The sequence below is a fragment of the Tachypleus tridentatus genome, chromosome 3 (genome assembly GCF_004210375.1).
Source record: "Tachypleus tridentatus isolate NWPU-2018 chromosome 3, ASM421037v1, whole genome shotgun sequence".
In the NCBI taxonomy this organism is placed as follows: domain Eukaryota; kingdom Metazoa; phylum Arthropoda; class Merostomata; order Xiphosura; family Limulidae; genus Tachypleus; species Tachypleus tridentatus.
Window position 1 is genome coordinate 6,723,471 of NC_134827.1, and position 72,089 is coordinate 6,795,559.

At 34.1% G+C, this 72,089-nt stretch overlaps 1 protein-coding gene across 1 annotated transcript; it reads right to left on the reverse strand.

Moving 5' to 3' along the window:
• Positions 1-11,200: 11,200 nt before the first annotated feature.
• On the reverse strand, positions 11,201-47,496 carry LOC143246007 (tachykinin-like peptides receptor 86C). Its single transcript, XM_076492254.1, has 4 exons — positions 46,973-47,496; positions 17,488-17,697; positions 12,667-12,817; positions 11,201-11,401 (listed from the first exon to the last, which is right to left on the reverse strand). The coding sequence occupies exons 1-4, from the start codon at positions 47,236-47,238 to the stop codon at positions 11,201-11,203; spliced, it is 828 nt and encodes a 275-aa protein (XP_076348369.1). The 5' UTR covers positions 47,239-47,496.
• Positions 47,497-72,089: the final 24,593 nt, after the last annotated feature.

Sequence of the window (72,089 nt, forward strand, 5' to 3'; positions counted from 1 at the left end):
AAAACCAAAAATGAATAAATCGAAGTTTGCAGTTTTTTAAGTGTGCAAATACGATAGTTATGACGTCTCATTACAAGCTTTTTATCTTTGTGAAAAAGGATTATCTTCAAAGATATTCTGTTTCCATTGTTTTATGCAAAATAACACCATTTGTTTTAACTTAAAATATATTCAATAAACTATAAATGCTTAATTAAAAGATTTTCAAACGGAAACAATAGTGAGACAGAAATATGAATTTGTTATGTAATAACCTGCACAGTTTTAATCTTGATCAAACCCAGAATTCATCGTGAATGTAAGATCACGTGGCAAATACTAAGCAAGTATTTAAAACGATCTGTGAAAAAGGTATATTTGGATGAATCCAAATTAACCTGATATGACTGTTGACCAATCACACACCATTTTTATTACAGTTGACCAATCACACATCGTCTATCGGACAGTTAGTTTTCATATTTCTTAACGGAATAGGCTGGGAAAAGGTAGATTTTCTCAAGAACGTTTTCCTTGTGAAAGATCTCAGCTTCGATGCTGTACCCTCCACAGAACTTTTACCAGGACATTTCAGATCTGTAGTCTTCCGGCAGCAACACAAGACCTTACGAAAATACCGTTTAAACCTGTAAAAAATAAAGACGGATTTTGTTACTAATGTGCCTCCAAAAGTTTAATCCGTTCTAATTCATAAACTAGTTTTTAAAGGAATTAATATTTTAGAGCATGTAAGTAATATCCACACAAATAGATTCAGCTTTGATGTTTCGACAAATAGAAATGAGTGTGTAGATATGTTATTATTTGCATCAACTTAAGGTGGGAAGTTGGTTAAAAGGAATGAACATTATTGTAACAAAGAAAACTAATATTTTAACACTAGTTAAACTTTTAGAAAAGGTCTTATTTTCTTAGGTTAGATCCAATAGTTCAAGGATCAGAAAAGACCTTTGGAAATATAATATCACAGGTTACTGCAAGTAAAAATGTTGGAAACACGTTAAATAGTGATATACTTGTTGTTACATTTAACAGTTTCTTATACGTAATCTGAGCTAAAAATGTAAAACTTTTGATTATTTGAAAACCGCTAGATAGAGAGGTTTAAGCTCTATGTATTTAATTCTGTCTAAGGCTCACACAAAGTGACTTTGTATTTCTGAATAATATTTGCTTATGAAGAATATAATTCGATATGTAATACAGTACATGAGTAGAGCAAAAGAGACCATAATTACTTTTCTATAACAGTGGTTCAATATTCACATTCCTTATAAACATTTAAGCCATATCTGTGGTGAGCAGAACACAGATAGCCCACTGTATAGTTTTATACATAATCATGAACAAGCAAACATTTTTATGCATGGAACCAAATATATTTCTTCTTTAACCGGATGAGGAAAACAGTATTTAAGTTTCTTTATAATTAATTTCTTGATAATCTAGACTAGAAATTCCTATTTCGACATATTTAGTTTACAGATTACTTCTAAGGACTTTTATTTTTATTCTCCCAGTAATATTTTAACATTTTAAGATACTGAAACATAACATCACATGTTAACAACTTAATGATGTAAAAGAAAAGATCAAAATCAAATAAAATATTCAAAATGTCTTGGAGGCTTACAGAAATATTTTTCCTCTTCAGGATTCCTTTGTTATTCCCCCCATTTGCTCAGAGACACATTTGCGGGCTTACAAGGAAAAAAAAATAAGATTTCGATATTCTCGGTTGGCAGGGCACAGATAGCCCGTTGTTTAGTGTTGTGCTTACTAGCAAAGAATCTCCCCATCCCAGTGGCACAGCGGTATGTCTGAAAACTTACAAACTAAAAGCCGGGTTTTGATACTCATGGTGAGCAGAACACAGATAGCCTTTATGTAGTTTTGTGCCTGGCAAAATAAACCTTACAAACAAGCCCTTAGTCACTAAGTTGAAAAAGACAACTAGCTCAAGTTTCAGTAGTAGAATATTGCTGGATATTTTTGATTTTTTACGACTCTATTTTATACCTTCTCAAATCAGTAATGTTTAGTAAATTGCAGACTAGGACGACCATATAGCCCACCCACTCACCACCAAGTTGTGGATATTCTTTACCCACGAAAAGTGGGATTGAACGTCACATTTTATTGCCATCACAACTGAAAGAATGAAACTGTTCAGTGACAGGATTCCAATCTAAGACCCGCAAATTGCGAGTCGAGTGCTCTGACTACAGGCCTGCGTCACTAATTTCTGCACAAAACTTGACAAATAAATTTGTTATAAATGATGTAGGTTGTTCTTTAAACATGTTATATTGACTCATTTAATATATGGTCTTAATAGTATTAAAATTTGTAATAATTCTTTCATTTACCGAGCATGGGCATTACTACTGCAGTTACTGATGGATGTAACTCATTCATTTTATCATTGTTTACAAAAATTACAATGTAAGCATTATAAAAATAGTTAAACTAAGATTTTTTTATAATCATATTATTCTTGTTTTATTCTCGTACAGAACTTCACTATGGGTTACCTGCACTCTGTTCATAGTGGGGGAATCAAATTCGCAATATTAGCTCTGTAAGTTCACAATCTTACAAATGATCCACTTGAAGACATGGTAACAATGTATATTGTAACACTCAGGGTTGCTATTTCAAAATATTTATTCTACAAGTTCATCACTCAAAATTTGAAATAACAAAAAATAATTATTAAATTTGGAAATAAAACAAAAATTAAACTACATAAAATAATTAAATGATATTTATAAGAAAAGATTTAATTGTTTGAAAGGGAAACCAGTAAATTAGACTATTCTCGTTTACTTTATTTGACTGAATAAACACAAAACACAAAACAATATATATAGAAGTAGTTATTTAGAAAAAATAACAAAGAGTTGTTTATAGATCAAATAGCTTTCGATATGTTATTTATGTAAGGAGCTCCTAAGGTTTATAAAGACAGTTGTCTAGTTATTCCGGTCATGTCTAGTATTAGTGCATATAATAACGAACTTGCTGGATTTTTAATTAATTTTTTGGGGTTATTACCTCCTAATTGCTATATTTTAAAAGAATATTTTGAGTATTCTATAGAAATAAAAAATATAATTTTGAAAATGGAGTTTGTCGTGTGAATTATGATATATAGTTTCTCCGTATTAATTGTTTGTTTTGAATTTCGCGCAAAGCTACACGAGGGCTATCTGCGCCAGTCGTCCCTAATTTACCAGTGTAAGACTAGAGGGAAGGCAACTAGTCATCACCACCCATCGCCAACTCTTGCACTGCTCTTTTACCTAAGAATAATGGAGTTAACCGTCACATTATAACTCCCCCACCGCTGAAAGGACTAGCATATTTGGTACAATTGGGTTTTGAACCCGCGATCTTGGATTACGAATCGCGTGCCTTAACCACCTGGCCATGTCGGGCCGCGCAGTAAATGTCAGGCATTTCATAAGAATACCTTACATCAGTTTCTTTTCTTTTAAGAAAAAATCTGTTGAAAATGACGGTTCATCCAGCATATTAGTTAACCAACATGTATGAATTTTTTTTACATGAAATTCTCGAAAATATCAAAAAGTTATGAATAAAAATGTCTTTACGGTATACATTATAAATTATATTTATGACTTTACAAAGTACATCAAAGATTTTACGCACCAAAATTTGAATGTTGCTAAACACAGGGCATATTTTGTTTGTTTGTTTTGAATTGCCATCAGAGCTACACGAGGGCTATCTGCGTTAGCTGTCCCTAATTTAGCAGTGTAAGGCTGGAGGGGAGGCAGCTAGTCATCACCACCAACCGCCACCTACCACCAATAATATTTATTATTAGTCACAGTCGACTAATTTCGTTGGCATAGTTTCCGATATCGGGACTAGAGTCTACAGAAGAAACTGTGTTACTGAATACTAGTCGACTGTTATTAATAATAAAGGTTTTTTTTTACCTTTCCTTGTGTCGAAAACAAAAAGTCTGGTTCAGGTTTTTTACTCTTAATGTAGTGACACAGTGTACCTGAAAGAAGTGATGTATAGGAAGCCCTAAAACATTACTTGGCAGCACATATTCACCTGAAAGTAGTGTTAGTGAAATGGAAACAGTTTGGATGGAGTACTGGGTAATATTATCAATGAAGCTCATTAATTCGTGTGGTTACGCAAGGGCTGGTAGTAATGTCTCAACCCTCTGGTCACTGGTTCGAATATCCTTCACCAAACATGCTCGTATTTTCAACTGTGAGGGTGTTATAACATAGCGATTAATCCCACTATTCGTTAGTAAAAGAGTAACCCAAGAGTTGGCGGTGGATGATGTTCATTACCTATCTTTCAGCTGAATTAGGGGCGACTAGCGCATGAAATTTTAAACATGTCACATTAATATCGAAGATGAACATACGTATTATTAAGAAACATCACTAGTTTTAATTTTATGTACAAAATTTTTAGTGCCAAAAGATCGTCTGAGTGAATGAAATCAAACAGTAGATGTTTGCAACTCATTTAACTTATTTAACTCTTATTTTAGAATAAAACGACTTATTTAAAAAGACAAGAAGTGATCTGTAATTACTAATGTAGGAAATTCCGATTATTCTAAATTAGTTGGATTATTGTAGTCATTGTTGTTGTTTTTTATTAAGCACAAAGCTGCGCAAAGGGTATCGAAACCCGGTTTCTAGTAGTATAAGTTCACAGACATACTAGAGGGCAGGAGGGTAGTTAGAAAATATTTAGTGAAATATTTTTTTTCAAGTAATTTGGTTCTTTTTTTCCTAGTTTGTAGATGACATTAATGCTTCGGGATTTTATAATTGTGCATTGCTGTCTGGAATATGTTGAACATTTCATTCCTGACTGGAGTATATTGCACATCAATTTTTCTCTGTACAAACAAAACGACATTTTGACCTTCATTGTTATCGTGTTATACAAGTAAGCTGGCTTTATTTCGGAATGAATTACATAAGTTATTTTCTCATGAGACGTGACTTTAAGATCGGATGTAAATTTTAACAATGCTTCAGGTTTAATTAACTCTCGAATGCTTATATCCAAATCTTCATGTGGCTAAGTAACAAATAGTCAGACTGTCGTAAGTGTTCCTTTATGTTATATCGAATTCACTTGGAGGTTACAAGAATGGCATTTTCTATTATTAAACAATTAACCATGAATGAATGTAATGAACTTGTAACTAATGGACAATTTGAAAAACTCTCAAGGTGGATAATGAGCAGGAACTGCGTCTACAGAAAAGCTTATGGATGATTAGACTACAAAAGAACTTAATGAACGCAATAGTGCAGTCCTCTTATTTTTTTTACCAGATCGTTTAGCCTATGTGCCGAACAAGGTTTTTGGTTAAAAATATCCAATATTATTTATGGCGCATTCGATGTTTTAACTATGAATATCGTTATGAAGTTATGAGATATTTTAAAATAAATCTCCAAAGTATTCTATGAGTACTCAAGTAAATGTTAATCTACCTTGTTGAGGAACACGAGAGACAATTTGTCTATTAGCTATTAGCACGTAAAATTTGAAATAATTTGTCTTAATAGCTTAGGTGAAATATGGTGTTAAAATGAGTTCTTTAGCAAGAAAACAACAAAATATTGGAATTAGCAGAACATTTATTTATATGATATTTTAAGCAGATTAAAATCTAGCGATGCTTGTGTTTTTCTTATAGCGAAGTCACGACGATCTATCTGCTGTGTCCACCGAGGAGAATCGAACCCTTGATTTTAGCGTTGTAAATCCGAATACGTACCACTTTCCAAGGGGGGCACTACCAATCTTCCAACTTTTTTATATGAACAAATTCTGCTTGGAATGAATACAAAAGAGCTCCGCTAAACGTATTACCTTATACAATATATTTGTATGTTTATTTGAAGTAAAGTACAAAGCTACACAACGGGATATCTGTGCTCTGTCCACCTCGGGTATCGAAACCCAGTTTCTAGCGTTGTGAGTCCGTAGAAATACTGCTATGGTACTGAGGAGCTATACAATGTATCCATGAAAGTACTGAAACTTCATCAGATATTATGTTGTGAGTAATAAAGAATAGTAATACTAAAACAATGCCTTAATTAAATTATATTTGGAAACATAAATATTTAAATGCAGCAAACATTACAGTTATTAGTTATATACTTCCCTCTCCTGTGGCTTAGTGGTATGTCTGAGAGGTTAAAACGCAGTGGACAGACACAGATAACTAACTCATTGTGTAGTTTTGTTCTAAGCTGCAAACATATCTTGGTTTTTGAGCTAAACAAAGTTTAATAGAAGTGACACACGTGAATGAGCTAGTCACTCTGTTTGTACTCTTGTATTTGTTTTGCTAATCAGTAAAATTGGAGTGACGTTATTAAATTAACAACAAGGGTTGAGTTTTCTGTAAATGCTCCTTACACGAAAACTAAGCGAAAACCCAAATTTGTAATGAAGTTTATTGTTGCACTACGTGTATTTAATGTGTTGCTATAATCACGATCCTGGTAATTGGTTCTTAACCCTGGTTGATATGTTTCGATAAATCAACTATGGAAAGAGAATATCAGCATTTCTTTTCTTCAGTTAACATAGCTGAATGAAGTGGGAAAAGTACCTTACCAGTAGCACTGATAAATACGAATAGCTCGGAGAACAGTTATACATAAAAGACACGAGAACTTAATCTTATCGGTTCTTAAGCAGAACACGAACTCTGAAGCCGTTTCATAGTTATATTCTTAAGCTAGACATAACACAAATAATTCGATATTGTTCACATATAGTAACGAATATTTCGTATAGCATACACAAATCCTTAAGGGGTAAATGTGCAAAATTCTTGGAACTCTGTAGAAACAACAGGAAGAAATTGGCTATGTTCGATACAGTATACATAGAAATAGATTGAGATCGATATCAGATTTCAGTGTGTAATAAAACTAGTAGAAAAAACATTCTGTTAAGTTTGGAAGCATCCGCAAATAAGAATGCCAGTCGAAAAGGAGAAAGTCTTTTTAAATAATGCACGAAGAAACCATCTGAAAGCGACTGTGGCCAGGTTTAAAAAATGTCATGATTTTATCTATTATATGACAAACGATGAACTTTTATTGGGTTTTGCTCGCTTTTAGCCAATTCACTTTACAACTCCGATAGAAAAAAAAAACCGTTTTTGAAAACGACGTTTTGATATTTTATTAAAGCTATTAGTAATTTAAGATATGGATACATACAAATATATCAACATCCTTCAACAAATAAATATTAGAAACTTTCTTTTTATTTGTTTCCGCTACTGTGGTTATTCTGTTCAAATTGATTAATATATTTCATACTTGTAATATGGTAGCTTTTGACAAAAAACAAACAGACAAGAACGTTTTGAACTCGCTTGTGTCTTCAGATCTAAATCAGCATAATTAATGAAACAATTTTAATGAACAAAGTTTTGTTTTGTGAATCAACTTTAAAACAACAACAACTGATATTTACTGATATTTACAGTAAAGAGCAGTTCATTAGATTATTTTTCCTTTCTGTATAACAGAAACATAATTACTTCGTTATACAAATTGCAGTTCGTTAGCCAAAGCAGAAAGAACTCCTGTCTTATTGTTTTGCCTTCAAAGGTTTGTACCATCGGAACTAACCGTAATACGTGTGTACGGTAATTCTGAATTTCATTATCTAGTAAAGCAAAAACGTTTTTTTTGTCAAGTTAATACAAAAAAGTTTACAACACGCTTTCAGTTTTTTTGGGGATTATTTTGGAAAAAAAAGTTGTGTTAGATGTTAATTCAGCTTTATGTGTAATTATTGTGACATCACATTAGTTTCTTATTGTTTTATTCATACGTACATTGCATTTGTTTTCATTCATATGCTTTAAAAATATAACTATTCACAAACGTATATATTAACTGTGAAGTTGAGCTCATTAAATAACCAACACAAGCTTGGAATTTATCATGAGACATTAAGCGTGGTGAAACTTAGCTGCACATTAATGCTATTATAACAACAAATAAATCTAAAGGGTGATTAAATGTCATAAACTACTTTTACTCACTATTAACAATCATATTGTAAAACTTTATATCTAATTACAACGTTATATATTGTTGTTCTAATGACTTCCTTATGATATTGTTAAAAAGTATTTCTTTTCTTACTTTCATACGTGAATTGTTGTTTTTATTGAACGGGTTTTCTCAGCGATCTCTAAGTGATGTTACGTTCAGAAATAAACTGCATTTTGTGTGTGTGTGTGTTTGTATTTTTCCTATTGCAAAGCCACATCGGGCTATCTGCTGAGCCCACCGAAGGGAATCGAACTCCTGATTTTAGCGTTGTAAATCCCGAGACTTACCGCTGTACTAGCGTGGTGCAGACAACATTTTGTTTTCGTAACTTTCTTCTGCATCTGTGATAAATAATGTTCTAAGATACTCCATGTGGCTTTTTCCGGGGAAACTAAAACAAAAAAAGCTTTCAATAATAAATTACTTTAGACTTTGCTTCTATATCCGATCCAAGTCAATTATCACTATGTCACTACGTTTTCCAAGTGCACCGCTAACGAGTTTATATCTATTTTATCAGAAATTGATATTTTTAATGGTTATTAAAACAGCCTGATTGTTTATTACTAAAAGCAAAACTACACAAGTTGTGTTGTATTCACCACGGGTATCGAAATCCCAATGTTAGCGTTTTGTTTGTTACCAAGCGCAAAAACCACACAATGGTACTATCTGCTGTATTCGCTACGAGTATCGAAATACGAATGTTAGCGTTCATCAGCATTTAGATTTACCTCTGACTTACAAGTTGGTATTGCTGTAGTCTCAATAATCTAATATTTTACAATTTATTACATCTTTCAACTCTCTAACAGCCAATTTTTGGCTATTACCAGTAAAAGAAACAAATACTTCTGGCTAGAAATATTAAAATGTACAAGGAGTAGGTAAATAACACGTCTGCGTGTTGTTACTTAAGCTATATGAACGAAGTAAGATTTTCTTTCTTTTTTGTATCTCTTTGTATAATGAAACAAAAAACGAAAGATTACTTGTCACAAAGAGAAATGGTGGAATATTTACGTACCAGTGAATCCTTTTACGATTATTCATATCAGCCTGTTATTTTGAAAAGTTTAAATGTTTACGAAATATTAATTTCTTTGTAACGATCGTTAACAAATTACCTTTTATATACACAAATCAAACTTCTATCTAAATGCTTTAGAATTAGGCCTGTCAGTTCAAGTCACTGTATCAAGTGCGGGTATTAAACCTCGAGTTTTATCGTTACAAACATTCAAGATTATCTCTGAGCCATCTAGGGACAAACCCGCCAAAACAATTCAAAACTTTCCCTGTTGCATAACGGTAAGTCTACGCATTTACAACTTTAAAATCAGAGGTTCAATTCCCCTCCGTAGACACAGCAGATAACCCAGTGTGGCTTTGCTATAAATACCCACATACACGTAATTTAAAACTCTTTAGATTTATTTGTCTATCGTTTACCTCTCGTTTTCGAGAAAACCCAAAAAGCACTCCTCACGTTGGTGCTATGGAGTCACAGTGAAATCTTATTATTCTGTCAGACACGAATAACCAGAAATTGGCAGTGGGTGACATTGACTAACCAGCTGTCTTCTCTCAAGTATATCACGTCAAAATTAGAGTTAACCATTTTTGTAGCTTTATCAATAAATCCTGAAACAAATAAATAACTATTTCCTTTTTGACTGTGATAATGTGTGTGTTTCTTTTAGCAAAGTTACATCACGTTACCTGTTGTAGACATCGTAGGAATCGAACCCTTGATTTTAGTGTTGTAAATCCATAGACTTACCGGGAAACGACGGTGATAGTATATGAACAAAAGGTTTTTTACAACGAAATTTAATTAAATTTTTTCTTTTAAACTAAGTTTATCTGGTAATTATTATTTAGTCATAAAACCAGTGTCTTGTATAATTAAAGCACAGGGATAAATAGCAACATAACAAAGGAAAATTTAACTTTACAAGTTGTTTATCTGCAGTTGAATGTTAACATTTTTGATCGTTTAATGATATTTATATGTATTAGCTATTTATACCTCGAGTGTGATATACAGTGTAACTACGATTTGTAAGCAGATCGCTGTATTTCAGCTATGTAAGTTACGACATAAAGTTTATAGTTCATGCATACAAAATATAAAAAAATAAATAAATTATAGTTTAACGATTATGAACACTATTTAGTTTAATGCAACAATTCTTTTTAGTGTTTGACAATGTAAATTTTGCTGAGGAAATTTTTTAGTATACAAAATTTAAACATATGTTGAAAATTCAAGCACTGCATTTTTCTCTGGAGAATCATGTTTTATAAAACGTGCACTACATATTGCTGAAATGTATCGTAAATCCGCTTTTACTTCATTCAACCTTAGTCGTGTAGAGAGGTGAATATATTTAAAAGAATAAACAGTTGCAGGTATGAAAAAGCTGTGAATTTTGATTAGAAACTTATACGCTTGTTTGTGACTAGAACACCTCGAGCTCCAGAAGGTAATTTCAAATGTGAAATATTGCGCCTGAAAAATTTGAGGATAGGCTGGTAGAGATTCTAACGAGTAATAAAATCGAATTGGATAAACGTGCGCCTCACGCTTGGTCTATTGTTGGAGCACACAAAAAAATAGCCAATAGAAAGGTGTGAAAAATCTCTCATAGATTAATTTACTCTAATCCTGTTTAAAAGCATTTCAAGTGCCCTCTTATTTATCTCTCTTTCTCTCGTTGCATAGGAACAAACGATGAACTGTTACTTGCCACAAAGGAATGGTAGAGTATTGAGTATTCTGTGGTTCTTCATAGCTGCTTGCTCTTCTTAAAGGCTTAAATTTGTATGAAATATTAATTTATAATCTTAAGTGATGTTTAGGAGGAAAAGTATTTAACAGACAGAGTTATTTGTGTTAGTGAAAATTAAAATAACATACGGAGATCATGCATACATTTGTAGATTGTGAAACATACTGATTTTACTGTGTGTATTTTCTGACAATTTTTACTAATACGAACGAACATTACTAATGCACCATTTGTTGAAACCTCCAAATTACGTATTCTTTGAAAAAATTCTTCTTGCGCTGGTACTTTTACTTACCTTGTATTCATGCAGTAATAAACAACAGGGTTGTAAGTTGAGTTAGACATGGCCAGCCAGTAGAAAACCAGATAAACGTGCTGAATGTAATCAGTTTGAAGAATTTCTGGTTGATGATAGGTGTAGATAAAGTAAACATGATAAGGTAGCCAACAAATGGTGAACGCTAAAGCTACAGCAATCAACATTCGAACTACCTAAAATAAAAAGTGAAGTTAATTAATTTTATTTTCAAAGCTTAAAATACAATCTGGCATCTAATAAATTGTTTGAACAGATGTATTTTTAATTACTTAAGTAAAGTTAGTTGTGCGAGATGTTATCTCTTAATGAGCTATCGACAGATGTTGTTTTCATTCTTGCGTATGTGTTTAGGTATTTCCCAGCAAGATTTTCCGAAAATGGTTGAATGGATTTGGACAAAAGTTGTTATATATTTGGATTAACCCAACATAGAAGTGATTAGGTGAGGATATCTAGAATATTATTTCTCAATGTCCTGCCGAAACTGGTCTGTTTCTGTTGATAATGACGAACACATTTACGTGTTTCATGAGAGCTGGTACTCACATGGTGAGATATATAACTTAAGGACAAAGGGAACACAATTCTGGAAAAATCTATTAAAAACCTGTATTGAATAACATCATTATATTACCAGTATAATAAAAAAGGCACGTAGAAGGCGGCCTTCAATGGCAACAATGTTCAACAGCAGTATTGTACTGTTATATTCCAAACTTATCTGACATAACATGATATGTATTATAAAATATTTGGTTCTGATGAAATTAGTTTCAGACTGCTTTAACAAATTTAGAGAAAATCTTCATATAACAACATTGCCCATTACAACGTCCGTATCTATGCCATTTACTGAGTTACTACTTTATTGACTGCAAAATCAGACCTTTAATTAATGATTTTATCAAAACTTTTGTATTGATGAAAGACGTACTTGCCGCAATTATAAGTATGCTTTTGTATTAACACTTGACTACGTTGTAGCCATGCTTATTAAAAGTGTAAGCACATTGCTATTTTAAAATGTCAGTAACTGATAACCATACTTAGTTCCAGTGCAAAGTATACTGGTATCTTATATCAAACCATAGAACAGTTAAGTAGGTTAAAGTAAGTGAATTTTATTATTACGTTTTATATATTTTGTTGTACATAATTACTGATAGTCAGCATTGTAATGTTAATAAAATGAAACAAATGAGTAATTACGAAACGTAAGTAGTTGCTAATTTCTAAGGTATTTTTCATTTTCAAAACAGAACAGTTAAAGTAAGAGACATGAGTCTAAGTTATAAACTTATGTAAGAACAGTTTTAATTACAATGTTTCCTAGGAAGTCATCACACTATTAGAGTTTCATAATATGTATATTTTGAAAAGGGTAGATATAAAGCTTTAAATACTGACAAATATATAAGTTTTTGGGTTAATGACTTACTCTGCGCTTTGATAAAACGATATTTCTTTGATGATCTGTTGTCTCCCCTATCGCTCTGCTTCCCCATAATACAAGGCCCATTTTAGTGTAGGTTATCGCCATGGCAACCACTGGAATTATGTAGGTGAATATAAGGAAGAACACGTTGTATCTGTCAAAATAAAATAAGTCACAGGCCAAATGAAAGTCTTAGGACAATAACACTCTGATAGTTCTGTTGAATATTATTGTATTCGTCTCACACTTCTTGGTGAGGCTGTTACCAAGCGACAAAAGTTTCATTTTATGATCCTTATTAATTCATTATCATTTCTGATTATTTTGAATACTATTCCTTACTTAACCTAGATATGCTTTATAGCAATTATCTCTACTTGTCCTGAACTACATTATAGCATCCATCCCTATCTGGTAATCTTAAGTCCCTAAGAAAGTTTCCTTCACCACTGCTGTTAAGCCCGATATAGTTTTAAAATTATACAGTTTTTACTTCAATATCTTAGAAATAACCTCTACTTCTTAAATATCTTAATTTTAATTACTCTTGTAATATCCGTAACATTGTGTTACTTTGATTGTTTAAGGCCAATAACACTGTACAACAAAGTTTTTGCTTCTTGAACACTGTTGGGTGTTCCTTATACATTTTTGGCTGCTGATCACGAAAATCACATCCAAATTTGCCCATCACGTACCATTTCATCGAAATCTGCAGTTTCACCAGGACATTGCTACAATGGAAAAACAATATCAGGGCAACTGGAATCAGTCAATGCTTGCTGACTACTGTTGGACACTGCAACGTGATGCACTGGACATTGAATACAAACGAAAATAAGGAGCAAAACACTTTTAATTATGTTGAACTTAATAGCGTATTAGAAACATCAACACAATTAAATACGTTACTGCCGGTAAACAGTTAACTGTCTATTTCTCAGAGTTCCTACGTGATGAAGTAAAACCAAAACTATATTTGTGCATACCCACCAGCTACCTGTTACAATCAGCAAAAACTTTTCAGGAAGCAAAACTTTTCAAAAAAATTGTTGTGCAGTGTTATGAAAGATGAAATTATAGTTTTTATCAATCTTGATCCGGTGTTGTATTACACAAACTACCGGCTAATAGATCGGGAGTTACACGAAATGTTATATCACACCAACTACCGACTAATACATCAGGAGTTACAACAAGTGTTGTATCACATAAACTACAGATTAACAAATCAAATAGTTACAATTAAGATTTAATTTCGTAAACGACTGATATAAATAGCATTTCGATTAAGGTTTTGTGCAATGTAGCCAATTAGGCTTGAGGGGTGATAGGTCTCGTCGACATCGAAGTGCAGCATACAAAAGTTAACACAGTCTAAAGTTACACTAGTATTAAATATTCGCGACATTCGCAAAGAAAAAAGTATAAGGTCATTTTCATATTCGTATTTCATAATTTTTAACGACGTAATTCTTATAGAGCCATAAAGATATTTTCATTATGGATTTTTGTTATCTTCTCCAATGCAAATATCTAGCTGCACCAAGTAAGAAGTGATATTTACAAGCAAATATCCATTGGAACAATATAAGTTTACGACATTAGCTGGGGAAACGTTATAACTCTTTTCACCCATTCCTAGGGCATCATAACCAAAAGCCTCAAGCCTTTTGTGTATTGTGAATAAACTACTGAACAGAAATCGATAACATTAGCAGAAACAAGTAAACATTTCCTAAAAAATGAAACTATCGCAGGTCTATGTTATCAATGCATAATAAAGATAAACACACTGCTCTTGGATAAATAAGTTTGAATTTTCAAAATTATAGATCCTCTTTGTTATAATTTTTTAACCTTATTTTAAATTTAAGAAGAAAGTTAAGTTGACAGTAAATGTTAAAATAATTTCTTTCATGTCTATTACTTTTCATACCAAATAACAGAGATGACGGTTCAGACTGAAACACACTCTGAAGTATGTTCTTAGAAAGGAGACTCATTTTAGAACTCGAATCTCTGTAACCGAACGTACTAGACTTTCAGCTGGAGGGGCGTTATGAAGTTAAGGTAAATCACACTATTCGTTGGTGAAAGTGTAGCCAAAAATTTGGCGGTGGGTGGTGTTGACTGCCTTCCCTCTAGTCTATCGCTGCTAAGTTAGGGACGATTAGTGTAGATAACTCTCGTGTAGCTTTGCGTGAAACAGTCGTCCCGATTTTTTGATTTTCTTATACAATCTTATACAGACTTCCACAATCGAAATTCGTGAGTATCTTTTATCCCATCATTCCGGTTTAATGTTGGTTTTTCTCTGTTTTTTCTTTCTCTAAGCCCTTTTAAACATAATTCCTACTATTTGCCCAAAATATTACAGTTCTTTTCTATTGATATTTTCCAATAATATTCTCGCATTTTATTTTTCATTAATAATTTTGTCGTTCTCATTTCAGTCCAAAATATACTGATGGTACTCTTGTAGCACCGCAGTCCAAAACCTCCAGTCCTTTTTCATTACTTATCCTCAACGTCCAACTTTTTCAACTATAAATAGCTATTTGTTAAACAAGTGATCTAAGCAATCGAAAGTTTAATGATATCGTTAACTTCGATTTTCCTACTTCGACCACAATCTTTTTTTTTATCATTGTTAACAGTCATACTCTTGAACACTCAATTAAATCCCTAAAGAAAAATTTCCCTCGTTATTAATCACGGGTTTTAAACATTCGAATTACTGTACTTCGATTTCTTTCTCGTTCACATGTAACTTTCCTACAGTACCTTCATTCATTTGTTTTCTTTAAATTTAGCAATAAACTTTTCTTAACTCTTTTATAATTTATCATTTCGATTAATCGTTGATATATTGCCCAGTTGTATTTCGTATTCAAATTCATCTGACATTTATTCTCATAATACCTTTTACGTATATGTTTCAAAATATCAAGTGACATAACATATTAATAGTTCTCACCGTTGGTTCCTGCCCTTCGTATAACTTGTCAATGAAATCAGTAATACATCTTAGAAGTTTTATCCCATTCATTGTTTTGGTGTTGAATACAATCTGCACTTTTCTAAGCCTAATCTCAGGTTCACTATTTGACTCCTGTTTTCCTTTCTTTCATCGAAACTTGCTTCCTCTTCCGGTACTTCTTCCCTTGTTTTATTTGATACTCTGCACATTAATATTTATATTAAGATTTTCCTTCCACAAGAAATTTATCTCAGTGTTATGTATTAAAAGAAAACATCCACAAGTCTCTCAATTTGTATAGAGCTCAAAAAACAATTCGTTTGTAGCTTTCATTAGTTTACTACATCCTGTTTGTAACCTTCGTGCAAAGTATCAATTTTAATCTCTCCACATACATTTAAGATCTTCAATTCTTTGTTGAGATCTCTTAAACGTATGGTGTTTTCTCATTTTACAGTTATCTAATCTCCTTTTGTGCCTCTTTGTATGAGGTGTTGGCTCTCTCTCTTCAGTCACGCACTGCTGTAATTCATTTCATTTATTAACTTTCCTATTAATTTGTCAGGAAACTAATACAATCCCTCACGGTATTCGTTTCGTGCTCATTTAATTTCTTTATTCTATTACAATATTTTCTCACCTTTATTTTTTATTTCCTTCTATATTGGGTTAGATTTACCTGTTAGTGATCTTAGAAGTCATGCATCTTCTGTGTGTTATTTTCGTTTGTTGTTTTATTTTAGAACATTTCCACATTAGCCTGCCACTTGTGTTCGCCGCAGGAGCTTAGATTTTCAAATTCGTAGACTTATCGCTGTCCCACCAGAGGGCTATCTTTTCTGTGTTTTTCCATATCTTTGTACTTTCGTGTAGTAAGTTATTTATTCTATTTTCGAATGCTTCTATGAAACACTCCATTGAGCTGTCTATATAGTTATTTGTTTTTTCATTATATCTGCCTTCGGTTAGGGAGCTCGAATCCCCATCCTATCAAACATTATCACCGTAGACACGCTATAAAGTGACGGCCAATTTCACTCTTCGTTTGTAAAAGAGTACCCCGAAAGTTGGCGGTAAGTTGTAAAATATTAGCTGCCTTTTCTCTAATTTTTCATTACTAATTTCGGGACGGTTTGCGCAGATAGTCATTGTGTATTTTTGTGCTAAATTCATAAAAAATTATGTGCTTTAGATTATTTTCTTATTTTAGTAATTTTCACAGCCTCCCCTGACATTCACAGCATACAAATTTTTGTTTTTGATAAACCCTATTGGTGTAATTTTCACTACTTTCTTGGTCTATTCCCACAATTAGTTAGTTATTGATTTTACCTCAATTTACATCACTGCTACAAATCTAAACCCTGTTCAATCACTATTAGTTGCTAAAAGAGTAGTCCATGTGTTGGTGGTAGTGATGATGACTGGCTTCTTTCCTTCTTGTTTTTTCACTGCTAAATTAGGGACGGTAGAGCAGACCGCCCTCTTGTGGCCTTGAACGAAATCCAAAACTACCCAAACAAACCAATTTAATGATTTGACTGTATTGACTCGGTAGGTCCTCTGAGGGAAGAAGCAAGAGCAATATGACTGAAACTAAACTTTTGAATTATCATCATACTTTCTAGGCTCACATGTTAATAGTGTGCATACACCTATATAAGTTATCTTACAAATAAAGATGAGGCAGTTTTTTCTTTTCTTTTTTTGGTTCAGTTCTAAAACAAACAAAAGAGCAAAAAATAATAATTAATTTTCTAACAACTGAGCATGCCTTTTGAATGTCCTATCTATCGGTCGCTATGCATCCGTCATTACATATATAACATAATAATACTTACATATAGTCGTCCTCAGATAAACGTCCATTAGGCCAACGCAGATAGCACAAGGTTCTGTCTCCACCTATGGCGTAGTGATAAGTTCTTGTGGTAGAATAAAGAAGTGTTGGTAGTGCTAATAGTATACCACTTAACCAGATCAATGCAGTTACTAGCAAGGCTGTTTTCTTAGACATTCGAGGACTTAGAGGACGTACTATCGCCATGTACCTATTTTGCAAAAAAATAAATAAATATATATATATATATATATATATGTATATTATTCATTTATTTGCCCCGGTATAGCCAGGTGGTTAAGACACTCGACTTGTCATCCCAGGATCGCAGGTTCGAATCTCTGTCACACCAAACATGCTCGCCCTTTCAGCCGTCGGGGCGTTATACGTGACGGACAATCCTATTATTCGTTGTTAAAAGAGTAGCCCAAGAGTTAGCGGTTGGTAGTGATGACTAGCTGTCTTCCCTCCACCCCCTAGTCTTACACTGCTAAATTAGAGACGGCAAGCGCAGGTAGCTCTCGAGTAGCTTTGCGCGAAATTCAAAACAAATCAAATTTATTTATTTATCATTATTGTAAACAACAAAATTTAAATTTGTTTTCTATACCCAACGCACAAGAATTTTAAAACATCAATATACAGAGATGTTTGAGAAAGTTATATTAAAACAATTTTAAAACAGGAAGTCACCGAATATCCATATGCGATATAAAGTCATAGTGGAACAGAACGTATCAGACCTACATTTTCACATTGCTTGACATTTTGTAGGTAGAGTTGGCCACCTAAAATCTATTGATTTTGGTAAGGGTGCACGACATTTATTTCCAAAGCAAGACATAGAGATTATAAATATATGTTCAAAGATGGAAGTTAGAATTTCCATTACAGGGATTCTCCTTGCACCTAAGAGATTTGATAAACAAACGATTATGTATTAGCATGCGGCGTCAGGGCTATTTAGAAAGAAACAATTCGTATCTCAGTCACAGTAAGTAAAGTGGGGCATTTTGTAACAGGTGAGAATCCAGGCAAAAGACAAAATCATTTTAATATAATGTACCTTACCCCTCTGCCCACAAATTGTATATATTGAATCTGTATTGACAAATACGAATTTTATTCCGTTAAACGTGAGCGATGCTCAAGATTGATTTCCCTTTGAAATATTTGTTACGACTGTAAAAGCTACTCCTTCTTATTTATAAATAGGTCACATTTTATAATGCATGTCAAATCAGCATGAGTTTACTAACGATTATTTGTTCACCTTAATAAAACACTATGAATTAAATGGACTAGATGGCTCGGTCATCTGCAGCACCTACTGTTTGAAGCTGTCACGCTAATATAAATAGGGAGTATTAACTGTTACTTATAGCGTACTTAAAATGTGTGAAGCGTTTACTGGTAGTACCATGTAAAACTTGTATGATTTCTCATAATTATACACTTACTAATGGATATGCGCATACAGTAGGATTACAAACATGGCTACCCTACGGTAACCCATCGGAATGTTCAAGATCGTTTGAAAAGAGGAAACCTGACCAATAGTTTCACCAAGTGACGTTAAGTTTAGTTGGTTTTTATGTTTAGTTACATGTAAATCTTCTTCTTGTTTTGTGATGTATCATTGTTTTTAAATGTTTCATTCATGTTTAAAAGGCCAGTTGGTTAGGGCGCTCGACGCGTAATTTGAGGACTGTGGGATCGAATCCTCGTTACATATGAACATGCTTGCCTTTTTAGCCATGGGGACGTTACAATGTGAGAATCAATCCCACTATTCGTTGGTAAAAGAGTAACTCAAGGGGTGGCGGTGCATGATGATGACTAGCTGTCTTCTCTGTAGTCTTACACTGTTAAATTAGGGACGGCTAGCGCAGATAGCTCTCGTGTAGCTTTGCACAAAATTAAAAACAAACAAACAAGATATATCATATTTAAAAGGTGCCTGTATCTCTTACACACAGAACAGCAGTAAACGAAATTGAAAATAGGGAACTTAGAATCAATATGGTCAATGAATAACATTTTCTTTATAACTTCACGTGGGGAAATTCGACTAAATATAAAAGTATATATATTCTATCACAAGTATTTACTTTCTTGCTTATAAAACACGCACACAGGTTATTTGTACACTGCCCTCCGCGAGAAACTGAGCCGTGAATTTCAGAGTTTTAAAGGGGTGAACATTTTATGTCATAGGATTTTATACCAAGGTTTTGCTGAAGTTTTCATCAATGATACAACAACCCTGAAGGGACGAAATGTGCAATTAATCTTCATTTTAAACTTTAGAACAGATTTCATTCAGTTTTCATGATTTACGTCCGATCCCAGATGTGAAAGGTAAGAATGTATTTAGCGAAGAGGAGAATGTGGGAAAAAATATACATAGGTTATGTAAAGAGAAGATCAAATAATAGAATAGATTGAAACGTATTTTGGTTACTCATTTCTGCACACAAGGTTAATGTAAATCTAAATGTAAGGGTTTTGGAAAACCGTTTTGATAACTGTAAAAGCTAAAAAGCAAACAAAACTAACAAATTTCTGAACGTTTTTAAACAAAGTTTAATCAGTGTTCGTGTGCCCATAAAGTATTTTAGAAAACTATCTAGATGAATCTTATATTTATAACTTGTGGAATAATATGATGTAGTTAATTAGACAAATTGTAAATGAGGATAGACTAAGCCTTTCTCGCGTCTATACTTCATTAAAAATTACTAAAACAACATATTATTAACATTCACATTTTTCTTTATTAAGTTGAAATACCTGAAACTATTGTAATTTTCACTAAACGAAGATTTCTCTCCTTCCTGTCTATACAAGTTCTGTGGGTCAGCGGTAAGTCTATGGATTTACAACGTAAAAATCTTTGATTCGATTCCCCGCGGTGGAAAGAACGCATATAACTCGTTCGGTAGCTTTATGCTAAAAACATTCTAGATAGAGATTAGTTTTCTGCTAAAGATTACTGTGAGTGCAATTTATTTCATGTCAGCGACACAAAACAGATGCTATAACTTGTAGAAAATGTCTCCTACTTAATATCAATACACTAAACTGTCTGGAAAGCTCATTCTGTTTTCGAAGAAGATATAAAGATGTCGAAGAAAGAATTAAACGTTAGCTTCTGCGGATTACACGATAACTGTCTGGCCTCTGATAACCATGCACACGAGAAGGGTGGGACTGGAACCAGTCAATTCACGAACCGGAGATTCACACAAGGTGACGGGTAATGTGTGAATTGAGAACACCAATTACTGGTGTCAGATCAGTCGTTTCTCAAGACAAATTACGCTTTTCATGAAACTCGAGTCTCCAATAAAGCAATCACCTAGTGCTTCTCCAAACGTGTTGTGCCTTTAAAAACATCTCTTCTGATACCATTAATTTAGAAAACCAACTAATAATGTTTTGAAAGGTTTATTCGATATGTTAAAAATGTCGATGTTTTAAGCTTTCAATAAGTGAAAGAAAATAATAACAAAATTAGTAGTAGAACACTGACAATGATTCATTTGTATTACCAACATTGTCGGTAATTTAAAGATTAAGTTATTAGATCAATGTTAACGGAAAGTAGTTGCTTTTTGTCTGTGTTTTGCTTGTTTCACCCAGAGGAATACTATTATGGAGCGTATGATCAGCTTCTAGAACAATGATGTAGGACAGTGACGAAACTAAGTTATGGAAATACATTATAATTTTATGAAAATTTTACAATACGCTTTTAAAACATCTGAAAGTTAAAACAAAAAGAGAAACACTTCTGGCTACTGTGTGAGCACAAATAATATTGTACTTTATTGATATATCGGTAAATAAAAGTTAATATAATACTAATTAGTTTAAACTAAAGGGATGGACAAAAAGTAGTTCCCCTTGAAATTTTTGTTAATTTGTTATATCGTTTATTAGACAACAGAAAAATATGTAAAGCTATACGTTTTTAGAAAGCATTCATCGAGATATGTTCAAATATGATCTCAGGTTTTAATTTTGACATTGGCTTTTGTAAATACCTGAACTTTCCATGATTTTAATTATATTTTCTCATCAAAAATGTTGCGCCTGTTGTGATTTCTTAGATGATCCTATTCCATTTGGCATACAAAATGATCAAACAAAATTTTCTGCAATTGTGAAGTCATTAAAAAATATCTTAGGATTAAGAGAATTGATATGGAAGAATGGCCAGGTCAATCATCTGACATCAATTCGACTGAAAATTTATAGGCTGAGTTGAACCGATTAGCAAAAGATCACAAACTAAGTATGGAAGATGAACTTTCTGAAGTACTCAAAGAAGACTGGCAGTCAATCACTCAAGAATATCTGCACAACCTTATAGAAAGCAAGGGAACACCAAATAAATATTAACTTATGAAATCGGCCTATGCTATTTTCAGTTTTATGTTTACGCTCAATTATTGCAGAGAAATTTATTTGATTATTTTCTAGGCTAATTGGAATAAAAAGATCTACGAAATTACAGCAGGTACACAAAATTCTTTATGAAAAAATGTAACTAAAATCATGAAAAGTTTAGATATTTAAGAAAGCCAGCGTTAAAAGTATGATTTGAGGTCATATTTGATCAGATCTCATCGAATGAGTTCTAAATGTATATAGTTTTACATATTTTTCTGTTATCTAATAAAATATATATAAGAAATTAAGAACATTTTTTTAAGGAGTGGGTCACTATTTTGTCCACCCCATGTATATTGATGTCTTTCCCTGACTACATATTTTGTACAAAATTCATATTAGTTAATATCTGGCTATGTTTTTATATGAAACTTAAACGGGATCTTACACAAAGAACGGAGACAAATATACTTTACAAAAAAACATTAAAATACCTAGAGAAGAAAGAATAGATTTAACAGAACTCTAGAAATCTACAAATTTCATCAAATATGTAGGTAAAAAATATTTAAACTAATTGTAAATTTTATACGGTATTCAAATCACAAGCTTTTAAAAATAAATTTATCAATCGTTTGGCAAGCACTAGTAGGAAAATAATTGGGCCCGGCATGGCCAAGCGCGTAAGGCGTGCGACTCGTAATCCGAGGGTCGCGGGTTCCCGCCTGCGTTGCGCTAAACATGCTCGCCCTCCCAGCCGTGGGGGTGTATAATGTGACGGTCAATCCCACTATTCGTTGGTAAAAGAGTAGCCCAAGAGTTGGCGGTGGGTGGTGATGACTAGGCTGCCTTCCCTCTAGTCTTACACTGCTAAATTAGGGACGGCTAGCACAGATAGCCCTCGAGTAGCTTTGTGCGAAATTCCAAAACAAACAAACAAAGAAAATAATTTTATTTTAAATAAATGTTGTTAAAGCTGGTCTGAAAACGAGGCATGAATGCAAACCAAATCAAAGCAAGATTGAAGTTGTTTCACTTTTACGAATGGTAGAACTAATAGCGTTCTGAACATGTAATGTAAGCCAGTTGTTATAAAATTCTTAAGACATGCTATTATTTCTTTAACAACTATAACCTGTTAATAGGTTCACAATTCGGCACTAAAAAGACAAAAAAATTAACTATTCCTAATTGTGTTAGATAAAGGGAGGGAAACAAGATTAAATGTGGTATAACTGTTCAAAAAATTCACTCATTCGAAATCTTAAATTAAATGTATCTCAAATCATCCTTAGCTGACAAAGATAGGAACCATACAATGTTTACTGAACAAAATATAACACATCCCCTCTCAAGAATCTATTACGTAAGACGTACATATTCTAAGTAATATTTATCCTTATTAATATATATAAAAAGTAGAGACTATACTAAGTGATTTTGTAAAAAATTACTGCTCAACCTGTTAGAAAAATATCAACTTCTTTATTATATTCACAATAACTTGGTGAATAGCTTTATCATATCTGTAAGAACATGATGAAGACCTTTATTATATTCTCAAGGACTTGATGAAGAGCTTTATTATATTCACAATGACATGGTGAAGAACTTTATTATATTCATAAGGACTTGGCGAAGAGCTTTATTATATTTACAATGACTTGGTGAAGAGCTTTATTATACTTACAAGGACTTGGTGAAGAGCTTTATCATATTCACAAGGATATGGTGAAGAGCTTTATGATATTCACAAGGACTTGGTGAAGAGCTTTATTATATTCACAAGGACTTGGTGAAGAGCTTTATCACCGTTACGAGGACCTGGGGAAGAGCTTTTTCCAAATTTGGAGAATTACTGAACAGCAAGGAAGAAGCAAATTCGTGAAATAAACATAGTCGTGAATTCCTTTTTTGTTAAACCATGTACGAACAATACTTTGGAAAAAAACTCCAAAGTACATTAAAGCTTTTTTGTGTGTAAAGCTTCAATAAAACCCTTGCTCACTAGCAGCTATAATTCTGGATGAAGTTTTTTGCTGTTAGTAGCTAACATCAAATTCTACGACAAATTTAACATTCCTGATTATAAAATAACGTTTAGACCAACTGTTGTGGAACAAGTGTCCTATTCAAACCATTTTACACAGATATAAACTGCTGGCCAAAATCGTAAGGTTAATAAACATAAAGAAAAAAATATGCATTTTGCGTTGTTAGACTCAACCACTTATTTGAGTAGAGCTTCTAAAGATGAAAATAAGAAAAGGAAAATAAAAATTAAAAAAGTTTTTTAGCATTTAATAGGGAAAATGTGAACACTATGAAATTAGCCTGAATACTAGCCGGTCAAAAGTTTAAGACAATACTGAAATGAAGCGTTAATCGGTAAACACGTAACGAAATTCAGTCATTTGTGTTCAAGCATTAGCGTTGTTAACCTCTCTCACTGACATCTCGTGTGTTATATTGGGTAAAAAACATGGCAAAGGCTAAAAAGTTAACATAGTTTGAACGTGACAGAAACGTCGAGTTGCAAAGGCAAGGTCTCTCTCAACGTGCCATCGCTGGTGAGATTGGGCGTAGTAAAACTGCTGTTGCAAATTGCTTAAAAAACCCTGAGGGATACGGAACGAGAATTTCAAGTGGTCGGCCCAAGAAAATTTCGCCGGCGTTGAGCAGGAGGATTCGACAGGTTGTCCGGCAAGACACCAGCCGATCGTCGAACCAGATTAAGGCCCTTACGGACGCAAAATACAGCTCAAGAACAATAAGACGGCATCTACGAGAGAAAGGCTTTAAAAACCGTAAACGTTTTGAAAAGCCATACCTCCTTCCACATCACGAAACAGCTCGATTAAACTTTGCTGAGAAGCACCAAACATGGGACGTAGAAAAGTGGAAGAAGGTTTTGTTCTCTGATGAGACAAAATTTAACCTGGATGGTTCAGTTGGCTTCCAACGTTACTAGCACGATAAGGATATCCCACCGGAGACATTTTCTAAACGATACAGTGGAGGAAGTTCCATCATGATCTGGGTTTTTTTCTCCTTCCATGGAACATTGGAGTTTTAGGTTATACAGGGGCGTCAAATAGCAGCTGGCTACATTGGCATGTTGGAGAGAGCATCCTTATTGACTGAAGGCGCTCGCTTGTGTGGAAATGACTGGATCTTTCAGCAGGACAACGCTGCAATCCACAATGCCCGCAGTACAAAGAACTTTTTTCATGGCATATAACGTGATTCTTTTGAATTTCTACCCTGTTTAGGACTTCTTTTTGGTATGGTGTTAAACTTTTTACCAGCTAGTATTTAGGCTACTTTCATAGTGTTCATATTTTCCCTATTAAATGCTAAAAAGGTTTTTATTTTAATTTTTTCTTTTTTTATTTTCATCTTTGGAAGCTCTACTGAAATAAGTGGTTAACAACGCAAAATGCATATTTTGTTTTTGTGTTCATTGGCCTTAATATTTTGGCCAGCAGTGTATTTTGGACTGAAGACAATACTTGAAAGTGTCGAAACTTGTTTCAATGTATAGAACTCTTGTTCTGTAATAGTGGATCTGAACTTTACATGACATTGTGTATTTGCCTAATACTATTTCTGGTTAAGAAGTCAACATACAGAATCACACGTAAAAGTTGCAATGGTTTTTAAAAGAGACCTGAAACCCTGGGCCCAGCATGCCCAGGTGGTTAAAGCACTGGACTCGTAATCTGAGGGTCGGGAGTTCAAATCCCTGTCGCACCAAACATGTTCGCCCTTTCAGCCGTGGAGGTGTTATAATGTAACGATCAATCCCACTATTCTTTCATAAAATAGTAGCCCAAGAGTTGGCGGTGGGTTGTGATGTCTAGCTGCCTTTCCTCCAGTCTTACAGTGATAAATTAGGGACAGCTAGCACAGATAGCCCTCTTGTAGCTTTGCACGAAATTCAAAACCAAACCAAACCGAAAACTCTAGCGCTTTCGAAAAGTCACTATTCTTCTTCAGTAGAACAAAGGGTTATGGTTAATAAATGTAGTGGAACATAGAGGCACGGATGTCGACGTCACATAAATCGGTTGTTCAGAATGGTTGGCCGTGAGAACTAGCCGATTATAGAAATGTATCTCAGGACGGCTGATATAGGTATTAACACTTTTTGCTAATAAAGCAGACTTTATTGTTGATTAACCTGTTAATCACAGGTTAACAAAAACAAACTGAAGATGACCTAGCAAGGTCGAAACGTTGTTTCCTGCTTTATTAGTAAAAAGTATTAGTATCCATATCAGCCGTTCTGAGATACATTTTTATTTCAACTGAGTTTCACGTCATCTAGAATAGCCAATCATAACCTAGGAATGATAGTGTCAACTTTGGTTTGTACCAAAATGTATATACACTACATAAAAAGCCTGTTGAAGAATAGTGAACTATTCAAAAGTACCTAATATTAAAATATTCAAGACTATTTACGAGAAATGTCTTATGAACTTAGGTCAGTAACCGTTCGTTCATTTGATCATGACCCTTGAACAGTGGTTCAAAATGTAGATGCCATTAACAGCGCGTGTAACGAAAGGTGAAAGGTCGATGAGACACATTACTATAGTTTTTATAATATTAATATTAGGTTTCCTTTAAAGCGGGTTATCTACTTAGAGCGAACCAAAATCTACTTGGAAATGAGTAGAAGTAACTAAAAAAATGTTTCTTATAAAAAAATTAATTATTTCCTCAGTTAGGTATTTGCCGACTAAAAAGTTAACTATTCAGTGAAAGATAATTCTTAAATTCATTGTTTAAAACGGTTGAAAAGTAAGTTCCTGCGTTCAACAGATTCATTATTTTTCCCCTCCTGTTCCACATTTTAGAAAAACACTGATCTGCATTAATGCTCTTTGAAAATCCCACAAAACGTATAATAAACGTTGTGTAGGCAATCAAATAAATTATAACAGCTTTACGATTTACAGAACTGCACGTAATTAATAGCGTTTAATGAAAGTCGTAAAGTCAGTAAAAAATTATTGTAGCTTGTTTAGTACAGTATGTCATTGGTAGCATTTAATGAAAATCGTAAGATCATTAAAACAAATGATTGTAGATTTTCATGTACTGCATGTCGTAAATAGCATATAATGAAAGTCATAAGGTCAGCAAAACAAAATATTGAAGATTTTTCTGTAACGTATACCACTAATAATGAATTATGAAAGCCTTAAGGCCAGTAGATAGTAGTGATAGTAAAATTTACATTATTGCTTGTAATTACTAGCATAAAAAGAAACAGTTTATAAAGATTGCTCACCCACTTTTTCTAAAGTTAATAAACGTAAACGCTCAAGATTTCTCAATCTGAAATAACGATAGGTTAATAACGGATTTATAAAACTAATTTTTTGTTAACTAACTGTAAAATAAACCTTAAAAACTAAAATTTCTAGCAGTTTTTTACACATTTAAGGTTATAATTAGTGATAATTAAATAGGTTTCAGTAATAAGTATATAACTTAAGACATCAAGATAATGCCTGAAGTTAGCTTCCACGGATGAGAGCTCTGAATTTTGGAGCTGGCGAGTCATGTTCGAAAGCAGTTAATACTACAAAATATTTATCGCACTTTAAGCTGTGAGTGCGTTATAGGAGTGATATTTAATTTCTTTATCTGGATGCTGGGTGGTACAGTTGATAGTGTCCCTTTCCTCGGGTTAGCTGTTCAAAATTAAGAACGATTACAGGTAGCCTTACTAGCTTTACCACAGATACAAAATAGAACTACAAAATGATACCTAGAATTTATATTGCGGTTACTGGTTCAGCTCTTCTTTCTCTTATTGCATGAATGAGAATTCTTTCAAACTGTTTTATAATTTCGAAACCCTAAGAGCTCGATATTTGGATTTACATGTTTCGGAACCACTTCCACCAGTGAGTGGATCAGAGGTAAGTTTACGAAATTTCAACGCCAAAAGTTGAGTTGAAACCTCTGCGATGGGCAGAACGTAGAGAGTTTTCTGTATGGTTTTACACTACAACAAAATATTGCAGCTAAATAATTCTAAATAAAAAAGCATTAGTAAAGTTATTATTTGTTGGATTGTGGAAGGCTCTTTGTGATCATCTGCAACAAGAATTTTCCAGCTAAGAAAACAAAATCTGTTTAAACTGGTTTTAAAAATCATATGAACTCCACCCAAGCCGATATGTGATATTCATGAGTAAAATTGAAAACCTATCTTGCAGTTATGAAGTAAATTGTCTTACTTTTACAAGAAACACTAACGAATGCTAATAAACAAAACAAGAAATACTATATAATGCATTTTGTTGTTGTGCTTTACGTTTATCATCATATATATAATTTTCACCAAAATGCAATATTTTATTTTGATTATCTCGTACATAGTTTGAAGATTTGTTGCAGGGGCACAGAGGTATGTCGGCAGAATTACAAAGCTAGGAACCGGGTCTCGATACCCCTTGTGGGGACAACAAAGATTGTGCCGCATAAACAAACAAACTTAGTGCAATATATACAGTTGTACATGAGCGTAGCTCTAACATTATGGAATGTGGAGCAAACTCTAAGGACCTAAGGCACACTTAATTTATACATTCAGTGTTGCATGTGAATGTTATTTGAATCAAATGCTTGTAAAAATGATAGATTTTACTGAAGTATTTTTGCTTACAATTTCATATCTAGGCTCATCACTGTTGTACATAAAACGTTTCTATCATTAATACTTGCAGTATATTCGAGGAAATTCATCACCGGTTAAACTTATCCTTACATGTTTAATTATAAACTCTGAATAATTTATAAAGTTACGCATAATATTACTTTTATTATTTATTACCTAATCACAAGTTAGCAGGAAATTTACTCCCACCCTTCTTCAAAATTACATTTATCATGAAAATATGTAATTTTAAAACACCAGTAAATTGCTTTTTGTAAAAATTATTCATCGATTAAGTTTGATTGCAAAACAAAGTTAGACTATTTTAAAGCTCACCTAAAATGATTGCATGTCTGTGTTATTAGAAAGTGCACTAAAAATATTATTTATTCTTGTTTTGTTTAATCTCAGATACTAAAAGACAAAGATAGTTATTTAAATCCACTACATCACTGAAAGGAGACCTTTATATATTGTATCCACCCCGACTTGAAGGTTATTTTAAGTTTGAAACATATCTAGTAACCCACCTTTTTATTACCGTACACCATCAATATTAGTGGATTTTAGAGAGCTTCGAGAACATGTTCTGTATAAATGCCATAGTGTAGCGTTGATAACATGTTTTCAGACTTGTTTCGCCTGATAACGTTATACTTTCTACAAACAAAGTCAATTATTTTAGGTATTAAGATGTACTACTTTTTCTAACTTTCTAAACTAAATTTTTATATAACTAAGCATGCACTTAAAACTTGGCAGGTAACTACGGTTCTCATTAAGACGTCTTATATTAGAAATGCCATTGTTTTTGTCTTTCATTTCACGTGGTTAAATTTTGGAATTACTAATATAAATGTTTGATTTATTTGCATAACATTTACTGTTGTAAATGGAATAAGAAACGAAAATGGTCTGGGAGCATAGATCGATAAATTAATTTATTTAAATTATTAAGAAATATTTGGTACGTATTTTTTAAGTCGTGCAGATAAAGGATGAATTGGCCTGGCATGGCCTAGCGCGTAAGGCGTGCGACTCGTAATCCGAGGGTCGCGGGTTCGCGCCCGCGTCGCGCTAAACATGCTCGCCCTCCCAGCCGTGGGGGTGTATAATGTGACGGTCAATCCCACTATTCGTTGGTAAAAGAGTAGCCCAAGAGTTGGCGGTGGGTGGTGATGACTAGCTGCCTTCCCTCTAGTCTTACACTGCTAAATTAGGGACGGCTAGCACAGATAGCCCTCGAGTAGCTTTGTGCGAAATTCCAAACAAACAAACAAACAAACAAAATGATGAATTTTGGGTTCTATCTTAAATAGGTCAAATTGTGACACTTAGTTGGAAAGTTACCACATTTTCTAAGCAATAATAATAGTTGTATCTTATTTTGTATCTTTATAATAACAGCATTCCAATGTATTTTTGTATTCGAGATGTTTTGTTTCTCAAGACAGCTTTACTGCATGAAAAAGTACTAGAACCGTGCTGAGGTTTAAAACAAAGATACGTTACATAGTTTTCCAGTTATGTTCAGCTCTTTAATAAATCATGTATTACAATTTATATCGTCCATACCAGAGCTTAAAATACAAAAGACGATGTATTTGTTTGCTTTTGGATTTCGTGCAAAGCTACACGAGGGTTATCTGCACTAGTCGTTCCTAATTTAACAGTGTAATAATAGAGGGAAGGCAGCTAGCCATCATCGCCCACCACCAACTCTTGGGCTACTCTTTTAGTAACTAATAGTGGGATTGATTGTAACATCATAATGCACTCACGGCTGAAATGGCGAGCATGTTTGGTATGAGGGGACTCGAATCTGCGACCCTCCAATTAGGAGTCATACACCTTAACCATCTGGCCATTCCGAGTCCTCGAAAGATAATATATTATGCTTTCAATAATTTGATAAAAATAAATTCAATATACTTCGAACATACTGTGCATGTGCTATTGAATGTCTTTTACTACGTTTCAAAAGGGTATATATAATAAATATGCATATAAAAACGTGCTCATTTTCTCAATTAAAAAATTCATTAGCGCAAATACGGAGTTAAAATAATATAACTTACTCTTTTTAATACAAAAGTGTTCTAAAAATGTAGTATATCGAATGATAAAAATGTTTAGATGAGTTTCGTTTAGAGTTACGCGAACAACAAAGAGAATGAATTTGTTGTATCTTAGATCTCTTACATTGAACATTTATTTCGGTTTAGAAAAGATACTGGTTCTACCTTCTGAATTTTATTGCTCACTACGTAACACGACATTGGAAACATGTGCACACCACTCCTAAGTACTTTGTTTACTAAAGCTAAGGCGTGCGACTCGTAATCTGAGGGTTGCGGGTTCTCATCCCCGTTGCGCCAAACATGCTCGCCCTTTTAGCCATGGGGGCGTTGTAATGTTACGGTCAATCCCACTATTCGTTGGTAAAAGAGTAGCCGAAGAGTTGGCGGTGGGTGGTGATGACTAGCTGCCTTCCCTCTAGTCTTACACTGCTAAATTAGGGACAGCTAGCGTAGATAGCCCTCGAGTAGCTTTGCGCGAATTAAAAAAAACAAACAAAACAAACGATACGAAAGCTAACTTTCTATACTCGCTTCCAAATGATGAATATTGAAGGATCATATATCTTGTTAAAGTGATTTATTGGTTTCATTGCCTGTGTTATTTAGGTCTGACAACAACAGTCCAAGAGATTGTACAGTGTTGGTTAACTTTTCTCTAAATGAATAAAGGAAATACCCTGTTATGTCGGATATATAAAATATAATATGTATTTTTACAACGTTTCGCTACGTTAACCTAACATTATCAAGTATGATAACTTCAAGGAGTGGACTTCTAGATTATATGAAAATCTAGCGAATAAAAACATTGGTGTTTGATTAATCGAGATTGTGGAATATAATAAAGATGTTGGAAATGTCAAACAATTATTGCTATTTTTCTCTACATTAGGAATTTTTTCACAAGACCAACTGAAAATCAGCCAAATTAATATAATTATATCAAACTGGAAATTACGTGAAAAGAAAAAAATGTGGAAGTTGTTTTATTCAAAGGTTGTTAGACTTCAAACATGCTCGAAACATATTTCTGATATATGCTGTTTTCTGTAGGTTAATATAGTCTGTACTACGCTATAAATGTACCTTAAAATATGAAAGATAAAGCACATGCATATGACAATTCATCTATAGAAGTTTTAAACAACAGCTAGAAAGCGTACAACTGAATACAAGAATATTTTTATTGTAAGCTGTAGCTTCTTTTGTTTTGAGGAGGTTTACATATATTTTTCTCTGTTGAGAATTCAACATTGTTAGGTTGAAACCAATGACCATATTTAAATATATGTTCATAAACATGGAAGAGGATTTGTTATAATCTTTAACATGGGCTGGAACTTGGCAGTAGGTTCCTTATTGTAAAACTCATCGCATTCTTTCCAACTTATTTGATACACAGAACTATCAGAATCTTGATATTTCTTTGATAGAAGTTGTTCTAGTTTTCTGTATAGACAAGTTAATTTGAGATTTGTTCACCAAACTTTCTGAGTAACTGTAACACTATTGGGATAAAAGGAATTGTAAAACAAATAGGAAGTTCGTTACTACATTACTTGTGTTAATCCTTCATTTTGAATTTTTTGTTACGTTCAGAGTAGACTTTTAAAGGATTATAAGGAAAAAAAAGGTTACTGCTGTTTTCAAGTTGTCGAGGTGCTGTTGAGAATTTCTTTACTTGATATAGAATTTATGCGTTGCTTACTTTTTAGAAGGGTCATGATAAAAGTTCTAGGGTTACGTGTACACCTGGTTGAATGTCTTTATGGTAACTGGAATTGTGGAACTTATTATTATCATGTCTTTTAACAAGAACGTTCCGTGTATATTTTTCTTCAGGTTAACTGGTAAATTTAATGTCAAGATAGAAATAGCTCTGGTGTCGATATTGGTCATGAACAAATGAGATTACTCATGCTTATTCGTTCAACCTGGTCGTAACTAAACCCTTCCTACTGAAAGCTGTTCCAGGAAGTAGTTAAATGGGAACACTTTATTAGAATTTCCAAAAAAAAAGTGAAGATCTAGTAAAATGGCAGTTTATGTAGCGATACAACTTACTGTTTCATAAATTAGAAATTGTATGAGCAAAATTTTCATATCGAAACTAGTGATAACACCGAGTGAGTCGAAGTGAGAAGAAACTAATCAAGTTCATTATTTTCTTACATCGAAATTCAAGGCTTCGTAGGTAGAGGGAAACCAGCTTTATGAACTTAGAAAAGACTATAAATTTGTGGGGTTCATGAATCAGTTGGTTTGAAAAAGCTATACAGGTAGTTTGAAAGAAATTCCAATTCCTTTACATGTAGAAAAAATTACTACAGTTTGTTTTTAATGAGGTGAAGTAAATATTGTCTTGAAGGATTTCATTCATTTTCGTGACGTAATCAAAACGGTCTATAATTACGACGGGGGGCTGTCTTTACCTGCTTATCTGTTATCCCTTTTTTTTGGATATGAGAGCTTTAATTTCATGAGGTTCCAGGTTTAATTTAATTTTATGAGATTTATTGATCATAGTTTGAGCATAACCCGGAATATAGTGTGAAATAGGGTTATTTGGAGAAATATGTGGGAAATATATTGTTGAACGAAACAAGACTATAGAAAATAAAAAGTAAAAACATGTTGCAAATGGCAAAATAATTAATATTTTTTCCTATATATGAGGAATCTTGTTATAAAATTAACTGAAAATTTGCCAAATTAATTTATAAGATTAAAAATTATGCCCCAAAATATTGGCACAATTATTTTAAAAGTATAAAATAATAAAAGCAATAACTAATTTTTGTTATTTTCTGCAGGTTTGTTAAGCTTGACCAATCAAATACTGATCTATTCATCAACTAGTTGTTTTTTTTTGTATTATGTAGTTAGGAGTTCACTCGTGCCACTTGTTTTACCTGAAGGTGCCAGACTATTCTGGTGATACTTTGTAGCCATAAATATTTTTCTCTCTTCTCTGTGTACAAAGCAGTAAATGATTTTTATGTGTACATTCTACTCTATCACTTCGAGTTAGGGAAGGATTGTGCAGAAAACTCTTGAGTAGTAACGTGCGAAACTTAATAAAGAAACAAACACATAAATGAAAACTAATAATCAACCAGGTAATAGCTTTTGTGATCCGTTATTAGTTACAATGATTATAGTGCATTGTTCCTTCTACTCTAAACAAAGCATGCTTTGCTGACATTCCGATGACTAGCAATCCTGTTGTTCTATTAAGCCTTTGTACGACGCAAATACTTTCTTCTGCAAACATAGCTGAAGTATTACCATACACATATTTTGCTTGGAGTCTATAGTGCAGCATTAAAGAGTATTTCTTTTGTTGTTCTTTTCTCACACTAATAATATTGTTAGTTTTCTAATATCCTAAACCTATATCACCCCTTGGTATAATGAAGTGACCATATGTACTGTTGTTGAAGTGTTTCGTTCAGCTAAGTTATTCGATGATTCACCCATCTGAAATGAAAAAATGTGCGAACTATGATGAAAAATTACTTTTTTAATATATTTTTTATGAATTAAGAGTTTTCTGCAAGTAAAATAAATACGTAGAAGTATATAGAAAAAGATGTAATAATATGTTATTTGTTTAGTGAAATAGATGTGACACAATAGCGTTCCATTCGTTAGGTAGAGTATCTGATGTGTATTGTCTTTAAGCTCCCTAGATAGTAAAATATGTAAATTTTAATCATACTAAATAAACAGCGATCACATAGTATATATCACGAAGATTCCTTGATTTTTTTCTTGGAGTGCAACAATACCTTTGTCGAGAAGACACAAACTGATCGAGAGAGCTGAAGTGGCTGTGGTACTCACAGTGGATTTAATAGGCTGTAAGAGTCTTCCCCTAACACGCCACATGAAGTACAGGAAAACGATGATTCTACAGAACCACTTTTTGAATCTCACTATATGCAACTCTTTTTATGGTTCTCGACATGCGACTTCTCCATGTAATGATAGTTATATAAGTCTGTCACTATATTTGTGAGTTATGTTTAAATAAATATTAATAGAATACATATTACTCTCTTTTTCTGCAATATTGTAAACTAAATAGATGTTGAAGATTAATACCCAATGTCTTATTTCTATTTATTTCTAAAGAAATCACACAGATGGTCGTGACTCAGTTTGTTTGTTTTTGAATTTTGCACAAAGCTACTCTAGGGCTACCTGTGCTAGCCGTCCCTAATTTAGCAGTGTAAGACTAAAGGGAAAACAGCTAGTTATCACCACCCACCGCCAACTCTTGGGCTACTCTTTTACCAACGAATAGTGGGATTGACCGTCACATTATAATGCCCCCACGGCTGGGAGGGCGAGCATGTTTGGCGCGACGGGGATGCGAACCCGCGACCCTCAGATTACGAGTCGCACGCCTTAACACGCTTGGCCATGCCGGGCCTGGTCGTGACTCAAGGGGTAGCGTGCCATAATATGAATCTGCATGTTCAAGGTTTGCGGGTCATTACCGTATAAATAAATAAATAAATTGATAAGTTTGTGCCAAATATGTGTTATAAAGGTGACAGTGAAATTCCACTATTTGAAGGATAATATTAGCCTAAGAATTAGCGGTGGATTCTTTTGACTAGAAATGTTAAAACCCGTCTTTAGCATTATAAGCCTTCAGACTTATCGTACAGCCTTTGGAGATGGGGCTAACACACAAAACCAAATACGCGTTTGTAACAAGAAACATAGATTTGTGAGCTAAGCATTGAACATTGAAATATTGTTTTCCAGTTTAATCATGAGAGAACAAAATTATCAGTAAATACAGTTTATTATTCATTAAAAGAATATTCGTAAAAGAAACTACTTATCCTACTCGGCAACCTGGCATGACCTTGTGGTTAAGACTCACAATTTGAGGATCGAGGGTTCGAATCCTCCTCACCTAACATATTCGCACTTTTAACTCTGAGGCCGATATGGTGTAACAGTTAATCCTACTATTCGTTGGTAAAAGAATAGCCCAAGAGTTCGGAGTGGGTGGTGCTGACTGCCTGCCTTCCCTATCCCTGCTAAACTAGATATAACTAGCGAAGATAACCCTCTTGTAGGTTTGCGCGAAATTTAAACTTTTTTCTCAGGACTTGTTAATCTAATAAATATAGTAGTAGTCGTAAACAAAAAATTTCAACCGTTAATATTTTTTTCTAAATCTGAAAATCAAATAATAGAAAATTAAATTGTTGAGTCACTCAAAGCGCGTAAATCTCATATGTTTGTCAATGTATATATATATATATTCGATTTCTGATTTCTGTTTTACGGTAAAGTCGTAAAAACAATGAGTTGATGATGATTACAGACAATAAAATTCGTTACTAAAATAAAGTTAACTGATATTTATAGTTGCATATTTCAGAGACGTATGTCCAAATTATACACATTACGTTTTTCTCTGAAACAGACCCTTAATGGTTGTTTAGTAATATAATCGAAGTTGCTTCAGTACCGGTGATTATTTTCAGAGCGTCTTAGTAAAAGATTTAATAAAGAAAGACTGTTTAAATGCAAGATCTTTCCTGTCTGGAAACATCTCTAACAGTTGTATAAAAACATAGAATAAAATCCAGTGTGAAACTACACTTACTTAGAGAGAAAGAGAATTCAGCCATTTTGTAGCCAAACTCATTAACGAAAAGGTTTCAGTAGCAACTGTGTTTTTTATATGATTGAGTAGTAATTTAAAATTAGCTACATAATAGAAAAAGACACTTTCAAAATATAAAAACTGCATTTCAAATGTGTTTCTGTTTATTCATTACAGGTGCTCATAAGTTAGAAAGAAAATATAAAAGAAAAAGCAAACATAATCTTTCATGAAATTTTGACATCTAGTGCAGATAGATAGCCCTTGATTAATTTTGTGTCAATTTTTAAGAAAGGATTGTTTGTTTGTTTTTTAATTTCGCGCAAAGCTACTCGAGGGCTACCTGCGCTAGCCGTCCCTAATTTAGAAGTGTAAGTTTGTTTGTTTGTTTTGAATTTTGCACAAAGCTACTCGAGGGCTATCTGTGCTAGCCTCCCTAATTTAGTAGTGTAAGACTAGAGGGAAGGCAGCTAGTCATCAGCACCCACCGCCAACTCTTGGGCTACTCTTACCAACGAATAGTGGGATTGACCGTGACATTATAAGGCCCCCACGGATGAAAGGGCGAGCATGTTTGGTGCGACGGGGATGCGAACCCGCGACCCTCAGATTACGAGTCGAATGCCTTAACCTTCCTGGTCTTGCCGGGCCCTTTTAGGAAAGGAACAAGTTATACGTGTTACTCGGGGTGTTATACCACGGATATGTGACGTCACAGCCGTAAAATAGTACATGCAAATAGTTTTCATAAAGTTTACTGGACTCTCTACGAGCTATCTTGGCAACAATTGAAAGGTCAATGGATGTTTAAGATTTTCCTGAAATTTTACGTAGTAAGCGTTTTTTTTATACCAAATGGCAATTAATTATGTTACTTACATCTTTGTTTTAATGACGAAACTGCGTTAAATTCGTTTGTTTTTAATAACTAATTTTATGATTACGTAACTTATAGAATACAATAAGTTACTTTTTGCTAGTTTAACAGAAAGTTGTATCATTATCCGTTTGAAAATTTCAATTCCAACGAAAGAAATGAAGGAAAAACATAAACGGATGAACCTCGCCCAATAACAAGACCTTCCTCATTAAAATATTGGCAGATACAATGAGATTGACAATAATGTATTTTAGCATGGAACTATGTATTGGCACTTACGCTTAACGAACTCAACTGGAAATGATTGTCCGGAAATGCTAGAAGACTAAGCCGGGCGAGATGTTATAACGTGTCGGACTGAGCATCAAATGTCTCCTAGTTTGAGCACAATAGGGATCTAGATTTTTTTCGGCATATAGAAGGGTTTAGTTCGCGCACACATCTTCTTCATCGGGATTCAGTCCATGCTTTGGACCAGGAAGGATCAGGTTCAATGTAGACCTTTTCCACCAGTTCGCACATTTTTACCGCCTAAAAAATTTTTAAGAAAAAGCGCGCTCCACGCTTTGATGCCGTGAATGATGCGCCATATATGAGTCTATTAAATCCAATTATGTGATCTGACAAGAGTATCGCAAAAATTGACGGCGGACAGCGTTGACTAAATATTTTCCTTCTAGCATGACTCCTCAAGATTAGAGACGGCTAGTGAGCACTGTAGCCCTCGAATAGAGTTTCAATGAACAAATGTTTAGCTATGATGGAGACTTCGAATCTCACAATACCGTAGTTTACCACAAACTGTTTACAAGAGTATTCCAGCGATATGTAAAAGAATGTAAGTAGCTGTTTGATTCACCACTGTTCCATTTTAGTAAAAGAAACAAGATAGACCTAGTAATACTTTCAGTTAAAAATGAAATAATACAACACTGCTTAGGGTTTAGTAATACTGTGTATAAGTGCTTTCACAGTAGGCGTAAAGAAAACAGTAAATATGAAATCCGAGATAAATTGTAACTTTATAATTTCAGCCATTTTAAAATTTTCGTAGGTGAAAATTATTAGACTCGTATATATTCGAGAATATTATTATTGACGGTTTTGGTTTTTAACAAACAGCTACACCAGAACTGTGCTCCGCCAACCGCGGGGAATCGAACCTCAGATTGTAGCATTTGAAGTCTTGAAAATTATCTCTGTATCCTGGTGGGGAACTTGAGAAGGAAATAATTGTATAGCAATTAGATTTTGCTGAATAAAAAAGAACTTTTGAAACGAATGCATAAGTATGAAACTCGCTCTGTGTTTTTTGATAAAATTTGTTTTATAATCGTCAATGTAAATGTTCTTGAGGACGACGGTAGGCTTGAGGGCTTGTACTAAAATTCGGGGTTCGATGTCTGTAATATGTGCAGTGCAGATATCGTATTGAGTAGTTTTGTGTTCAAATAAACAACCAAAACAAATACAACAGAAGGAAACTTCTATTTTTGGAGAAAAAACAAACCAAGCCGAAGTCTTTGTCATATATCACAAACTCCTAAGACACTGATACATTTACTTTGTGTTCTTGAAAAATAGTTTTTAAATTTCTAAAATATATTCATCACAAAACTAATTTTTCAATGAAAAACTAGATAAAAACCGAAAAACATAATGTAAAACTAAAGAAAAACCATAAAAAGAGTAGACAATTGTAATAAAGAAAATAATAGATACTGCATGCAAACATGTAGATTTATTTGGTACTGCGACTGTCAGACAAGACAAATTTGTGGGGAATACAGGATCAAGAATCATTGCTGAATATAAATGAACGTTTGGCAACTCGGAAAATGTTACTACCAATTTATCATTGTTCTGAACATCTGTAATATATCTATGTAAAAATGATCTAAAACCACTATTTGTTCTTACTTTCAAAACTGCAAAACATAATATAATAGATGACTCTGATTTCTCTCCTCAAAAATTATGCAAGGAAACTTGCAATATAAACAGTTAGTTATGAGAACAATTTTTAAGATTAAAGTAATTTAAATAAATAAGTAATTTTATTCTTATAAACCTAAAAAAATAATATTAAAACTGTAAGTGAGGATAAAAAATAATGTGGGTAATCTTGAATTACTCAAGTAGTGTTAATGAACGACAAGACTGTTATGATATATATAGGTGTTTGGTTTGTTTTGAATTTGGTGCAAAGCTACTCAAGGGCTATCTGCGATGGCCGTATTTAATTTAGGGATGTAAGACTAAAGAGAAGGCAGCTAGTCATCACCACTCACCGCCAACTCTTAGGCTACTCTTTTACCAACGAATAGTGGGATTGATCGTAACATTATAACGCCCCTATGGCTGAAATGGCTAGCATGTTTGGTGTGATGGGGGTTTGAACCCATGACTCTCAGATTACGAGTCGAATGTCTTAACCCACTTGGCCATGCCTGGCTTCCCTAAATTTGTAAAAGATTCTCGAACGAAGGAATCAACAATGTACTATGTGTGTATGCAAATAAAAGTGATTACCAGTATTGTTGGGCCAAGTGAACTTTCGAGAATATTGCCAAAATATTATAAATCGACGCGTTAAGAAACGGTAATATTGTTTCTTGCTCTCAAGTCTTGCACGATACACGTCCAACAATATATGTCACATGCAATAAACTGAAACAAACGTAGATATTAAAATACGTGTATAACAGTAAATCCGTTAAGGGTAATGAATTCTACTTTTAAAAGAGTATTTTTTCTGATTACTGGAACTATATAGTAATATAGGGTAAAACGTTTGTGATACAAGTCACATATAAAGTGCAGATAGAATTCTCCACATTTCTGTGCATTTTTTCCTAACAGATTGAGAAAGATTTGTGGAAAATAAGCATTTGAAATCTATCTCCTTTCGCTCACATAACATTAACTAAGTGTTCTTTCGTCCAATATCATCCGCAGACAAATTGAAAAGAATGATTTTTGTGATTAACTTCAAACAAACGAACTGCCCATGTCATTGATATGAATACATATATTTCTCTCAATAAGCATGTTGTATAGCTCATTTAAAAAACATCACCTATGAAGTTTTTATTCATTTTTGTGTGTTGTTTTAATCAATAGTATTTCGTTTTGAAATAATATTTTGATTTCGTGCTTTAGCTAATATGCAAGTTTGTTTTTAAGCATACTTCGTGTTCTTATTTCTGTAAGTCCCTTTTAATAACTTTGTATTTCGAACAAACGGAGAGCAGTTGCTCAAAACTTTGTCATATAGTACATTATAAAAACCATTTTCCAGTTTGTAGCTTTTCATTTTTATTATTGATAATAAATGATACCGACACTAGAAAACTGGGATAAAAATGTATTGTTAATAAAGTACTCTAGATGGCGCACGGACATTGCTGTCTCATTAACACTAATCTTTTCCAGTGTCAGTGTACATACTCTTTTAACAGCTTGCTATTTTTTGAAACTAATTTAATCAGATTAAATTTTAAAACTAAACCGGTATCGGTTTGGTTCATACTACGTTACATTGTAAGAAAGATTAATCTGTAGGTAGTTTCAGTGTATTTTCAATAAAATGTTTTTTTTTTCTCAAAATATACGACAATTGACATGAAATCAATTTGACGTGTCTTTTAAGCGCTAAAAAAATTCAGTTTGTTGGTAACAAAAGGGTTTTCAAAATGTCTTTCTATATGAGGACAATAATTGTTTGAAACTGAGTTGGTTATCTTACAAAACAAATAAATATCTATACCTGGTCTTATGAGAAAGATGTAAATTCTAACATTTTTTTTTCTGAACCATAGTCAGTACAAACTAATAGAAACCGGACAAAGTATATGTTTCTCCAAAAAAGAGAATGTTTATAGATATTGCGAAAACTTCGTTTTTTCTATTGTTTTCGTGCGTTCTTTACGTTCTACAATAGTCAACCATATTTTATTCAGTTTTATGTATATTCTATATATTGCAAACAGATGAAACATATTTTTTATTACGCTAGACGTAATAATTATACAAAAAGTTCGTTTTTTTTTTAATTAAACACAAAGCTGCAAAGTGGGCTATCTGTGCTTTGTCCACTACGGATATCGAAAGTCAGTTTGTAGTGGTATGAGTCCGCTGACATACCTCTGTGCCGCTGGGGTACATGTAAAAAGTATGGTCGCTGTTATCTATATATTTTATAAGCAACCTTCCAGCTTCGCATGTTGTCATAATATAAACATAACCTTTCAACTTCTTAGATGGTTTAATACATACGTTAACGGATTTACTGTTAAGTATTTATTATAGAAATGCATGTAACTTATGTTGTTAAATATGTATTGCAAAATTCCTGCCTATTCTCTAAAGTTGTAGAAGATTCTCGAGTGTAAAAATCAACAATATTTGTCTTACATTGTTGTTAACCAAACTTTTTAAAACTTCACCGTAAATGTTTATAAACTGACGAGTCAAGAGACAGTTTAATATTGTTGGTTTGCTACAGTCAGTATCCTATAAACCTCGGAAGCTATAATTGTGGTAAACACTTGTCAATTGGAAAACTACAAATATTTGAACAGGAACGTTTATAGCTTTCGAACATTAAAAACCGTTCAACTTTACAGAATTGACTTTGGACATTAGTGTTTCTACGAGGACATTAGATATCTTCCTAGGTGAAAAGTGAGCTTGTAAACTGAGTGAGACTGGCCACGAATTGAGACAACTAACTTTTCCGTCAAGAGAAATGTACCTGTGTTTCAGCATAGAATTAATCCGCTCTCCGTGAATCGTCGACAAAACATTCAGTTCCAGACCAGATAGATGACTCAGTATTGTTTGTAAGTTTATAAACCATTATTTGTAATAACTGTTATTATCAATTGTATCGTTGTTTGTATATTAAAATAGTTAAGAAAGAAAATTGTATCAATTTTGTTGGCATATATCATAAATTTGATACTTATGAGGATTTAATTAATTTCTAAATTTGAATTAGAAGTTAGCTCGGTTTCAGGCTGTTCGAAATAATAATATGTAACATAATAAATTGGAAACTCGTAAGAGGTAAATTACAATACATAACAATAATTTCCTAATTCAAGAAAGTTTGTTAGTCTGGTATTCTTCACGTGTTTTGAAGTTAGCGGTAGTAATGTAATATTCACACATTCAACTGACATGTCTGAGCTGATGATTGATAATATATTATAAATAGGGTGATGCAAGAGCGGTGCACAACTTCTACAACTGTTCGAAGTGTTCATCATTGATATATAACACAACGTCGCAACAGAAGATTGAAAGATTAACATGTCTTAGCCCAGTTTTTCAACACAGGAAAAGAAAAAACAATAGTGAAACACGAAATTGACTCAGCTTTGTCAGGTGGTTGGGGCGCTCGACTCATAATGTGATGGTCACTGGTTTGAATCCTCGTCATACCCAACATGCTCGACCTTTTGACGGTAGAGACTTTATAATGTTACGGTCAATCTTATTATTCGTTGGTTAAAGAGTAGCTCGATAGTTTGCGGTGGGTGATGACTAGCTATTTTTTTTCTATTCTTATACTGTTAAATTAAGGACGGGTAGCCCTCTTGTTGCTTTGCGCGAAATTAAAAGAAGCAAACGAAACACAAAAATGACTCCGCAAAATAATAGAAGCACGATATTTAGAGATATCATGAAGACATGCGATATCACTTCTTATAAACAACTTTAAACAATAAGATTTGACATGACTACTGCTTTGAAATATTGCACTAGTAACATGCAAAACGGCTAGATTGTGTTCTTTCTGTGTAGCGTTGAACGAAACAGAACAAGATAAAGATATTGAGTAATCAAAAATTATATATATGCTATCATAATGGAAATGTGAATGTGTTAAAAATTTCAATAAGGAAGAGGCAAGAAATAAATATGAAATCTTTGGTTTTTATACTCCATAAATCTAAGGTTTTAAAAGGCTGTTTTTTGTGGGTTTTTTCACAAATCTGGCGCTTGTTTAGCGTTTACTGAATATTCAAGTCGTTTGTTTGCTCTCAGTGATTCGGTTGTTAGTTAAGCCTGAGGTCTGTCTGTTGCATACATTTCCATATCGGTACAAAATGCATTCATGAATTTTGCTAGATACGATCTTAGGACTAGCATATTTGCAAGAAACACTCAGGTCGATTGAAGAAACACTGTAATTTATATTTTCAAAATGGACGAGCGCTAAATTTGAAGACTTATAGTGATAAAAACAGGTTTCAATCCTTGCAGTGGAAACAATGTATAACTTTGTGTTTAGTAACAAACAAAATGGGCTGGGCGTAGCCAAGCGGTTTGCATGCTCGACTGTAGATCAGAAGGTTCTAGGTTTCAACCACGATATGCCATTGAACACATTCCGCATATTTAATTGTTCGGGCATTATAAGTGTAACAGCCAGATCCAACTACTTCGTTAATACAAATCAGACAATAGTCGGCAGGTACTGCTGATCAGTTGTCATTTTTCTGGTCAGAGTTCTAAATTAGGAATGGTTTGTTCGTAGGAGTTTGTGACCTGACCCTTTAATTTGTGTCACATAGCATGCCGCTCAAGTTGAACATGCCGATATCTTTCCTAAATACCTTTTTCTTTTACGCCATTGAGTTGTGTAAGATTAAATGAACAGGAGAAAAATCAACAACTGAAAAAATCTTCATTGTTGATCATGTTTTCAGTTTTAGTAAAGTCAGTTTGTTGACAAGTTTAAGAATTTCTTGAATAACATTCGACCGTAATTGAAATTATTCAACTATATGTCAGACTTTTATATATACATAACCTCAATACTTCTTTCATAGAAGAATATCAATTTTTTTCTATAACACATGCACACTAAATGGGTCAGAATGTAGAGGAGTAACTTCTGTTATTAAGAAACCTTTCAGACTACAATTTTTTGATATAACTAAAACTACGTACGTATCATGATTATAATACCAACGATAACTATTATTAGTTATTATTATTATTATTAATATTATTATTCTCACTTTTGTCAATTGCTAACTGACAATAGATATACATTTCAAATTATGCAAAATATACAAACCCAAGGATACTCATCAGCTATGCTTGCTGACTTTACTACAGAGAACGCTGCATGCTTAAACAGCCAAACCTTTTTTTTCCTCATGACTTCCTCGTGTTGAGAGTTCAAAAGAAACTAAGTTTTAAGAAAAAAAGAAACGAAGAATAATTTTATGTTATTTTTACTTTATATTTTACGCACCTGCGAAAATAAAATTTTACGGAATTCGACTGACGGGCACAGCATGGCCAGGTGGCTAAGGCACTCAACTCGTAATTCGAAACCCCTTACACCAAACATGCTCGCCCTTTCAGCTGGGGGAGTTCAAATTACGAGTTGAGTGCCTTAGCCACCTGGCCATGCTGTGCCCGTCAGACGAATATGGCTTACCTGAATTTTTAATTTTGATGATTTTTTCAAATGTTTGTGTGATGGAAAAAATAGTTGTAATGTAATTTTAAGAGTTTTTTATAACTAATATTAAAATCTTACTGTTACAGAGTAATCAGCTATGCATAATAATGTATTTAAATATATGCAGCATTAGACTTTTTTTAAAGCTTTATATTAACAAGTAAGGTATCAGTAAAAAACATAAATCATTATAGTGGCAGCATAATTCCACAGCGACAAGTTTACCGATTTACAACCATAAAATCAGGGGTTCGATTCCCGGCAGTGAACTCACCAAATAGCCTGATGTGGCTTTGCTATAAGAAAAACACACGCGCGTATATCATGATGGAATACTGTAGAGCTACATTTCTATGAAACATTGTTCTTAAATAGGCTTAAAACTTCTATAAAGCTCTCTGTCGAAATAACTTTTCAAACGTAGAACACCATTTTTTATATAACATACTAATTAAAATGTAAATGATATGTGAAATGTAGTGGATTAGTTTTACAAATTAATGAACACTATGGTTTGTTATGTCTTTTAATAGCTTTTTGTGTGTAGTTAGCTGGCAGTGGCTTACTATCTGTTACACAAAACAATGATTTTGTTCCAATCTAGAACGGTTACCAAAATTCGTTCCTATGGTAAATACAGTGTCAAAACATAAAATAGACTCAAAACTATACCTAATCAATATCTCTACTTTATTAAGTCACTAAACAAGACGGAATTGTTAATAGCTGCGGCTTTAATTATATCTTAAATCGATCAAGAGATGGAACTCTGACATACATATTTACGGTTTACAAAATGTATTACGTAAAAACATTTTTCGTAAAATATGTAATCTGTTTAAGCAATAAATTCAAAGGAAACTTTTTTTTCCCTTGTGTTTTCATAAAGAGTACACTAGATTAATTTGTAGTGTGGAATTTCGGTATCTGAAATCTCCTGTCAGTAAATCTATCATTGGAAGATAAAGATGATTGCTTTCAATAGCTTATTTTTATGTCTAAAAAAACATATACCATTGCTGGTAGTTCTTACAATTCAATTACGCAAAACGTCTGGTCTTAAAGATGACATGTAAGATGCGTTAATTATACTACATCCAAATTATTTCATTACATAACCGTAACCGTATGTAATTACACATATTAATTGTTAAATACTTTCGAAAACGTTTGATTTAGTGAAATATTTTAATAATTCATTTTTAGATATGTAGTGTTTTTACTTTTACAATGTATTTTGCACATAAATACGCAAATTATTTGGTCTATATCAGACGAAAGCTTTCTCGTGATCACCAAAAGTATCGATAGAACGTGATTCATATATCCTCTACGGTGATGCATAATTTGTGTGTTTGATATTAAGTAAAACTTTCTATACGTAAATATTTTGAATAGTTTGTATTTGATTTTATAAATAATTATTAGTTATGCTGACAATAATAGTACCAATATACCTAAGAAAGTTAGTACGTGAAAGACATCGGAAAGGGGAGTACACAGAAACAAACTATGGTGAAAACAATAACAAAATTGTCCACTATGCTTTCAGCTTAGTGTCCTCAGGATATTATGGGCTGAAATATGTGTCTTTCACGATTAATGTGTTTATTATTCAATTATCGGTATAATGATAAAGTAAGTTAATAAAAAATTTGCTTTGCACGTAATGAATTTCGTAAACAATAGGGATTTATATTTTTTTATGTATGGCAAAACTAATAAGGCTGACTACTGTCGCTATTAAAAGCTAATAAGACTACTATCTACTGCTACCATTCAAAACTAATAAGGCTAGCTACTGCTGTCGTTCATAATTTTGAACTACTGAGTCAGTCAGCAGACCTTATAATTCATGCTAAGGGATTGACTGTCACTCTTATAATGCGCCAACACTACCAAAATCCATAGTTATACCATATATTTACAAAATTTATTCTAGTAGAGGCATTAAGGTTTGGATGAACCATTCTTGGTAAAAATACGAATAACCTAATTGGTAAAATATACGTTTAGTAAAATGTGTTCGGAGAATCACGCTTAATAATACATCTTGAAACATTTAAAATGAATTACACAGAGTTATAATAATTACAGATGTGAATGCATTTCACAGGTTTAACAGGCATCATAGTTTCGTAATTTAGCTGAGGAAAGAACGTTATTTAGCCAAACTAGCTGTATGGAAAGTACTTTCATTAAAAATGCATTTGTTCGTTTTGCTAAAGGTAATTAATTTAAATTGTGTATTTTTTTATTTTAGTTCTGCCGTGCAGGAAACAAGAACCAAACATTCTAAAAGAAAAGTTATTAAGCATTGAACTTACCGGTCTACACTCAGGGCTGCTATACTAAATACTGAGGTCGAGACGGTTAAGTAAGCAATGAAGTTACTAATCGTACAATACACGGATGCAAATGGCCAGTGGCTTCCAAGTAAGTAGACAAAATTAAAAATGGCATTAAAATCGGCCAGTAACAGATCTGCTATCGTAAGATTTAATAAAAAGTAATTTGTTACTGTTCTCATTTTCCTATGTGCGACAACTATCCACGCCACAATAATGTTGCCGCCTGTTGCCATGCTTATCATTACACCAAAGATGGTAGCCCACAAAAACTGTTGCCACCATGGAAGAACATATGGGCGTATGTAAAGGTGAAATCTCTGGAGGGTTTCAATACAGTAATTTTGGAAGTTATTCTCCTCGGAAAAAGTTTCTAGTCCCAAATATCGAGTTTTATTTCCATTTTTCGAGAGATGACGAAGAAATGAGACGCACCACGTGATGTTTAGCTTCGACAGAGTGTTAGAAACATTTTGATGTTGTCCATCACTGTTCAACTCCAATAACCAGGCTGTCCTGTTCATTTTTCAGGAAAATGTAATACTGAAACTTCAAGCTGGCCTTCCAACCATCATACGATGGTCTCGAAGCAATATATTCTTTCTATTATATAATTATCTTTTTTCTATGAATTCGACTTTTCTTATTGACACGAATTAAGTGTGCTATTTATACGTAATTCTTATGGACACGTTTTCGGTTTGTGTCAACTGCTTAACTTGGAATAACTAACCCCTTTACCAGCTTCACGCATTGCATCTTAAGACAGTAACCGATTGTTTACTGACTAGAGAGGAAGAGAACACACAAGTGTGCGATGCGATCCTCTAAATTCTGGCTAATACCGGTCGATCGTTATAGTCACGTCAAGAGCTCGTGCCTAACCACCAGATGGCACATATTATATTATGTGTCACAACGTCTTACGAAGTAGGAGTGAAAACACATAGGTCAATACAAAGTGATATATTATTGTCAATAAATATTAATTGAGCTATAGAAACCCGTACTCTCAAGAAGTCTTGATAGAACCCGAACGCTTTCGAAAGGTGGACCTTTCTCTTTCAGCGGCAAATTGAAGAAGAAAGTTCCACCTATCGAAAGCGTTCGTGTTAGAGGGTTTTTCTATTTCATTTCTGTTAGTTAAGCTATATATTTATATATTTCTAAGAAATCGTTTTCTTTTAGTTTATATTTCTGATCCAGTTAAATAAAACTCTTTTCGAAAGCGTTGTCACGAAATGCAACTGATAAAAAATATTTCACAAGCTCTTTAACGTATACAGTTACACAGTTTGACATAAATATTTGTAAATATTAAACATTTTAATGTAAATGAAGTTAAAAACGTATTTTGATCGACCTAATAAAAACTGTATAAATCAGGATCTTTGTTTTTTTATGTATCGTAAAATGTAATAATGAACGAAGACTTAAGACAAACACATTCTAATGAAGAAAGACCGGATGTAGCTCAGTAATTAAACATGCCGAGTTGATAAAAGATTGTGGTTCTCGCTCCCCTGCAACAAGAAAACAAAATAAAAAAGAAAAACCAGAATAAACAATGATACAATCCGTGTGTGTGTGTTGTTTGTTTTTTCATAGTAAAGCTACATTGGGCTATCTGCTGAATCCATCCGTCAATATGTCTACGGCGGCTGCTTACTCGAGAGGTACTTAATGGTCTTTAGTATGTTTTATTATGGGACGTTCTTTCATATTTTACTTTCAAATAAATTTAGTTTTGGTTATTTGTTAAGCCTAAAGCTACACCATGGATCATTTGTGTATCGGAACCAGAATTTTAGTGTCGTAAGTTACTGAAATAAGTTTATATAGTGTCGAGATATACGAAGAAATGGAAGTATATATATAAAGATTGTTTGTTTTGTTTTTGAAAATACGCTCAAAGCTACGCGAGGGCCATCTGCGTTAGCCATCCCTAATTTATCAGTGTAAGACTAGAGGGAAAGAAGCAATTCATCACCACCTACCACCAACTCTTGGGCTACTCTTTTACCAACGAATAGTTGGATTGAAAGTAACATTATAACGCCCCCACGGCTGAAAGGGCGAGCGCCTTAACTCACCTGGCCATATCGGGCCAATAAAGATTCTAGGTGACAGTATCTTTGACTTAATGCACCTTATAGAAATATTACCACTCGCGCACAGTTAAATAGATTTTGAAATTACAAACCTTAGAAAAAATAAAAATGAAACAATCATCATCTATTTAATACAGTTATTCTAACTATTCTAACTGATGGTTTATAAATAAAATGGTAAAGGAACACCAACAAAACTGGAGAGTGTCATTAGAGAAAACCAGCCAGAAAAAAATATTAGATAAATTTTTTCACAAAAAAGTTAAATTATGGTTTTAATAAAAGTGGGAGGTCTTATTCCAGATTCTTTTTATCTCGCTGGCTTTCTTTCTTTACATTTGTAAAACTAGCCAATATTTCAATAATATCTCAGAGTACAGAATGAAAAAATATTTTTATACTTTCAAACTTATCACGAAACTAAAAAACAACAACAAAACACATTGATCAACAATCGATAACAAGAGATTCTTTTACAGATTGGTTCACTTTGGAGCAGTGAAACCTATTAAAATTTTAAAATGTGTCTTGTGATCTCAATGGGATTTAACATCATTGCTGTGACTTGTTCTAAGTAAGCGTCTGGTCCGTTTATTTGTTTCTATAAGCATTACTTCAACTTTACAAGATACAGTGGAGCGCCATTAAGCCGCGGACCAGTAAACCGCGAAATCGCTTAAGCCGCTATAGCAAGTCTTGTGAGCGAGGATTATCGCGGCTCACCGATAATTTAAGAACGTGTAAAAACGCGGCTTACGAATTTAATTCTGGCTTTATAACTTCAAGGGGATATTTAAAAAGGATTTGCTTTAATTTGGGAAATAAATAAAATATATTACAATAGAAATGGACCGTTAATCTACCTTATCCGCTCTCTATGTCATCTTTATGGAGGCCGCCATTGTTACCGAATCACACCTCTCCATACAGTAAAGTTAATCCGCGGTAAATCCGTGAAAAAAGTGATCAATAATTAAAGTATTATTTTTAATTCGATAATCCGATATAATGATCACGCAATGGCTTGGATGAGGCTCATCGGCGGAGCTGTTGGCGACTTCGGCTTTTCAGTCACAAAGGTTTAAGCCGCGGACCACTTAAGCCGCGGTTAAGCAGGTTGACCCTCCAAATACCGCGGCCTAACGGCGCTCCACTGTAAGATACTGAGCAGCGGTTTTATCCCTGATTGTGTAGTGAATATGGAGCTATATTACGATTTCAGAAATATCATGTCACACGTGTAATTATTTTATATTATTATCGCAAATGGATATTACAGTATCTAGCTTTCCTGTATATGCACTAATACAACAGTGCTATCAGACAAATTACAAAGAAAAGTGAGAAAACATGATCAACGTACAGATACGAAGATTTTTGGCCACTGACGCCTCTGTTGCGCTAGATATTATCTGACTAAAGCATTCCATACTAGGTTTATTCTGTTTTCACAGAAAGACCACTCAGAGTAGTGTGTTTAGATCGAACTTATGTAAAAGTAATATACCTGAATAAAAAAATGTATTACTTTTATTTCAGACAATGACAAAGGATTGAAAAACATAAACATCCTATAATGGTTCGTAGTTTTGTACGCATGCGTATGTAGGCTTCTACAAAATGGGTACTGAGAGGAATTTAAACTCTTACAATATGCCACTCAGACAAGACAGAGTCTAAGAGTAGATTCTCAGGGTCACCGAACCCGAATTTAGGGTTGAATATTTTGTTCTTCAGGATCTTGGAGTTGCCCTTGATGTTACTTTGTTTATGGTCTCTTTCGTAAAATAGTGAGATCAAGCTTGGTGTGCTTGTTCAGGTATCTGGATGAGCGTCTAAACTTTTTTTTTCAAGTATGAATCATTTTTAGGTGGTTTTGGAAGAAACTGGACATAATGGAGGAGTTTCTGTAAATTATGAGAGATACTGAAAATGCTCAGCGAAGCGGTAATGTTTTTATGTTCGTCTTCCTTAATACACAAAGTATACATAAATCTATCACTACGTGTTTTCATATACGAGGGATGATCAAAACGTTCTAAGACTTCTTCTGTTACAGGTGCCAGTACAGGGGCAGTGAGCTTCACTGAGGTGTGTACAAAGTACAAATAATGATCTACCCCATAAAGAAGCCATTTCTTCAGATCTTATATCCCTATTGCGAAAAACGTGTTCAAAGACAGACATATCTCTTGTAACAATAATGGACAGAAAAGAAGAGTAATGTGTTGCATCAAGTTTAGTGTGAAAAATGGTAAAGGAGGAAGATAAATCCTCAAAAGTTAAGAACTGCCCTCAGTGATGACTGTTTAAGTAAGGCTGTCGTTTATCAGTGGATAAAACACTTCCAAGATGGCTGGAAATCAGTCAACGATGACCTATGTCCTGGGCGACCGTCGACATTGTCCACTGATGAAAGGGTTGCTAAGGTGAAAGACAGTTAACTAGGCCTTTTATAAAGATATCTTGATTTGTCTGAGGGAGAAAGTTAAAAGAAATTGCCATGAGCTGTAGGAAAATGGTCACTGATTTCTTCATCGTGACAACACACCTTCACACACTGCTATGTCTGTTCAAGAATTTTTGGCAGAAAAAAAACCAGTTTTATGATACCCCCCCCCAATATTCTCTCAATCTTGCCCTGTGTGATTTCTTTGTTGTTTCCAGAAATTAAATTTAAGTTGAAAGGAAAGATTTTATGACATTCCAACTATTCATAATAATGTGAAAGCAGAACTTAGTTGCATAACAGTTGAAGACTTCCAGCTTTGCCTCCAAAAGTGGCAGAAATGTTGGAACTAGTGTGTATCAGCTGGGGGAGATTACTGATGTATGTACATTATTCTTCGGAATAAAAGTGGAGGCTTAGAACTTTTTGATCACATCTCGTACATCAAAAAGTGCAATGTACCTTGCGAAATATTGAATATCACGTATAAATATACAATGCCAATAACATTTAACTGTCTATTGTTAATTAAAAAGTAAACATGACAGATAAACCAACCATAATAAAAATAATTTTAATATACCTGTAAGAAAGTTATATGACAGTCACGGCTGTTATAAAAAAACGATGGATCAGCATTTATCAAGACTACGTGTTGACATTGTTAAATGTTTTATGGATAGTATGATACTATTACATTGGTCAGGGTATTTAACAGCTCTTCGTGACATAAAATATCTTTAATGTTTTGATGTTGAGGATATATAATTTTCAAATCACACGAACTTATTGTATTTAACAGCATTGGAGAATATAGGAATAAGATGGACTTGGGAACACTAAGACTGTCCAGGAAAAGACTTATAACAAACAAATCGTACCACAGCAATTATAAGCAAAGTGTAGTGTTTGAAAGAAAAGATGATTCATGAATCCAAAGATCAATAACAAAAGCTGTCTACTTGTCCAAGTCAACTGTACACAACATAATCAAAAAGGGTATTCGTTTTGGAAAGCAACACAAATTATGTGTTCATAAGTTGCTTCCTAGACTTTATCAGGAAGGGAAAAACAACTGTGTAAATAGTAGTTAGGTGTGAAAAATGGCAGTACGTGGTGATAATTGACGAAAAATATGTATCCTACTGGTCAATAAGTGGTGTATGACATGCCCGCAAATGTTTTCAAATGTATTCTTAATAGTTAAGGGATCGGGAAAATACATACAGAGATCAATGTGAACTATTTTTGTTATCAGACAAAGGTTCTAGGTTATTTGAAACACATTGAAGTTGAGCCGAAGGAGACACATTAAAGTGTATAAATTCATATCTATATAAATTAGTCATTGTTTCATAATAATGGATGTAATCTTTATTTTACGCGGTAATGTGTATTTAATTACTTTATACTTACAAGTGACTTTACTAATCGGTGCTTGATATTTTTGACAAATATCTGCTTTGCCTATTTGCAGTTTAACTAAATCACGCACTTCAATTAATGTAGATTGTAACCGATACCATGCATCAAGGCCATGAAGATCTATACTTTTTGTTCCAACATCAGAAGGTTTGGTAAACAACTGCTTGAATATTGTCCTGTGTACCAAAATAATGAATGGTAAGTATCTATTCCAGTCGCTTCAGTCACGACTGTCAAACTTAGACGTATATACCCATTATGTAACCCATTCAGTTAAATCATTATACTGTGAGTGATATGATGAAGTGTGTATCTTTACTACTCCTAATAAGCTAGAATTATCTGCAAACAATTATTTGTTGAGTTTAGGTTTTGATTCATGTGAGCCTCTCCAGGTGCTCTAGACCACGCTATACATTGTTGTGCTGAAGTAACAGTAATAGACTCTAATGAAGTGTCAACCACAGAAGAAAAATTTTGGACAACATATGCGAATTGGTTGATTGCATTCATCTATGCCCATATTTGTTCTCTTCATATGTGAATCACAAAGTTTTCATGTAGTTTATTCTTTTGTGACCACCTCTTTCTTTAAGCAGCAAACATGGGATTTTAACCCAATCCCTCAAAGTTTTGACATAAATGAAACACAAAGTGAGTGTTTTCAGCAGTAATTGTCTAAGGAAGTGCAACTAATTAGGAAGTTACTAATTTTAAATCAGAGAAAACCACTTTTCATTCATGTTGGCAACAACGCTGATTATAAAAAAAAAGACGAACCTTTCTATTCACGTCTGGTATATCATCATTTATCAGAAAGGAATCTATTTTTATTTGGAGATTTTGTTACACTGTAAGGCCTAACATGCATTATTAATCTTAACTAGATGGAGTAGTTGTATCCTTCACCTGTTGTCAACCCCCTTGAATTTGCTGTGATTCTGATTGGAAAGAAAACTGATGCCTTTCCTCGTGCTTAAAAGGATATGAATAATTTTAATTCGATGTCTCACAACTTGCACTTAATACAGCGCAATCTGATCAGAATTGATGGATACATAGCTGGTGCTATACCTTCATTAAATACTCTAGCATATTGTATTGTGCTGTATTGTTCACACTTAGCACCACACATTTTGTTGCTTATAATTGAGTCCATTCGGTTTAAGCAATTTATTGATTAAAATATTTTAGGTAATGGTCCTAGTTCTCTTTAACAAATCCTTCTATAACTATTGTAGTAATCTCTTACCTTTGCTGCCGTTGAGTTGTGGCTCCAGGGGTAAACCTCATATGCAACGTTTCTATCTCCAAGCTACAAAGTTGTTTAATTGTTTGACGTCTAATGGCGCAAAGTAACTAGGTTATCCGCGCCAAACAACCAATAAAATAAAAAAATAAAGTAAAATTATTAAAAATTGTAAAAAGTAATCATGTTAAAACAAAACAAGGTCCAATTTTTAAACTAAAAACTTAGATAGCGTTAAAAAGGTCAATGGTCCTTAACAAATTAAAAATATTTGTAAGGTGGACAGTGTCACTATCACCAATGACACTGCCCAACATGAGGGGTAAATGTTTGGGTAAAATATATTAAATTGGTGCCGTTGTTGCGAGTTGTAACGACGGCATAAGTGTAAAATGTGGGCTATTGTGACTTGAATTCACACAGACTACACATTGGGGCATCAGTCCTAGATAAAAGAAAACAATGAGTTAAAAAGCTGTGACCAATGAGTAGTCTAATTAGGACAACTTCCTTTTTCCAATCCTTATGAAAACAAGATGGCCAAAGTCCAATAGAGGGTTTTATCTGGAAAAGCTTATTATCACGTTGTTTACTCCAAGTCGACTGTCAACTGGCGCAGAACCGAACTTTGAACACAGGACCATAGCTCATGTATGGAACAGGTATGGTAGTGATAGAGCTAGAGCAGACAGACCAAGCTGAGGTATCCAGTAAAACTGGGTATAAATAGATGTTAAAGAGAAATAGGCCTGTCTGTTTTAAATATCGACGAGGACAGGGTAAGAACTAACGTTAATCAATTCCAGGGCCAGTAGAGAACAAAGCGAGTTGGTATAAATAGTGCAATTCGTGTACTGCTTAGCTTCTATGTGATCCAGTGCAAGATAAATGGCGTACAGTTCGGCAGTAAACACAGAAACAGTAGAAGAGATTCTGTGGGCAACAACTGAATCACAACAAACTATGGCACAGCCCACAGATATACCTAATTTTTAACCATCCAAAATAAATGGGAATGGAAGAATAGTTTAAAAGATATACAGCAAATAGAAGACAGTACTTCCAATGGGGAGTATTCGCCTTTCTTAGATGACTCAAAGAAAGATCACACTTGAGGATGGTAATAAGGCATGGTGAGATGGGCTGACCGGTGGAGATAGCAAAGTCATCTAAGGGCAGTCCAAATTCAGCCAAATGCACCTGGATACAAAGGCAAAAACAAACAATGGTAGGCCATTTATCCTGAAAAAGCATGGCCTTCTGAGGAAGGAATACACATTCCTAGGTTGGATGCTATTGTAAAGATTGAAGTTTCGAAGTATAGGGAAAAGGAAATTGCAAACGGCGAAGGCGTAGAGGAAGTTCATGAGACAAGCCCTCGTGCAGAGTCGAAGCCCCATATAGTGAATGCAGTCCGGCATTTTCAATGCCAAGGTCCTAATAGAACCATAGATCAGAGACCCACAGTCCAGTTTTGATTGAATGAGGGCACGATAGATATTTAGCATAGAACATCGATCCGCTCCCCAAGTGATGGAAGAGAGGACACGGAGGATGTTCAGTGCTCTTGAACATTTAACTCGTGGCTGCTTGATGTATGGTATAAAGGTCAGCTTATGGTCAAAGATAAGCACCAAGAACTTTGCCTCAAGGACCATGGGAACTTCACTGACACGGAGTTTGGGATCAGGGTCAATATCTGGTTGGCGGAAAAAGTGCATGCAAACAATTTTAGAGAGAGAAAAGGTAAACATTTTTGCTGCAGCCCACTTAAATAAACGATTGAGGGCAGCATGTAGTTGCTCTCATGTTCAACGACTGACAGAAGATATGAAAGTCGTTGACATAAAGCCCGTTTGCAACTGTAGGAGGGAGTTGTCCAATGATGGCATTAATCTTTATATTGAAAAGTGTGACACTCAAGACACAGCCCTGAGGGACTCCAAGTTCCTGTAGAAGAAAACGTAAAAGTGTCGAACGCACACAAACTTGGAATCGTCGGTCCATTAAAATTATTTTAAATAAACATGGTCAAATGGCCACGCAACTCATGTGAGTGGAGGTCTTACAAAATGCTGAACCTCAACGCAGTATCATAAGATCAAAGAATACCGACACAAGATGTTCAGAAAGTCTTCTCTAATCGACGTTTCAAGTTTGATAAAGTGGTCCATGGTGGAGCACTGTCATCAGACATTACACTGGGTGGGCGAGAGGAGATTGCTTGATTTGAGGAACCAAACTAGACGAGCATTAACCATCCTCTCTACGGTCTTACAGAGATAGCTCGTCAAAGCAATTGGACAGTAGTTTGAAAGAAGTTTGGGATCCTTCCCAGGCTTAGAAAAGGGGAGGACAATAGCTTGATGCCAAGCATCAGGAAAAGCATTCTCCTGCCAGATCCAATTTAAAAACACCAAACGAATAGCAAGAGGAGCCGAAGAGAGATGGCATAGCATCTTGTAATATATACTATCAAGTCACTAATGTACTGCCAGACTGATGAAGTTGTGTTCCACCAGTGTTAAGGGGTGATTATAATCATAGAGATGATCAGCCCAAAAGGAAAAAGGCGATCGCTTTGCTTAAGTATTGATGGTTAAGAAAGTGAAGGATAAAGCAGAAGTGCTTGATATCCGGCAAAAGCTTTTGTTGAGAGTACTGGAAATGCTCTGGGCATCAGCAACATCCTGGTCACCAGAGAGCAAGATCGAAAGAGGGACTAAAGTCTACTGCCCACTGACCTCCAGAATCTTGTCCCATGTGATTTTGAAACTGGTGATAGAAGAGATGCTGTTGTGAATTTAATCCAAAATTATTTCTCACTCTGACGTCTTACCTGCCGAACATATGGACGGGCCCGCTGAAAAGTGATGTAGTTTGAAAGTGTGGAATATCTCGTTTTTGAGCTTTCCGTGCTATGTGGTAGATAGGATTCAACCACAAATGAGGATACCATAGAAAACGTGTTTAGATTTTAGGTATAGATTGAGCAGTTGTTTGGACAGTACAGTCAATTACTGCTGCCACACAGTCGTCAATCAATGGCTTACACTCGACCTCGACAAAAGGCTCAAGTTCCGAGAGAACAGTGAAAGAGGACCAGTTGGCGTGGTCCAACAACCACCGGGGCACGCGGGAAGGGTGGCATTGGCCACTGCCAATCTCTCTCAAAATAACAGGAAAATGATCATTGCCCCGTGGCTTGCTGTCAATTTTCCATGAAAAATGAAAGAAAAGTGAAGGGGAGCAGACAAAGAGATCAATAGCAGTAAAAGACTGACTAGGTGCATGAAAATAAGTATAAACACCAGTATTGAAGAGAGAAAGGTTGTGATCCGAAAGCATATACTCTAAGTAGCAACCCTTCCCATCAATAACAGCACCTTCCTAGAGGGGATGATGTCCATTAAAGTTCTCAGGATTAAAAAGTGAGAGCATCAAGGCCTGACTGATCATAGGTCTCTTCAGAAGACAGGTAGAGAGAACAAACAGTGATGCTACGACCCAAGGAAATACGGATTGCTATGGCCTTCATGGGTGTATCGAGTGGCAAAGACAGGACGAGCACATGCGCAATTGACCAGCAGTGCCACCCTGCCAATGCATTCATCCATTGAATGTATATTCTGTCATTTTTGTACGAAGAAAACTGATGAAAGGTGATTGTATTGGCAGGTTTTAAAAATGTTTCCTGTAAGAAAAGACACACAGAATGGTAAGAACCAATCAGTGCTTTGATGAAATCTAGATCACAACACAAACCTCGACAGTTCAACTGTATCAAAGTAGCCATTTCTACTTATGTATAGGCGAATTTGGTGGAGAGCCCTTCTATTTTCGACCACGTCTTTTTCTTTATTCTCTTTGTTTGAAAGAGGTCTATCGACCTCCATGGATCCTGCCTTGGGTCGAGTAGACAGGTTTTTGTTGTTGGAAGAAGATTTCAGCGACTGAGGGCATGAATGAAGAGTCATTCTGCATCTTGGGGCCAGAGAAGAAGATCGACTTGAGGAAACGCCAGAACTCAGAGCCAAAGGAAGTGGATCCAGGAGATATTGTTTTCAGTCTTCAAGTGTTGTACTTCTTTCTTCTCTACTCACTTAGGCAAGAACAAAATTACTAGGGGTGTGAACCACTACAGTTAACACAGTGTGGTTCCAGTTCACAAGAGGTGTTTGAATGCTGGCACTGAAAACGTCGGAAAGGGTTTAGAATTATATCGCCTAACTTTACAAGTTAAGTATCCTACTTTGATAGTGACAGATGGACGGGGCAATGTGAGAGTCAAAATAATTACATCTGTAGGTAACTTTGTAAGTGGAGATTCGGCACACTGCAGAAACGCCTTAGTTGAAGAAATCAGCAAGGATCTTCGACTCGGGAATGTTCTTTAACTCCCTCTCAACTATAACTCCTCTAGAAGAATTAAAAGTTGCATGTGGAATAGCCTCGATGGGTATATCCCTGATGATCTTTGAATTCAGAAGAGTGTAGTATGTTGTGGTGAAGATGTTTTCACCAAAATGTCTCCAGATTGTAACTTTCTTACTGACTTGAGGGAGCCAGAAAACCTCTCTAATCCCTTTTGAATAAAAACGGGAGATATTTGCCCTAAGGATTTCTCAGACAACGAATGCATAATCAGAAATCGAGGTACGGAATTTGACTGTGACGGTGACTATACAAGGGAGTCATCCATCCATGGTTGTTTTCCAATAATCTGTTTTTCTTCGCAATTTTTGATTTTTATTTTTGTATGGGTAGAGGCATTCATAATAAAGGGAATACATTTCAGTTCCCACTGTCTCCATCCACCATGGAGCCCTACCAAGAAACATACTACAATGCCAAACAAGGACATTACAGAAACGCCAGAGTTTCGTGAGCAATATACCCGAACACCAGCATCAGACACACTGTCTACAATACGCGTTGAGAACATCCAATGTTGGTACTTGGTTGACCCTAGCCTTTGGTTGGACTAGCTGATTAACCCTAGGGGAGCCACAGGAATTCGACGCTAAAGTGGTGTGTAAGGGTTAGACCCCTCAACCACCAGGATCTTTTTCCCTTCACGGGTTGCTACGCGCGGCCAATACGTGGGTGGATGTTTAAATTCCAGAGGAGGAAAACTGAAAATACAGAATCTTCTCTGGGAGGTCCCCCCAATACGTACAGGAATCCACGCTGAGGATCCAAGTTGCTAAGAGTGCTTTTGGTCTCTCTGGGATTCCTGCATCTGTGTGGACGAGGAAATAATGTCTAAAATCCATGGATTACATTTTCGTATGCCACATTGATCTCAAAATTTGAACGTTTCCAGATTCCATCACTAGATCATCTTGCTAGTTGAATGGCTTCTTTTCATATTGAATGATCTTGTCGTGAATGCTTGTTACTCGACTTCACAATGAAAAATCTTTTTTTTAGTGGATGTTATTCTTCAGGTACTCTTCAACTGACTTATGATCTCTGGAAACTTCAAACTGTGTTGCAATTCGACAAATTTGATTCATAAACATCTCAGAGCCCAGTCGAGGCATTCTTGTCACTATTGGAAGAAATGTCAAGATATCTGGTATCTATGCAAACCAAGTGTAATGGATATCTACTCCCTTGAGCTGGATACAATTAATGGTGTTTAAGCAGTTTCTATGAACCAGAAGACCATGGTTACTATTCAATCTCCTGATCCCATAGCCATATTACGACTGATGATAATGCTCTCTCTATATGTGGTGGGATATCTTGATTCAAGAGGTGACTTGTACGTCATGCTATAATCTCCAACATCGGTTTCACTTCACATGCTAGTTCCTCTTGTCTAGTGTATTTTTGACATGATCTCAAAAAATAACATTCTGCGATCACTGTTAGTACACTAAATATCTTCCTCTCCACAGTACGTTTGATATTTTCACAGAAAATTATTCTTCATGATAACTGTTTATACACCTAATAATCCAAACAAAGTACAAACAGAAAACAGTAGAGCACATTTAGTTTAAGTCCTTGTGATGCTGATAGCACTTTATGTCTTTACTCTTAATTTTTGTCCATCTTTTTTGTAAAGTGTAGACTGAAGAAACGGTATTTTAGCTTCCCAAATTGACGATTAAAAGGCAAATGCTTAAGAGATGGTTAGCGCATTCCACGTTGGGTATATTCTGTTTCCTTAGAACAAGCACCAAGCACAGCGCACATGTACTGAAATTTTTGAATAGATCATTGTATACACTGGAATAAGTAGTTGCGTATTGCTAATATAAGTAATCTACTGTATTCTGTGATGAGTGAGTTTTGTTTCTACGTTTCCAAAGAATGGTAAACTTATTTCTGTAAAACATCAAAGTCTTAGGTACTTATATAAATTAGTGGGTTTAGAAATGTTTACCGTATTGGTCTATACGAAAAATAATAATATCATAGAAATGTTCCATTGATACTCTTTACAAATCTCTCAGTGGCACAGCTGTAAGTATGAAGACTTATAACGCTAAAAACATGGTTTTGATATCTTTGCTGGGCACAACATAGATAACCCCCTGCGTAGCTTGGGGTTAATTACAAGCAAACTACCGTACAATCAGAGTCTTAAGGAAATAGAAGCTTCAAGAAATGTGTGCGCAAATTCGTAAGCAATACAAAAATGTGTATCATTTAAACAAGTAATTTGTTTTATGCGGAATTACTAAACTTTGTATGGCTGGCGTCAGAAAAAGATACAATTTTCAAATTTAGGCTTATCTTGTTGTACATGCCACTTTAATTGTATTTTAAATTAATAATATTTCTAAAATTTTGTTAAGTGCAAGGTTATCTATTATTTATATCTCCTTCAAGCATATAACTTACAACTACAAATTGTAGAGGAAGTGCCTTACTACAATTTTTGAAGCATTTTGTGCTGGGAGAAAATCCCATTTGCATGCCAGTAACACATAAAGGCAGAACATCATCAACCATACTTCAGATTACTAAAATGAATTTTTATAATAGGATAAAATACCAGGCTGTAGCCATAGCAACTTTAAGTTGTGAAGGAAACTTAAAATCGCCTAACATATCTCCAATTGACTAAATCACTTTTGAATTTTTCATAGGATAACGTGGGATACAATTTTCAAAAATAGAAGTAAAACTACAAAATGTACCAGCAATAAAGAAGTTACAGAAAATAATAAGAACATTTTAACAAACAGTATGGCATTTCAGAACAAATGGAAACAATATTTTCACAGCATATTACAATAAAAAGGTTATATTCACCATTTTGTCCGCTTTACATCAGTCGCAGACAACGTTCCTACCAGAATCATTTTATTTTCCCGTTCTTTAGCTTGTTCCCTGGGGTTTTTTTTTATGGATATCATATATTTTCTGGTCTTTTATATTTTTAGCTAGTATACTGAAGTTTAATATTCGTATTCTAGGAGATGAAGTATTAGAGAATAGTCCCTATCATGTTTATTAGATTTATTGGCAACTAACTGATGTACCTGTTCAACACATGGGAAAAACATAGAGGTCACAGACAGTACCATAAGGCGGTTAGATCCGAACACCAAAAATTATATTACTAACCAGACATGGCCAGGTTGTTAGGACGCTCGACTCAGGTCTGAGAGTCGCGGGTTTGAATCCCGTCTTACCGGTCACAACAAAGTTAAAGATACGACAGAAAGTGAAATATTTTGCAGGAGATTTTGTTCACAGTGAATAAAGATTTTATTTCTTCATTGTTTTTGCGTCTTTCCTTTTCTGTAAAGTTTTTGAATATGGTTTTCTGAATAGTTTCCAACTTATCTGTCAGACGTCGTTGTACCTAAATATTACAGATCGAAAGTATAAAATAAACTTTCATCTTAAAATATGTAACCTAAAGTTAAAAATCAGGGTTTTATCAGAGCTTACTTTCAGAACATTTTCTTTAATATTGTAGTTTTAATGTAAATTTAAAATTTCAGTAATAACTTTTTATTGTTTATTTATTGTTGAATTTCACGCAAAGCTGTTGTTTGTTTGTGGTTCAACACAAAGCTACACAATAGGCTACCTGTGCTTTGTTCATCACGGGTATCGAAACTTGGTTTCTAGCGTTGTGAGTCTTTATCAGTCATTGCCGTTCTTAATTTTAAGGCCTAGATACTTGAAACATAATCTGACAGTTGCGGGTTCGAATCCCTGTCACATCAAACATGCTCGCCCTTTCAGCCGTGAGGCGTTATAAGTGACGGTCAATCCCATTAGTAAGAGTTATCTATTTTAGAGTGTATGCGTTATCTGTGTGACAACTATTCCACAAGTTAAAATAACGAGGACATAGATAGTCTCCAGGCACTCTCATAACTTTTGTACACGGATGCTTTCATTTCTGTACTACTTACTTTAAAGACGATCCATTAGTTGTGGATATGTAAGTACGTGTTAGCATCCCACACATAGAGTTGGCTGACTCGATTACCGTAATTTTATATATGGTAACTGACGACGTACAAGGACTGTTTTTTTTTAGCACTTTTGCCCAAGAAGAGGGGATAACAAAAATCCCTGAAATAGGGCACATTTTATTATAATAGGACACTTCTTTATATAATTTTAAATTTGAATTTAAAGGCACAAGAAATAAGTTATTCTAATGAGTAAATTATTACCTTCCTGAAAATAGGGTTTATAATTAGTATCTATAATGAGGTCATTAGAGATTTAGCAACAAAAGAAAGAAGCAAAAGGGACATTATCTAACATTTTTTAAACAAATATGGGCTTTCTTGGCGGGTACGCTCAGCTAGTTATGTTAGGTCGCATAGTACTCTCTGTACATATATATTATTTGAGAGAGTTCAACAATATTTAATGTAATCAATCAATAATGAGGACTAACTAGAGTACTAACAAGTATCAGTTCTCTATTGTAAAATGTGTGTGCGTGCGCGCGCACATTCATGAAACGATTTGAAAAATTCAAGTGAACGTGAAATATTCATTCTAAAACGAAAGCAATACTAGTATATCTCACACATCGCTGAAATAATGAGACTGTGCTTAATTAATTGCTTTATCTAAGATTTTATAATAATTTCTATGGACCTACTAAACTTTGTTCTAGTCCACGTTACTTGGTTGTTATCTTGATATTTTGATATTTATTAATAAATCTGAAGTTTGCTTGTGGTCATTAAAACATAACTTTGTGAAAAAAGAACACAAAAATGTATAAATAACAAATGGGAAAAACAAACAAACTTTGTTTGTATGGCAGGTCGTGTCGGTTTCAACAAGATTAAGGTTTTTTACATTACTATTGAAACACACTCTAACATTAAATTGTTTTAAAGCAATGTTGGCCCCACTTAAACACTATTTCTAATATTTGGTTAAAACATTAGAAAATTGCATTATGGTTTGAAAATATAAGACCTTAACCTTCCTTACAGTTTTGTAGGCTAAAATCTACCACTTTTGCGTCATGCAATACATGAATGCGATAAGTACTTTTTAGGAGTAATTTAGTCACATTATGCTAGGTTTTATTTAAGAGACATTTTTCTTCCAGTAAGAAAACGTAAGCGATTTTAAATTTCTACTGACAGAGCGCATGCAAATTGAGGCACTCGCATGAAGGTGCATTTGGTTACACACTTTATTCAGTATTTCCTAAGGTTTCTGTACGAATTCTCTAATATTCTATTTATAGAATTACTCTAAAGTTTTCTGTTAGTGCTACATTAAAACTAGAAAACTACTAACAAGGTTAGTTGTTTTCTAGTTTTAACGCTAGGATAGTTTTGCAAATATTTCAGGTAAGAGAAGGAACACTTGAACATTGTTATTTTTTCTGAATTTATTTTCGTAAAAAGCAGCAGTGTGCAGAACGTTAGCTGAAGACCCACATCACCATACTGAATCTCTGTTTACATATTTTGCGAACATAGCCATATAAATATAACTATGATGTTTTTTCCAAAAACTGATTTTCTTTCACATTTTCGATAAATTATTACTTTTTTGTGGATGTGTGAAAAACTTGTTATCCAGTAAGTTTAATACGTACAGTTTGATATGATTATGTAGTTTCTGGTCTTCTTTTCCCCTATGCTTGCTTGCATTATACTTAGTTACTTTTAGTTATTTCTTGAACATTTGTTTTATTTCGTGTAATTTGCGTAAATTTACATCTATGTTCAACTTTTCCGCCTATAAAATTGATTCTCCGGAGAATCAATTGTAAATTTATGAACTTGTAACACAAAATCCGGACCCACGAAACGACACCCTCTATACTTGTATTTCTACAACAGGCAGTTGGCATCTATTCACCAAATTTCATCAAGTTCTTAATTTTAAAAATAAAACGTTTTAGAATGGATGTCTATAGTAATGTTTATACATACGAATACTCTTTTGTTAGCTGAGTAAAAATGCATTAATGTCTGTCTGTGAAGTACCAAAAATGTTTTCTCTTTTGGCTTACTACAGAGTTTTGTATATCTAATATTCAAATGTCTTTATTAATATATATATATATATATAGCTGTTATTTAATAATTAATTTTTATTTTAGGTATTCGTTCTGAAGTCAAAAAACGTCATGGAAAAAACCGATAGAAGAGGAACTAAGAATCAGCCTTTAAAAATAAATATTATATGTTTTGTTTTAGGATAGGAATTTATAAATGGTGGTATATTTTAGGCTATAAGAATGTATTTCATTTGAGAAAAATATAAAATTTATAAACATTGAAGTAACACGACAAATGTACTCATTATGTGTAATAAATTGTAATCGAATAGTTCCACTTAGATGGTTATTTCTCAAAAACATTCCTACGTCAAAAATTGGAGTTGAGTTCGGTTCTCCACGATGAATAGAGCGCAAATAGTCCATCAGGAGGCTAAGACAATAACTTTCTTTGAAATATTTTAAAATTTTAAAAAGTAGAAAAAATTAATTAAGTAAAATATTGGCTTGTTAGAAAGTCTAGCTATGGTAATAAATCCTACTAGGGAAATAAGTAGCGAAATATTTACTATTAAAAACGTATACATATTGTTATTCGTAAAATATAAGAAGATAACTTACAAGTTTTTACTTCATTTCGCACATGGAGTAGCAGAATATTGGTCACTGAATTTTATTTTATTGAAAATAGTCTAACGGTGGGACAACGTAAAGTCCTTGGATTTACAAAGCTAAGGTCTAGAGATAACCCGTTATAGCTTTGCTATGAGAAAACACACAACATAGTGAAAATAAAACAGTTTCTCATTACATTAACCAAGTCGCTTTAAGAAGACCGCATAAGCAATAGCATGTGGTCACTATTTTGGGAGGTCCGGCATGGCCTGGTGGCTAAGATGCTCGATTCACAATCTTAGGATTGTGGGTTTGAATCCCCATCTCATCAAACATGCTTACCCTTTCAGCTGTAGGAGCGTTATAATGTGACGCTTAATCCAACTGTTCATTGGTAAAAAAGCAGCTAACCACTCTTATGTTATATTTTACAAATTGTGTTATGTACTTTCAGTCTTACAATAACAACTGCGAATACATGCAGTGTAAAAGTGGCGAGAGTAAGAAAACGAATTTAGTTTTTGTAAATTCATGATCACATGATGTATACTCTCGTGACCAAATCAGTGGATAAATACCCTATCAAAAGCTTCACTAAGAGAGAGAGAAAGTCATGAGGTAGTGAGTTAGTGATTAGTAAATTATTGCTGTAATTCACTCGATATTGTTGAAAGGTATTTTTGTAACATTCTGTTTGCAGTATTTATTTGGAGTTAGGTTTTTCTCTCTGACTCTTTTTTTTATTCCATTATTTGAAATAATATTGATATTTATGGCTTATTAGTGTGAAGTCCTGGCCAAGCACGTGCTTATTAATTATGAACTGTGCTTTGGTAGCTGTTGAATTTAGTACTGACTGTTGTTATTTTTGAACAAAAATAATTGGATTTTGTTGTTGAATACTGATCGTAGCAGCGTGTACATTTCAGACCTTTTAAAGTTTATCAGTTGCTACATTTTACTAAAGAGCCCAGTAGTTGCTATATTTTATTGAACAGACCACCTGTTATTACGTTGTACTGAACAGCTTACCAGATACCACATTGTATTAGATTGTTCAGAAATAAATGTCGGAATTCTAACGATGACATTTGGAAGCTAAATATTGAGCAACTTATTCTTGGTTGGCTGGTTTAATAATCTACCGTTTGTCGTTTACAAGTTATCTTAAGTGTCTGCAGTTTCAACTCTACTCAGAGTAAGTTTCGCAACCCCAAGGCAACATGGACAAGAAGGTCTTTCGTCTGATTTTCCTGTACGACTTTAAACTTGGACGAAAAACCACGCGGAACATGAACCAGGCATTTGGTTATAGATATGTTACTGAATATACACTTCAGCCTTGATTCCAAAGGTTTTGACATGATGATGAAAGTCTTAAAGACCACGAAGGTCGTGGAAGGAAGCCATTTTTAGATGAAAACACATTAAGGGAAGCAGTTGAGACAGACCCTCGCACAACAATACGTGAGCTTGCGGAAAAACTAGACATAAGCAGATCAAGCATTATCAACCACCTGAGTGCGATTGGAAAGATGAAAAAGTTGAATAAGTGGGTTCCGCATGAGCTGACTGAAGATCAACAAAATCAGTGTTATAAGATCTGTCAAGGATGACGTTCCAAAAATTGAACGAATTGGGAATCGAGGTTCTGCCTCATTTATCTTATTCCCAAGACCTTTCCCCCACAGATTTTCATTTTTTCAGTACTTTGATCATTTTTTAAACAATAAATGCTTTCAAAACCACGCAGCTGCAGAAAAAGTTTTCAGGGAGTTCATTGTCCATAGAAACTCTTATTTCTACATCAGTATTGTTACACGTTAGCAAAAGTGTGTTGAAGCAAATGGTACTTACTTTGATTAAAGAATGTTTTACATCACTGGTTTATGCTTTTCCAAACTTAGTAGTTCAAAAATGACATTTATTTCTGGACAACCTGATACTAAATAGCCCACTCATTGCTATTTCTTATTAAGTGACCCACTAGTTACTTCACTGCACTTAACAGTCCATAAGTTGAAATTATAAATACTGTAAAAATTCAAGAGAACGTAGAATATTCAATCGTGGAATAACAATGTACATTTATTTGCATGACCAAGTAGACTGTATGGTAACCGACGATGTACAAGGACTGTCTTTTTTATGAGATAAACTTAGGTCAAAGATGTATAATAATTGGAGTTTGTTCACTGGTTGTTTTATTTTACTAAACAGCATATTCATACACTATATGAAATTAACCCATTATTTCTGGTTATAAGAGTGTCCAAAGAAAACTTGTACGTGAATGCAATAAATTTAAAGAAACTATTGTTTTACAGTTAGCTGCTTCCAATATTAAAGTTACTTTTAAACTTTTAGTTTTGCTTAAGTTTTTTAGTGTGTCTTAGAATGAAAAACTATGTCATTGTGAAGAAAATTTCGAAAGTTTGAAGCTATAGTGGAACATTTGAAATTAGCTAGTTTTTAAGATCTTTAAGTTGTTTTTGTACCAAGAGTATAAGTTGTATTTGCCACAGTTAATTTTTTATGATGTTGATTTGTTGTCATTTTTACGTGGCTGTTAGTCGTTGATGGATGAAAATAAAATATGTGTAATACATGGTAATAAATTGTATATGTCAGGTGCTTATTGTCAAATATGATAGAAGTGGTGAGGATTGAGCCAAGTGAGTTAGAACTGGATGCAGTAGTCGAAACATGATGTTGGTAGAAGTAGAACAGTTGCTGCTTTTGCGTCATCTAGTGCCATCACAAGGAATCAACAGAATTCACTGCTGGTGATTCATTATGAATGTATGATACATCAAACATTAATATTACAGGGTTAATTTTATAGACTGTTTCAAGTATATATACTGACTTTATAACCACACTATATATTAACACATGAAGGACAATTCCTGCATCTCCGTGAAATACTAGGGTACGTGTGAGTTGTTGCTGGAATAGGTTACAAACCTCCTCAACACCTTTCTATATTGTACAGGAAACTTGCTTATTTTCGTCACAAATCTATAGAGAAAACACGAAGTATTTATCTAATACACATTTGCAAGGCCATCTTTTATCTTGATTTGCTAATCAAGCTTACATTGTTCTGCTCAGATAATTTATAAATTATTTTAGCCGAAGTAGCAAAGCAAAAAATATAATTGATGCAAAAACAACACCAAAGAAATATCAGTCTTTGCTTAAAAGAAATTTCGTTTAAGACATAGTAGTTCTTAATGTATTCTGCAGGAATAGATAAAATTGCCTATAGATTAGTTACATTGTTTGAGAAATTGCTTTCTGAGCTAAATAACTTTTTAAGGAATTAACTTACGTTTAAACAACAGTTTGATCCTACTTTCCCAGAAAGATAAATTGAAATAAAAAGAATCAAACTTTATAACAAGTATGTAATTGCATCTAAAATGAAAACTGTGGGAATGGACATGTGGAGAAGGAAGTCTTCCAGTGACTGTTCCTCGTTTCATTAGTAGACAGCTGTAGCGAGATTGTTGAAGCTCTGACTAAAAGAAGTGTGCTACTTGTTGCAAGTAAAGATATGATGAATGTCTTTTCATCTTTGAAGAACTCTGTATGGGATTATAGGCGTCTATAGAATATAGTGGATGGTTTGCAATATAGCTTCGATGAACAGGAATATCATGTTATTTTTTCTTGGACATCTTGTATTGTTGTTAGTACGTAGTTGTTAAGTATAGATGTTTCTTGATATCACAAACTCATCTAAACTAATAGGATAGCATGAGAAAGCAAAACAGTCTAAAGCATTTACAAAAGTATCAAATATTTCGGGATAAAATCAAAAGTACCATCTTATTTTGCGATAATCTAAAAAACAGATTGCTATCAAGTTACTACCTCTCCTAAATAAAAAGGTCAAACGAAATGGCTAAGTTTTTTTTGGTACTTCGCTCGTAGTGTGTTTCAAGAAATATATTTGTTTTCTATTACTGACAGAGTACCTTATAATAGAGTAAAGCAAAGACAGTGGAATTAAAATTTACTAATGTCGACTTATTATTGGTAGATAATAATTATTTCGATTCATTATCCATCTCTCTAGCTTTATTTACTAACATCTTTACAAACTATAGACATTATGTGAGCCCGGTATGGCCAGGTGGTTAAGGCACTCAACTAGTAATTTGAGGGGCGCTTGTTCGAATCCCTATCACACCAAACATGCTCACCCTTTCAAGCCGTGGGAACGTTATAAAGTCAATCCCACTAGTTGTTGGTAAAAGAGTATACCAAGAGTTGGCGGTGAGTGGTGATGACTAGCTGCCTTCCCTCTAGCCTTATACTGCTAAATTAGGGACGGCTATCGCAGATAGCTCTCGTGTAGCTTTGCGCAAAATTTAAAACCAAACCGGCACTATGTGATGCTTGCTCGCTCGACTTATGTAACACTTAAAGGAGGTGGAAAAGTGAGTTAATCAAAAGTCCGCGGGGTTTTTACTTTGGTCTGGTGTATTTAAGCTAAACTAAATGAAGCTCTTTGTTTCATGCGTAGCGAAATAATTAAAAGGCCACCAAGTATGCCTAAACTATGAACTATGAGTTATTTTCTACACTGACTAATGTTGTGTGTGAGAGTTTAGTTTGTTTATTTTCGAACTCCTTCTACAGTTTTGAAGTTAGTATAAACTGACCTGCGGTCTCAGACGCAACTATCATACCAAACTGGCTAAAGGTCATCCAGAAATTCTGGAGGGTATAGATGATGGTTTATTTCGGGGTCGTGGAATACGAATTTTAAATTAAATTTTGTGTTCTTGGTCTTTCTCAGAATTCTAGAGGCAGCACTCTTAAAAATGTATTTATATCACCATTTCCAAGTTAGAAGGACCACACTTCTAGACATATTGAGGTACCACAGGTAGGTGTGTCTCATGTGCGCCCCCTCTCTTGGGTAGCAAATCTAAACACAACAAATCAACTAAAACAATACCCATCCAGTTCTTAAAATATTGTTCTTCACTTAGAAACATAACAGGGCCAGACTTACACATTATATACCTTTTACAAAGCAATCATTCCATAGCATCTCACCACAGACTTACACATTGCTTACCTTTTCCAAAGCAATCATTCCACAGCATCTCACCACAGACTTACACATTATATACCTTTTCCAAAACAATCATTCCACAGCATCTCACCACAGACTTACACATTGCTTACCTTTTCATATCAGTCACTCCACAGCACCTCACCTTTTGGCATCTGTAATAATTGGCAGTGAATGCTGTAGGCTAGTTGCCTTCCGTTTAGTCTGTTAGTTAAAAATCAGGAACAGTTAACAAAAATACCTTTGAGTAGTTTTGTGAATAACCTCAATGTACGAACAATCAAGGAAAATAATTACTAGAGAACAGACGGTACTACAAAGAGCATCTAGTGGTTTTGCTTTAAGACTAAAGAGATATAACGCTAAAAACCGGGTTTTGATACCCGTGATGGGCACAATACAGAGGTCCCGTTGAGTAGCTTTGCGCTTAACAACAAACAAATAAAGCTTCACCAAGTGATAAATAGATCTTATTTGTAACTACGAAAGAATGTGTGTGTGTTTTCTTATAGCAAAGCCACATCGGGCTATCTGCTGATCCCACCGAGGGGAATCGATTCCCTGATTTTAGCGTTGTAAATCCCTAGACTTACCGTTCTACTACTGTTCGACTGTGAAATAGTAAGATAGGTGCAGTTTTTCACCAAGCTCTAGAACTTTAAGGTTAGAGATAGTTTTATGAAACACAATTAGTTTACTTTATACATATGCAAAGAAATGCAAGCTGTCAATTCATATTACCAGAGGTGACTTATTGATAAAACAACAGATGACTTATCATTTTATAATTTTTTTCTAATAAAATGTTTTAGAAACTTTTACTCTAATAGTCCGATTTGATCAAAATTAGAATAATATTTTAATAGCTAAGAATGTGGTCACATTTGGACTAAATAGCAAACGTTTTGGCCATATTTTCTCCCTTACAGCTATTTCGATCGTGCTTGTTGTAGTGTTAGCTATTATACCTCCATAGATATATGTTATTTTCTTCACCACCCGTAGTCTGTAATTACCAAGCGATTCGTCTTTAGTTTTATTTTTTATAATATTCTGTTATAAATAGTTGCTGCTTATTGCAACTCGTCTTCTGAAATATGTGGAATAAGCTACTGCTTTACAAGTTAGATCATATCTATAGGATTACAGTAAACAAATAAAAAATGTACAATTGTTATCGTACATTATCCACTCTTTTTTAGAAACCCGAAATAGATTGTTTTTTTTTCATTTCCAGAATATTGCGGTATGGCAAACCTTCCTCGGGTCTAAAACGAACACTAACTTCATGTTCTTTATTTTCGTTTACATGTTTTATGCATCGAAAGTTTTCATATCGGTTGTCAAAACTATCCATAATTCAATAACCTTCCGTCAAAAATTCCGCAATTCTCCCTTTGAAGCAACATATACATTAGCATAGACAGCGAAAAAAAATGCTAAACAGTTTCTTGAACTCACTTTGTCAAATAAACAAATCCGTGACAAATATTTGGCGAATATATAAATGTTCTTAAGATTTAGATTGAAATCTCACAATTCTAGGGCTTTAATTCATCAAGTTTATTGTTGAGTTATCGACGTATAGAGAAAAGAGGCCACGAGTGGCCTAGAGATTAGCATGCTGGGTTGTATACTGAAAAGTTTAATGTTTGAATCGAAACATGTCACTGAAAACGTATTGCATTTT

Bases quoted from the DNA above. Each gene is read 5' to 3' on its own strand.
- LOC143246007 (XM_076492254.1), bottom strand. From the start codon at position 47,238: ATGATAAGCATGGCAACAGGCGGCAACATTATTGTGGCGTGGATAGTT. The intron at 17,698-46,972 runs GTAAGTTCAATG...TTTGCAAAATAG, and splicing joins GCAGCCCTGAGTGTAGACCG to GTACATGGCGATAGTACGTC. The intron at 11,402-12,666 runs GTAAGTCATTAA...TTTTTATTTTAG, and splicing joins TCGTTTTATCAAAGCGCAGA to GTAGTTCGAATGTTGATTGC.